Genomic DNA, 72,089 nt, shown 5'->3' with positions numbered 1-72,089 from the left:
TGTTTTGTTTGCTTAAAGCCTTTGGGGGGTTAATGACCATGTCCCGGATATCCTTGGTATCATTTTACGAAATGGCCACGACCTAAGCACGGGGTGTAGGCGTACACCCGTCAGTGCCAGAAATAAATAATGTGGTGCGCCTATTGATCTTTAACCCGGTCTACTGATCGGGCTACTGAACGCATAAGGAACATGTAATTCTTTTACAAGATTATATACAAATAACTATCCCAAGTTATAAAAAGTTTGTGCCTCATGCATTCAAATCAATTTTATTAACTTTTCAAAATGAGTCGGTTGAATGTATTTACCAGTGTAAACTGATGTATTTTCTCAAAAAGGTTAAGTGCAGGTACTACGCGAACTAGGCTGGCTTTCTCCTAGCGTCCACAATAAGTCTCGCAAGCTTGGATGTCAAAACTGTTGAACAATGTTTTCTATTTATTTTTTATCCCCCTGTGGATTACTTTCAACTGTTGTGATACTTGATATTACAATTTATTAAGTTCAAATATATCTATCTTTTGCTTCCGCTGTGCATTTAAATATTGTGTTGTTTGACTGTAATGTTACCAACTACGTCATGATAATCCCCCACCGGGCCCACCGGTGAAACGTGGAAATATCAGGGTGTGACAGGTTGGTATCAGAGCCAACGTTGAGTGAATTAAACACTAGCCTTATGTGTTTAATCTCAATGACACAATTGCACATACTCGAGTCTAGACAAGAACATAAGACGAATCCAAATTGTTGCTTAAAGTTGTCCTTTATTGTTTGTTATTTATTTCAATTGTTTAAACATGAATATGCCACCGAGATTCAGAAGAGGAGGAAGAGGCAAGGGGCCAATCCCCGCCCCCAATGATCACGAGGTCGGGCCTTCTCACCTGCGATCTCCTTCCACTACAATGAGTGCCGAACCTCAGAGAAACAGGAGGAACCTTTTTGAGCCCGCTAGACGGTTTATCTCTCACAGTTCAACACCTTCTTACCGTCACTCTCTTAGGCCGCACTCGGAAAACGAGCCCGATAACCCTCAACCTTCATACATACCTCTCCAGCTTTCCGTTTCGCACCGTTCCTTTGGCGACCCTGCTCCTGTCTTTCAGGGCCGGTTCAACCCGGCAAACTTTATCCAAGAACCAATGGGTTTTAACCCTCTTGGACCAGAGGACCATTTCTCAGAAGACAATGCAATGGACATGGACGAGGACACGGATCCCGTCGAGCCTGCAAGAGGTACCCCCAACCATCCCATCGAGATCTCTGATGGATCATCCTTCCACGGGACACCCTATAAGGGTCCAGACAGTTACCAAGCAAGATTCAACCAGTGTGAGTGGTACTTTACACCCTCTCACCATTTATCGCCTCATGAGCAGCAACAACAGCAGCAGCAGGATCCCTCCGAGGATTCGCGTTTCGTGGCAGTCACGCCACCGCCTCCACCGCCGCCAGTTCATCAAGCACCTCCAGAACCACCAAGGCGTAGGAGAATAGGCGCGTGGATATCCGCACAAAGAGGGGATTTTCACTTTAGCACCCCTCGACACTCCAGTGGCAGTCATTATCCGCCACTGTATGAAGACCCACAAATGGGTGGACCTTCTAGCCCAGCCGCAGAGGTGAATTCTGCACCAGTTGCACCACCTCCGCCACCATTTGGTTATGATAACCCGATACCTACATACGTCGGTTCCACGGCATATAACCCATTTGAGAAACCAGCTCACACTCACTACAACTATATTGATGCCGACCCATACCTAGTAGCGGCGGCAAACTACAACGCCCTTCATCCTGAAGGACCATATGGAACTCCCTGGGGAATGGGATACCCAGCTCATGGGTATCAAACACCTGTTCGACCTCCTATTCAACAGCAGTCGCAGCCGCCACGTTTTTCCCCACCGGAGCAAGAAGAAATCCTCCACCGACTAAATAGGGTGGAACGAGATTTTGAAGAAGAGCGTAAGAACAACTGTGGTTTCCACAAGGGCCTAGAAAGCTTGTTAAAAGGAAAGAAGAAGAGGGATCATTAACCCCTATAAGTATTATTATATTCCCTATTTCAATCAAGTCCCTGCGTGGACATTTATCTGTGTATTTAGTCCCTGTGAGGACACCTATCTTAGTATTTGGTCCCTGCGTGGACTTGTATTTCTGTTTAGCCTCTGCGTGAGTAATTTATCTTTTTGAAAAGTCCCGTTTAGGGCAATGTGTAATCCTTTTTAATATGTAATGGAATGCTAAGTTTATAAATTTCATTTTTGTCATTATATGCATAAATATATGAAATAAATAAATCAAAAATCATTCCTTTTAAAACATATCTGCCTATTCAAATATTAATTTAGAATCTTAACGGTATAACCTAGCCTTCGTGTCATTATAAGACCTGGCCAAAATGGTAAGACCTGTTTAAAATATTCAAATCTCTGTTAACATCTGAAAACATGTTAACACTCTTGGCAGACGTGATTCGCTAAAATCACACGCGTCATTCTTATATAAGGATTCTTCAAAGGATTCATAAACCTAACTTAATAATCTATAAATCATGAGTTTAAATCATCAAATAAGATGATCGTATATCAAGCATCCATTAGTGATATAGTGCCTACGGGCCATACTCATTGTCATATGAGACAAGAGACAGTAGTAGTCTATGACTCCCTGTCAGAAAAGGTAAAGAACTATGTTCAAACCTTCATGCCATGATTCTCTGAATATCATGACTTATGATTTAAAATGTCCCTGTGACTAGGCCTTTTGTTCTAATAATACTATTATCGTTTGTAGATAGGATAATTATAAATAAAAAACCTAAATAAAACCAAAAATGGTCTATGTTTACCATGGTTAATGAATTGCCATAAAAAGACAATTCCATAATAAACCAGTGTCACTATCTTATGTAACAGTTCAACTACATGGCTGACTCGGATGAGATCAACAGTCACCCAAGGGAAAATCACGATAACGCCCAGATTAACATAGCGGGTGCAGAACTCCAAACATTAATTGACAATGCTGTTGCAAAAGCCTTGGATAGGCAGTATAGTGAGACGAGCGGTACTCGGAGTAGGACCCTATCCGCACCGCATTCCAAACCTAAGACTCATTCTAAGGCCCACAGCAAGCCACCACCCTCCAAGAAAGATGAATCAAAGAAAGATGATGACGATCGTCGCTCATTAAACCAGCAAAGTGTCCCATCTCAAAAGATCGTGTTGAATCAAGGACCCCGTGATAAGGGTTGCTCATACAAATACTTTGTGTCATGTAAACCCAGGGATTTCACCGGGGAAAAAGGGGCTATAGACTGCATGACTTGGTTGGATGAGATGGACACAGTAGTTGATATCAGCGGGTGCGCTGAGAAGGATGTGGTAAAGTTTGTGTCTCAATCATTCAAAGGTGAGGCCTTAGCCTAGTGGAGATCACTGATTCAAGCTACTGGGAAGACTCCACTATACAGTATGACATGGGAACAATTTGTTGCCCTCATCAAGGAGAACTACTGCCCTCAGCATGAGGTAGAAAAGATCGAGTCGGATTTTCTGTCATTGGTTATGAAGAATCTAGATTGCCAAGCTTACCTCACGAGCTTTAATACAATGTCAAGGTTGGTTCCTTATCTGGTGACCCCGGAACCCAAAAGAATAGCTCGTTTCATTGGGGGTTTAGCCCCAGAGATAAAAGGCAAGTGTAAAAGCCTCTCGGCCAGCTACTTTCAGGTCGGTAGCTGATATATCTTTGTTCCTCACACTGGACGCGGTCAGGCAGAGATCGCTAAGGAACACGGATGCCGAGAAAAGGAAGCGTGAAGATGACAACTCACGAAGGTCAGACAAGAAGCACCGGGGAAACAATGACCACAAGAAGGGGTCTGGTTCTAAGAAGGATGGGCATCAATCTGGAGATAAGCCCAAGTGTAAGACTTGTCAGAAATACCACTTTGGGAAGTGCAGACTTGACTCAAAGTCCCAATCTCAGTCGAGACCTTGTGGGATTTGCAAATCTTCGGAACATAAGACCCTGGAATGCAAGAAACTGAAAGACGCAACGTGCTACAGTTGCAACGAAAAGGGGCACATTAAGACAAATTGCCCAAAATATGCAAAGAAAGCTGATGAAGGAAAGAAGACCAATGCTAGGGTCTTCAAGATGGATGCAAAGGAAGCTGTCCAGGACGACAATGTGATCACAGGTACCTTCCTTATAAATGATGTTTATGCGAGAGTGCTGTTTGATTCAGGGGCTGATAAATCTTTCGTAGATAATAAGTTTTGCAAATTGCTGAATTTACCTATCAAAACCTTAAGTGTGAAGTATGAGGTAGAATTAGCAGATGGCACCTTAGAAACCGCCTCAACCATATTAGAGGGATGTTTCATATCCATTAAGAGCCACTCTTTTCCTTTGTCCCTACTTCCTTTGAAGTTAGCCGGTTTCGACATAGTTTTGGGTATGGACTGGTTATCTCATAACCAGGCCCAGATTATCTGCAATAAGAAGCAAGTAGTGATCAAGACTCCGTCTGGTGAATCACTTACCATTCAGGGAGATACCCAGTATGGACTGCCTGAGCAAGTGACTATGCTCAAGGCCTCTAGGTGTTTGAAGAATGGTTGTGACATCTACATGGCACAAGTGACTATTGATGAGCCGAAACCCAAGATTGAGGATATCCTCGTCATTTCCGAATACCCTGAAGTTTTTCCTGAAGAACTACCTGGTTTACCACCAGATAGACAAGTAGAATTCAGAATTGACATTATCCCTGGAGCAGCACTAGTAGCAAGGGCGCCTTATAGGTTTGCACCAACAGAGATGAAGGAATTAAGAACACAATTGGATGAATTACTAGCCAAAGGTTTCATTAGACCCAGTTCGTCTCCTTGGGGAGCACTAATCTTATTTGTCAAGAAGAAGGATGGATCCATGCGTCTGTGCATCGACTACCGTGAGCTTAACAAGGTCACTATCAAGAATAGGTATCCATTACCCAGGATCGACGATCTGTTCGATCAACTTCAAGGGGCAAGCTACTTCTCTAAGATCGATCTGAGGTCAGGCTATCACCAACTGAAGGTTAGAGATGAAGACGTCCGCAAGACTGCATTTAGGACCCGTTATGGTCACTACGAGTTCCTAGTAATGCCTTTCGGGCTCACTAATGCACCAGCGGCATTCATGGATCTCATGAACCGTGTCTGTAAACCATACTTGGACAAATTTGTCATCGTCTTCATTGACGACATCCTCATCTACTCAAAGAACCAAGCTGGTCATGAGAAGCATCTTCGATGTATTCTTTCACTACTTCAACAGGAGAAACTTTACGCCAAATTTTCGAAGTGTGAATTCTGGCTTCGAGAAGTCCAATTCCTTGGACATATGGTTAGTGAGCGTGGTATCCAAGTGGATCCCGCTAAGGTGGAAGCTATCATGAATTGGCAAGAGCCGAAGACGCCCACAGAAATTCGCAGCTTCTTAGGATTGGCAGGATATTACAGGCGTTTTATTGAAAATTTTTCAAGGATTGTTGCACCCCTAACCTCCCTGACTAGGAAGAAAATTAAGTTCGACTGGGGACCGAAGCAACAAGAAGCCTTTGATATCCATAAGAAGAAGCTAAGCAATGCACCTGTGTTGACATTGCCTGATGGAATAGAAGAGTTTGTAGTATATTGTGATGCATCACACACCGGGATGGGATGTGTGCTTATGCAGAAAGGCAAGGTTATTGCCTATGCTTCACGTCAGTTAAAGGTGCATGAAAAGAATTACACCACCCATGACTTAGAATTGGGTGCCGTGGTATTCGCACTGAAGCTATGGAGGCACTATTTATATGGCATCAAGTGTGTGATCTATTCTGATCATAAGAGCCTCCCGCATCTGTTTAACCAAAAGGACTTAAACATGAGGCAGCGATGATGGATGGAAACTTTGAACGATTATGATTGTGAGATAAGAAACCATCCTGGCAAGGAGAATGTAGTCGCCGATGCCTTGAGTCGAAAGGAAAGGGTGAAGCCTATAAGAATCAATGCCAAGAGCATCGAGATAAAGAATAGTTTGAATGAAAGACTGTTAGCTGCTCAGAAAGAAGCTATACTGGAAGCTAATTATCCTAATGAAAAGCTAGGAGTAACTGAAGAACAGTTATCCTATGGCAAGGACGGAATTCTAAGGTTAAATTGACGAATATGGGTTCCAGTTTATGGAGGACTTCGAGATGTTATCCTCCAGGAAGCTCACAGTTCCAAATACTCCGTTCATCCTGGAGCTGACAAGATGTACCAGGATTTGAAGGCAAACTTTTGGTGGATATGCTTGAAGAAGTCTATAGCTACCTATGTAGCTAAGTGTTTGACATGTGCGCAAGTCAAAGCTGAACATCAGAAGCCGTCAGGTTTGCTGCAACAGCCTGAACTTCCCACGTGGAAGTGGGAAATGGTGACGATGGATTTCATCACCAAGTTGCCAAAGACAAGGAAAGGGAATGATATGATATGGGTAATAGTTGATAGGTTGACTAAGTCAGCACATTTCCTACCCATTAAGGAGACCTATAGCTCCGACATGTTAGCCCAATTGTACGTAGATAAGATTGTATCTCTACATGGCGTACCTGTGTCTATTATCTCTGACAGAGAGACTAGGTACACATCTCATTTTTGGAAAAGTTTCCAACAATCTTTGGGCACGCGCTTAAATTTCAGTACGGCTTACCATCCTTAGACGGACGGGCAGAGTGAGCGTACAATCCAAACTTTGGAAGACATGCTTCGTGCATGTGTGATTGACTTAGGTGGTAGTTGGGATAACCACCTGCCATTGATCGAGTTTTCGTATAACAATAGCTACCATACCAGCATTAAGGCTGCGCCTTTTGAGGCCTTGTACGGTAGGAAGTGCAGAACGCCCGTTTGTTGGGCGGAAGTTGGAGATGTCCAACTGTTAGGACCGGAAATAGTCTTTGAAACGACGGACAAGATTGTCCAGATTCGCGAACGCCTGAAAGCAGCCAGGGATAGGCAGAAAAGCTACGCGGACTTAAAGCGTAAACCTCTGAAATTTGAGGTAGGGGATAAAGTGTTGCTTAAAGTATCACCCTGGAAGGGAGTGATGCGATTTGGAAAGAAAGGTAAGTTAAGCCCAAGATACATAGGACCATTCGAGGTCATCGAATGTGTCGGATCAATTGCTTATAAGTTAAAATTACCTGAAGAGCTCAGTGGTATTCATAATGTATTCCACATCTGCAATCTGAAGAAGTGTTTCGCTGATGAATCACTAGTCATACCACATACAGATGTGCACATAGAAGAGAGCTTGAAGTTTGTTGAAAAACCTGTGTCGATCGAGGATCGACAGGTTAAGAAGCTTCAAAGGAAGCATGTGCCTATTGTAAAGGTAAAATGGGATGCCCGTAGAGGTCCCGAGTATACATGGGAGGTAGAGTCCGCAATGAAAGAGAAATACCCTCAGTTGTTTCAGTAAATCTCGAGGTCGAGATTTCTTTTAAGGGGGTGAGGATGTAACACCTCGAAAATTTGTGTTCAATATATAATCGACACATGTCATGTAAGACAAAAGCATTATAAACCCGGATTTAGTTAAAGATGTATGGCAGGATTTTTGAACACGTCGACATGTTAATTTATACCTCTGAACGACTTCATTATAAATCCCAAGACCCTAACATGATAATAAACATATATTATACCTTTAAATCCGGTGGTTTCTAATAATAATGGATTCCAAATTTTGCAAGAATGGATCCTATGAAATAATGCACGATAAACCTTCGATTATACTTTCCATCATAGTGCAAACCAATAATTCTACATGATATGGTAGACACAACTGATCAAGCATGGGTTAAAGATCTCATACTGACAATTCCTAGCTCAAAATCACACTATGCAAGTTGCCTGTTCGAAGCTTGGAAGGTTAAATTTTTTTGCCTTCTGGTAAAGGCTTACAGACCGTAAAGGTCCTGCCTTACGGTCCGTAAGGAGTGCCCAGCGACAGCAAGTTGGCTGTTGGCAGTTATAAACGTTTAACCGACTTAGTAAGATATTTTCACTCTCATGGGCGACCCCTAACAGTTCCTAGGCACTAGGAACACTTGTAAATGATCTGAGATCAATGCTAGACTTAGTTGTCATGATCACAAGCTCTCAAGAACACTATAAAAGGCCCTTGTGTTGCAACATTGTGTTCACTCATTTCTTCTGCATTTCTGGGGCTTCTTGGAGTTCAAGAGCAGACCCTAAGCATCTCTAATCATGCATAGGACTTCAGTAAGCATGCTTAACCTTTCTTAGTTGAGTTTTTACTTAGTTTTAGCTTAAAAGTCAAACCGTCGTAATTAACACTTGACTTAGCGATTAATCACTAATGGTTCAGTGTTTAGTCGAATCAAAGATAGTTATAAGTTGGTAATTATGTGGGCATTAAACCCTTGAAAGGGCACCCTCTGATTCCCACTCTAACTAGATCAAATGCCGGGTCAAAGTTGTTTAGAAAAAGTCAACAGAATGCTAATTTATGAATTTACGCATAATTAACAATGTGGAAGACATGTAACCTATTTTATCACTCATATAACTTGGTAAAAGGTATAAGAACTGGTCTAAGCTTGTTTGGTCCGACAATCTTCTGTTTTGACCCGGTTCGGAACCGAAAGTCGCAAAACTTTGACTTTTGCTTTGACTTCAGTTCTGACCCGATTTAGTATGACTTAGATATGCCTTAGAGCTTCCTTAGGACCAAGTTACATGATGGTATAACCCTCTGTGATTGGTTCGTTGTTTGTCCATTCCATATGCACGTTTCCGTTAAATGCTTAATGTTGACCAATATGCCCTTTTGACCATGAAGCAAGAATTTTGGATATGTGAAAAGGCAATAACCTTGGTTACTGATTTATAAACATATCCCTAAAGTTTCATAGCAATTCGAGGTCCAGAATAGGAGTTATGCTAAATAGCGCAATTAAGAAACTTTTGTTAATTAAACGACGCAATTAGCATAAAGCCTATCTAAACCCAACTTTTAGCACCAAACTTTTTACCCACTGATGTAATATAATATTTTGAGATTTATGAAGATTTTTAATTATTTTTAACTTGCTCATAACCCAAGGTTATGGCGTTGATTCGGTAAATACCGATTATACCCTTTTTGGTTATAAAATGAGTTCTACATAGTATTTTGACACCAATCCAATTGCTACTGATTTTATATAATAAATGTGGTATTTTGAACTTTATAACCTGATCAGAAAACTCGGATTTCCGGTATAACCCGGAAATCGCTTAAAAAGGCTTTTTACGCGTATTAAACACCTAGTATGAGTTTAAAAACCATTTTGTCACATAAGACTTATTATCAACTGATATGACCTATTGAAATAAGTTACTTTGCTGATGTATTCGGACCCGAATCTCAGAACTTCATTTAAACTCTTTTATAACCTTTAAAATGACCAAAATTCCCTTACGGGGCTTAATATGAGATTAAACTCGTTTCGGGCATAATGGGAGATATCCTACTGATATCACAACATATTTAAAGCATATTGACTTAGGAAACCTGTATAGGACTCTTACGGTTACCCGTTACGCTTCTTACGCGTTCGGTACGGTTTATGTAACTAGTTGCATAAATTAGCCGAAACGGGTCAAACCTTGTCGTTTTTATCTCAAAATCCAGAATTTGGTTAGATTACCCATATTATACGAGTCTTCGAACTTGCCGGGTCTAAATCACATTCTATTCCGGTCTTCGCTTAATCACGCGTTCGAACCGTATCTTTCATTAAAAACTAACCGGTCTAATTTTTTGGCTTAATTAAAGACCCGTTAGGATTCTAATAGGTTATTATAAACCTTCGTTCCAGAATAGGAGACCCGGTAAAAGCTACACGCACTTGCTATTTGTGATTGATACTTGCAAAGGTAAATACTTTTAACTTATCTTCCCTATACGGGCTTGGGGTATGGTATATAAAATACCGCTTGGTCGGACATTGCATCTTTAATCGATTAGAGGTTAAATCATTGATATGCTCTGTTTTGAAATGTTTTGTTTGCTTAAAGCCTTTGGGGGGTTAATGACCATGTCCCGGATATCCTTGGCATCATTTTACAAAATGGCCACGACCTAAGCACGGGGTGTAGGCGTACACCCGTCAGTGCCAGAAATAAATAATGTGGTGCGTCTATTGATCTTTAACCCGGTCTACGGATCGGGCTACTGAACGCATAAGAAACATGTAATTCTTTTACAAGATTATATACAAATAATTATCCCAATAAAAAGTTTGTGCCTCGTGCATTCAAATCAATTTTATTAAACTTTTCAAAATGAGTCGGTTGAATGTATTTACCAGTGTAAACTGACGTATTTTCTCAAAAAAGGTTAAGTGCAGGTACTACGCGAACTAGGCTGGCTTTCTCCTAGCGTCCACAATAAGTCTCGCAAGCTTGGATGTCAAAACTGTTGAACAATGTTTCCTATTTATTTTTGATCCCCCTGTGGATTACTTTCAACTGTTGTGATACTTGATATTACAATTTATTAAAGTTGAAATATATCTATCTTTTGCTTCCGCTGTGCATTTAAATATTGTGTTGTTTGACTGTAATGTTACCAACTACGTCACGATAATCACCCACCGGGCCCACCGGTGAAACGTGGAAATATCGGGGTGTGAAATTAATTTTGTTGTAACAGAAACACCACTTTCTGTTTAAGTCAGAGTGATATTTGCGCGGAGATGTTTGTTAACTATTCTGCCATAGGAACTTGCGTAACGATGTGTTAGTTCCATCTTGGCGCGCGGATGTTGAAGATTGTTTTCTTTCAAGTTTTCCCTTAGAACCGGTGCGCAGCCGCGCAGGATTCTTTTAAAGGGGGTTTATTGTGATGAATATGTGTGATATACATTAAATTATACATGTTTTTATACCCCAAAACACTTCCGTTTTAAGCGTTTTTTACCGAAACCGCAACGTTTAGGTACCAAATTCTGTACTTTTATATTTTCAGGTCTTAAACAGAGCACAAAATAAAAATCTGATGAAAACGGACAAATTCTGATGCGTTTCTGATGAAACGGGCAACATTCTGATGACTGCCAGGTATGGCACGACCGTGCAATCCATCGGCACTACCGTGCCGATCGTTCGATCTCGGAAGCACTACCAGTGCAACAACCAGTGTCGATCTGTTCCCGGGCCGCATGACCGTGCCAATCTGGTGACCTAGACAAGTTGTCCACTAGTCCACTTGGCTGATCCGGGATCGCAGAAAATGACGTCACCCAACAAGGCCTGACCGCACAGCTGTGCGACCCATCGGCACGGCCGTGCCAAACTAAAAATTGCCTATAAATAGCAGCATTCGCTACTGATCAAAATGTTGGATTTTTCTCCATGTTTCTGGGTGATTTCTGGGTTCCGAAGCAGTCCTGATCAGACGCATTTGAAGCTTAAAGATCGAGTGGAAGCATAACCGATCCAACCCGTCAATTCCTTGCTTGTTTATGGTTCGATTCCTTGTTCTTGAACATGTATTCTGATCATTTTGCAAGTTATGAGTTGATGTTAGTTTATGTTTAATGTAGTTTATGTAATAGTAGTTATAAACTTGTTTCTTGAATAATCGTTACATTGTAATCTTATTTGTATGAAGCTTTAATACTTTTTCATGTTTGAATCTTCATGATTATATAATGAATGTTTCATTGATGTTGAGTTCCTGATTATGTTTGGTTATCTTGGATAATGAATCTGTGGTTAGTGGGATGGTAACTATTTCTTGATTAGTCACTTGTTTGTAGACTTTGTTTACACCATGAAACCAGACCAGGGTTTTGGTTTTATACAAGATATATCTTATTGTGATTAGGAATACTTTCTTGCACGTAAGGGTTCTAACGAATTATATGGTGTTGATTACATGTTCTTGCATGCGGTTGATGATCCTTGTTTAGTAGTTTTAGTCTGAAATTGCTGACATGGTAGATTTGTGTTCAAGACTTGTAAAGGTGAAATTATTTGTTATATGATCTACACAATTGCTTATCCTCGTGGCTGTATTGTGACCATCGGTATTGCTTTCTTTGATAAGTGAGGTTAGGAATCCAGACCCGGTAAATAACCTATCTTTAAAGATTCGCATGAATAAATATGAATAGCTCGCTAATGAATGATTTTAGGTGGTTAACGTGTGACCATCGCGTTAACTTTCCGAAGAATCATAATGCTAGAAATCCAGACCCGGTAACTTGCTGTCTCGAAATTGCAAAATTGATTTAATGCTTTTGTGACATATGTGATATAGATAACATGTTTAGGATGTTTGTGAAATAAGATAATAGTATATTTATATTCTAGATTTAATTTAGATAATTTAGTTAAACAACCATTCACCTTTTCTTATATCTGGTAATCTAATGACAAAGATTTAGTAGATTATAACGCCCGTGTTCCATGGATCGATATCTGGCTCTTACCAATACTTTACTGCATATATGACGGGATACACTTGTCCTTTTTTGTGTGTGTTTTAATGTTAAGGTATAAACCATTTTTATAAATATAAAACGCATTTCGGTGGGCGCGTGAAGATACTGTAAATAAATGTATATAAGCACCCACGTCAAGTTTTTGGCGCCGTTTTCGGAGAACACGGCGAAATTAATGGAACAATCCGAGTCATTATTCTACCGGTGTACAAACTATCAATAACTGTTAATACTTGTAAATTTTTGTATTTATTTGTTTTCTTTTATTTACTAACTTGTGAATATTTAGTCTGGCACGCCCAATAGGACTAACTTTTGACTAACTTTTCTTTTTCTGACTACTAACCTTATTAACCACTAACCAACTAACTGACTAACTTTACTAACTAACTAACCGCTAACCTTACTAACATACTAACTTTTTTTATTATTTGACTAACATTTTTCATTTATTTATTTAATTTGGTTAATGTGTTCGGGATCGAACCACTCATTCATTTATTTCATTTATTTATTTCAATTCAGTATTTCTAATTCAGTATTTCATTTATTTTAATTCAGTCATTTCAATTTTGTTAATCTGTTTATTTATACATTTATTTTATTTCAGCATTTCATTTATTTATTCATTTCAATTATTTCAATTCAGTTATTTCATTTCTGTTTATATTTATATTTACGCCCGTGTTCGGAATCGAACCATTTATTTATATATTTATTTCATTTATGCATTTATTTCAATTACATTTATTCATTTATTCATTCTTGTTCATTTTTTTATTTAGTTAACTGCTTATTCATTCATTTATTTGTACTCAATTGTTTATTTATTTACTCCATGAAAATAAAACTTTCTGATAAAATCATCATATTTTCTGGTAAATTCTGATGAATTTATCAGATTTTCTGATGGATTCTGATAAACACATTAGATTTTCCGAGACAAAAAAAAATTCATTTCTGATGAATTTACCAGATTTTCTGGTGACAAAAACAATTTTCACTTCTGATGAATTTACCAGATTTTCTAGTAAATTCTAATGGATTTATCATAAATTCTGATGGAAAGAAAATTTTCATCAGATCTTATCAGATTTTCTGATATATAAAATAAAAAAACAAAAAAAGAGAGACTTTCTAATTAAATCATCAGATTTCTGATGAATTTATCAGATTTCTGATGAAGTTACCAGAATTTCTAGTAAAATATAAAAATTTCAGATTTTCAATGAGATAATCAGATTTCATCAGGTTTTTTATCAGATCTCATCAGATTTTCTGAAACAAAAAATCCAAAAAAAAAACAATTTTCGGATGTAAATAAGTAAATAAATAAATAGATATGTATAATAAATTGTATATATATGTATATAATATTATAGTATTATTATTTATATTTATATTACTTATATTATTATTATGTTATTTTTTCCGTACAATGCATTCCTTTTTACGTGCAAGCTAATGTCCACGACCCCTACACCCGCTGACGCTGAGCTAGCCAACGAACCAGAAAATAACCTAAGAAGAAGTAGGCGGCTTCGCGGAAGATTATTTGTTATTGCACAAAGGATTGCGGCCGCAATCGACGAACCAGTGATACTTTCTGACAGCAAGAGTTCAGAGGACGACAGAGGAAGCATAATGGCGGAGGACGACCAGCCTTTGAATGAGACCGGCCGTCCAGGAGGAGAGGGCTTGCTACCGAGCATCGCCCGATCTATGATAGCAGCACCGAGTTTTGAAATCAAATCTGGTATAATTAACATGTTACAAAACTCTGTGCAGTTTGATGGGAAGGATCACGAAGATCCAGGTCGACGCATCGTTTCATTTCTCGAAGTGTGCTCGACTTTCAAAATTCGAGACGTTTCTAAAGACGCAATTCGTTTGCGACTCTTTCCATTTTCTTTTCGAGACAAAGCCCGATCTTGGCTTTTATCACTTCCAGCAGGGTCTATCACGACTTGGAACGAGATGGCAGATCTTTTATGCAAAAATACTTCCCTCCGGAAAAGACAGCTAAGCTAAAGAACCGTATCATGACATTCAAACAGGACGGAGGAGAATCTCTAGACGCAGCTTGGGAGAGGTTCAAAGATCTTCTAATCGATGTACCACATCATGGGTTGTCCAAAAGACAACTTGTGTTGAACTTCTACCAAGGACTTAACTATGACTCACAAGAGCGCATAGACGTATATGCAGGAGGCGATCTTGGAACTAAGACACCAACGGAAGCTCACGTAATTATAGAAAAAGCTACCTTGAAGTCGAGTTCGCGTCACAGTGGAGTGCGAAATAAAGCATCATCTATTCCTGGAGTTCATCAGGTGGATACGTATACGGCTCTTGCAGCGCAAATTGGAGCTTTGGCAACAAGGTTTGATCAATCTCAGAACGTTTCGCACGTACAATCATCATGTGAGCAGTGTGGAGTGTCACACGAGCCAGGTACTTGTGAGCAGGGTGTTATATTTACTGGCCACGAAGAAGTGGACTATCTAGGCAATCAAATAAGGCCCCAAAATAACCCATACAGCAACACGTACAATCCGGGGTGGAATAATCATCCAAACTTTGGGTGGAAATCCGGTTGTGGGAACCAAAACCCACTCGGATACGCTCAGGGTGCTCCCGCGCCACAGCATCCCCAGGCACAGCCTTACCAGTCTCAAGGTCAATCCTTCCAGCCTCATTACCATCATCAAGGCTCCGGGAGCAGTTCCCAGCCTCACGCCTCTCAGAGTAACTCTAAGCTAGAGGAGATGATGGCACAGCTGTTAGGAAACTTTAATTGTGCTAATCAGATAGCTGAGAACCGCTACCAATAACACGAAGAACGCTTCATGGCCCAAGAAGGGGAGATGCGGAGTCAGAAAGCTTCTATACAGACCATTGAGAATCAGGTTGGACAATTGGCTAAAATGTTGTCTGAGAGACCCCAGGGTGGTCTTCCAGGTAATACGGAGCCAAATCCGAGAAGGCATGTCAATGCCCCACACACGTAACAAGTGTGGGGGAGAAGGAGTCTGGCTATCGGCTCGCTGACAAATTTAGCAAGCGTGTTTTCACATGCTAAGGGTATTTTTGTAAATATTTAATTTATCGCATTTATTTCCTTGTTTGTTAACTTATTCTGTTTTTAGTAGGATTGAACAAGATTGATTCATGTCTTAGGAAGTTTTGAAGTTGGTTTAAAGTTAAAACATGTAAAACCTTGCAAAAATTATGAAATCTATCGAGAAAAAGGAGTGGAAGGGCATTCTGTTACTTCTGTCTGCAGAATGTACAGATGACGCTCGGTCATGCACCTGATCCGCATGACCGTGCACTTCATAAATCACATCTGACCAAGAACAACGTGCATAAGGTGGTCGTCGGACACACGCTTCCGTGCAGACCGATTGCATTACCGTGCACAGCGGCACCACGTTGCGAACCACAGTGCACAGGTTGATGCGCACGTCCGTGTACGACTTTTTAGCAACAGTAATTTTCAGGGTATAAAAACGACTAAAAAAACCCTTCAAAATTACTAACCCTGGCCGCACACCCGTTCTTGGCTCTCCCACTCCTAAAAACAACCAATTTTTGCAAGGATTTAACTCAAATCTTCAATCAAGGTATGATTCCTTACTTGTTTTTAGTGTATGTTTATTTTTGTTTAATAATGGATTTGGTTTTACTCATCTAACGGTTTGATCAATAGTAGTGTTTGTTGTTTTAGTTAAGTGACGTACTTGGCAGGTTTGTAAAGAATGCACATAGAGTTGAGAAGACTTATATTCAAAATCCATTTCATACAAGTCTACTCCAACTCTGAGGGAGTACCTCTATCCTTTTTCACATTATTAGTTTAGCTCTTCATAATCGCTTAACTAGTACGTGTTTCACATTGGGGACAATGTGAAGTTCAAGTGTGGGGAGGGGTTAAGGTTAACTTTGTTTGTCCTTGAGTGTCCTCGTTTTTGTATATATTTATAAAAAAAACCTTTAAAATACAAAAAACAGTCAGTTGTGTTCTTTAGAAACCATCAGATTTGATCAAAATCGACAAGCCAAATTGATTTTTGAAAAAGATAACTAAAAGCGTGACGAAACAAAAGAAAGACTTGCATGTTTATCTTTATAATTATACCCATTACTTCCGTTTACGTGAGCATATTTTTTAGCCTTTACTGCTTTCTTCAATGCTTCTTTGTTTTTGCGGAAAATGAGTGAGCCGGATGTTTTATGTAATTTAGAACTTGTCATTTGTATACTTTTCAAGATCATGAATATGTGAAATTGCATGAAAATGACGGAGGCACTTAGGATACCCTTTTGTGTTAGCCTGTTTCTTTGTTTATATCCCGCACCCAACATTATCTATTAGTCCGCCATGTTGAGCCTATTTTGTTTTTCTAATTTTACCCAACTACTTAGCCTACTTAACCAAATTTAGCGTTTTTATTTTTAAACCTTTGTGTTAAAACTCGGTCAAAATTATTATCTAACTAGCTTGTTTGTAATTATTTACTTTGTAAAAAAAACAGAATAAAGACGATCAAATTAGAGCAATTTTAAGCACGGAATAGTACAAATATGTTGTTTAGCTCGAAAAGGGTAAAAATCATCTTTAAATGCGTTACTTATGTATAGTTGTTGATTCATTTACGCTTGTTAGAAATAACCACCGAGTTTTAACCATTTAGCCACTTTTAAATATCTATTCCACACCCTTAACCTTAGCCTATCATTACAACCCATCAAAGACCTCTTGATTTATGTTTTTCACATATTAATTGGTGGAGATTAGATCTTTTGACAAGCTTATAATATTGCATGATTCATTGGCTAGGCATCGAGTGTTTAACATACAAATTATATGTATGATTCAGAAATTTAACCGAGTGTGTGTGAACATTGTGAGAAATATAAAGATTTGCAGGCTAAGTCATTCAAACGTAGAATCATTGCTTTAGGGTTATCCTTTCATATATCCAACAAAGCTTGTTTGTTTTAAATCTTTGATGATGACATTTTGAAAACTAATTTGACCACCAAACAAATTAGTAAACTTTGTAAATATTCAGATTTGATTCCTTGTTTTATTTTAAGTTTGCTTGAGGACAAGCAAAGTTCAAGTATGGGGATGTTTGATATACGTTAAATTATACATGTTTTTATACCCCAAAACACTTCCGTTTTAAGCGTTTTGACCGAAACCGCAACGTTTAGGTACCAAATTCGGTACTTTTATATTTTCAGGTCTTAAACGGAGCACAAAATAAAAATCTAATGAAAACGCACAAATTCTGATGCGTTTCTGATGAAACGGGCAAAATTCTGATGACTGCCAGGTATGGCACGACCGTGCCATCCATCGGCACTACCGTGCCGATTGTTCGATCTCAGAAGCACTACCAGTGCAACAACAAGTGCCGATCTGTTCCCGGGCCGCATGACCGTGCCACCCACCGCACCCCCGTGCACCACCTGGACCATACTGTCTGATCACGATTCTGATGACCTCGCACTACCGTGCGACCAGTCGCATGACCGTGTCGATCTGGTAACCTAGACAAGTTGTCCACTAGTCCACTTGGCTGACCCGGGATCGCAGAAAATGACGTCACCCGACAAGGCCTGACCGCCGCACCGTCGTGCCAAACGAAAAATTGCCTATAAATAGCAGCATTCGCTACTGATCAAAATGTTGGGTTTTTCTCCATGTTTCTGGGCGATTTCTGGGTTCCGAAGCAGTCCTGATCAGACCCATTTGAAGCTTAAAGATCGAGTGGGAGCATAACCGATCAAACCCGTCAATTCCTTGCTTGTTTATGGTTCGATTCCTTGTTCTTGAACATGTATTCTGATCATTTTGCAAGTTATGAGTCGATGTTAGTTTATGTTTAATGTAGTTTATGTAATAGTAGTTATAAACTTGTTTCTTGAATAATCGTTACATTGTAATCTTATTTGTATGAAGCTTTAATACTTTTTCATGTTTGAATCTTCATGATTATATAATGAATGTTTCATTGATGCTGAGTTCCTGATTATGTTAGATTATCTTGGATAATGAATCTTTGGTTAGTGGGATGGTAACTATTTCTTGATTAATCACTTGTTTGTAGACTTTGTTTACACCATGAAACCAGACCAGGGTATTGGTTTTATACAAGATATATCTTATTGTGATTAGGAATACTTTCTTGCACTAAGGGTTCTAACGAATTATATGGTGTTGATTACATGTTCTTGCATGCGGTTTATGATCCTTGTTTAGTAGTTTTGGTCTGAAATTGCTGACATGGTAGATTTGTGTTCAAGACTTGTAAAGGTGAAATTATTTGTTATATGATCTACATAATTGCTTATCCTCGTGGCTGTATTGTGACCATCGGTATTGCTTTCTTTGATAAGTGAGGTTAGGAATCCAGACCCGGTTAATAACCTATCTTTAAAGATTCGCATGAATAAATATCAATAGCTCGCTAATGAATGATTTTAGGTGGTTAACGTGTGACCATCGCGTTAACTTTCCGAAGAATCATAATGCTAGAAATCCAGACCCGGTAACTAGCTGTCTCGAAATTGGAAAATTGATTAAGTGCTTTTGTGACATATGTGATATAGATTACATGTTTAGGATGTTTGTGAAACAAGATAATAGTATATTTATATTCTAGATTTAATTTAGATAATTTAGTTAAGCAACCATTCACCTTTCCTTATATCTGGTAATCTAATGACAAAGATTTAGTACATTATAACGCCCGTGTTCCATGGATCGATATCTGGCTCTTACCAATACTTTACTGCATATATGACGGGATACACTTGTCCTTTGTTGTGTGTGTTTTAATGTTAAGGTATAAACCATTTTTATAAATATAAAACACATTTCGCTGGGCGCGTGAAGATACTGTAAATAAATGTATATAAGCGCCCACGTCAAGTTTTTGGCATGGTCCCACGTGCCTGCGCGAGGTTTTTGGGACCATACCCCTTCATGAGCATAAGTCGATCTTAGAAAAGAATCGAGCTCCTTGAAGTTGATCGAACAGGTCATCAATTCTCGGTAAAGGGTACCGATTTTTAATCGTAACCTTGTTCAATTCCCGGTAATCAATGCACATACGCATCGATCCATCCTTCTTCTTGGCAAACAAGATCGGTGCTCCCCATGGCGATGAACTAGGTTGTATGAAACCTTTTCCAAGTAGTTCATACAATTGCTTCTTCAGCTCCTACATCTCTGTCGGTGCTAATCGGTAGGGTGCCTTGGCAATCGGTGCCGTTCCTGGTATGAGGTAAATCCTGAATTCAACCTCTCGATCTGGCGGTAATCCAGGTAATTCTTCTGGAAAGACATCTGAGAATTTAGATACTACAGGAATATCTTTTAATTCTTTTCCTTTAGTGATAATGATTATGGAAATCATATACACTATTCCTCCTTTCCTTGCACAACTTGCAGCTTTCATCACAGAGATGACTTTTGAAGACCTGGTTGGCTTGTCTCCTTTAATTGTGATCTTTTCACCTTTTGGTGTACTTACTTGTACAGACTTTTGATCACATAAAATACTGGCATGATTGGCTACCAACCAATCCATTCCTAATACAACATCGAATCCAGCTAGATTCATTGGGTACAAGTTAGTAGAAAAATGATGGTTTAGAATTTCTATTATTGCTCCCTGCAAGATTTCACATATCTTAATGGATTATCCATTTGCTGTCTCCACCAGACAGTCTTGTTGAAATTTAGATAGTGGTTGGTCGAGAAGTTTGTAGAAAGAAGTATTGATAAAACTTTGGTTTGCACCAGAGTCAAATAATACTTTGGCAAATATATCGTTAACTAAGAACGTACCGGCAATCACATCCGGAATCATCTTGGCTTCTTCAGCTGTCAGAATGAATTCTCTGGCATTCTTCTTGGGTCCTTAAGTTGCCTTAGCTTTGCTGGTTGTTGCTAGAGCTAGTTTCAGACAGTTCGGTTTGATGTGACCAGTTTCTCCACAATTGAGGCATAGCCTATAGCTAGGTTTCCTCCTACAGTCTTCTTCTTTATGTCCGAACATTTTGCAAAAGTTACAGTATATCGAGCACCTTCCTGAGTGCTTTCTTTTGCAATACTTGCAATAGGGTGCAGAGGAAGAACCTGTACCTTTCCCACGGTTGGAATTACCGTAGCAAAATTCTTGGGTAAGCCTTTGAGCTAGGTTCTTTCTCTAGGTTTCTTCTTGTGTACGTACCAATTCATCAGTCAGGGTATTAGCCAGTTCTACTGCTTCTTCTATGGTTTGTGGCCTAGCTGCCTTGACTACGTGTCTAATCTCACTAATTAATCCCCAAATGTAACGGGAGATTAATACTGGCTCAGGTGAGGCTAAGGTCGGTACTATCCTAGCATATTCAAAGAATATGGTAGTGTAACCCTTGCAGTCTATTCCAGTCATTTTGTGATTTAGGAACTTATTGGCGATTTGTTCCTTTTCATGAGGAGGACAGAATTTTCTTTCGAATCTCTCTTTAAAGTTAGTCCATTCCATATTATAAACTCTGTCACTTCCTCTAGACTGGAGAATATTATTCCACCATTCTAAGGCTGCATTCCTGAAAAGATTAGAAGCAAACATAATTTTATCTTCATCTGCACATTTACTTATTTTTATGACTGCTTCTGTCTTTTCTATCCAACGCAAGGCTGAAATGGCTCCTTCATTGCCTGAGAATTCTATTGGTTTGCAAGCCAAGAATTCTTTATAAGATCAACTATAAGTGATAGTTCTTCTTCTTTTAAGAATTGGAGCTTGGATTATTGGTCTGTGATTTTCATTCACGCTGTGACTTGGTTCGGTGGGTTGACGCTTACTTCCAGTTACAGATTTATTATTTTCTACTTCTTTAACAGTCTCGATAATATAGGGCATAGCATCTATAATTCCTTGTGCGACTATGTGTTCGATGGCACTATTATTCACTTGGTTCCCGTTATTATCATTATTCTGGTTTTCCTGATTTACTTCGTTCGACATCTGAATTATAAATATTTATCAGGTATCAATATCACAGTATAGAATTAATACAAACAATCACATAAGCAGATTGATCAAAAACGTTGAACATTGCGACTTTACTCTTTATATATATATATATATATATATATATATATATATATATAGGACAATGCTAGATAGAAAACCCTAAAAATTTGAGAAAACCCTAGAAAACCCAACCTCCCGACCTTTTTTTTTTTTTTTTGAAAAAAAATAACACATGTAATATACATGTTTTTAAGAGTTTTGAGCCAAAAAAATCAAAAAAGCGCCGAGTGGATGTTTTAAAAAAAAATAAACAAGTTTCAGCAACTTTCATCACTAACATGTGTTAGACAAAAAAGTGCTGAAACTTGTTTATTTTTTTTTAAAAAAAAACACTTGGCGCTTTTTTGATTTTTTTTTGGCTCAAAACTCTTAAAAACATGTATATTACATGTGTTATTTTTTTCAAAAAAATAAAAAAAGTCGGGAGGTTGGGTTTTCTAGGGTTTTCTCAAATTTTTAGGGTTTTCTACCTAGCCCTACCCTATATATATATATATATATATATATATATATATATATATATATATATATATATATATATATATATATATATATATATATATATAGGGTAAGGTTCATGCGAGAACCACCTTATTGCGAGAACCGCGAGAACCAATGTGAACACAACCTAAAATAGCTAAAAAAAACCTAAAAAAACCTTAAAAAAAACCTAACCCCCACCCCCCCACCCTCCCCCCCCCCCCAAAAAAAAAACCTAACCCCCCCCCCCAAGCTAAATGCTAAAAACTAAAACCCTCAAAAAACCTAAAAAAACCCTAACACCCCCCCCCCAAAAAAAAAACCTAAACCCCCCTCCCCCACCCCCAAAACCTAAACCCCCCAACCCCCCCCCCCCCCAAGCTAAAATGCTAAAAACTAAACCCCAAAAAACCTAAAAAATCTAAAAAAATCAAAAAAAAAAATCTAAAATTTTTTTTTATTTTTTTACTATTTTTTATGTTCAAATCGCTACTTTTAGTAGCCAAAAAAAAAATTTTTTTTTAAACAAAAAAAAAATTAAAAAAAAAATTTTTTTTTTTTTTTTGAATACTAAAAGTAGCGATTTTTATATAAAAATAGTAAAAAAATAAAAAAAAATTTGGGTGTTTTTTAGATTTTTTTAGGTATTACTGTTTGTGTTCACACTGGTTCTCGCGGTTCTCGCAATAAAGGGTGGTTCCTAACGGATCTTTGTCCTATATATATATATATATATATATATTTCTTTTTTATATATAAAATTACACACATATTCATATATTATTCTAGGTATCGTTTATCCAATACTGTATCTCACGCTCATCATACTTCCACACGAGCTTCTCTCCTATTTGTCAAATTCTATTTCCTTCTTCAACTAACTCATCGCCCCATTGGCAAAGTTCCTGCATATTTTCTTCACTCATGGTTGGTAATGGTGATGGCACTGAGTCAGGGTATCGAAGTATGGGGTGTCCGTAAGGGTATGGGTTGCTTATTACAATCTGCATATACCATTCGTTGTTCCAGAATGGGTCTAAAGGGTTCAGGTCAGTATACTGAGCTATGGGGTTTGGTGCGGGAATTTTGGGGATCTCATAGGGGTCGACTGCTGGGATTGGGAATTGGTCCTCTTGGTTGGGTTCTAACATTTGTTGGTCTGGAAATAAGGGTAACAGTGTTGGTTCAGCTATTTGGTTCAGATTAGAGTCTACTACTGTAGTGGCTAACATATGGAAGTCTGCTAACTGCCTATCAAGTTCCTCTTCCACAATGGTCTATTAACTGCTTCCTGGGCTTGTGCATTCGCTTTCGCTAATGCTCTCTGTTGTTGTAATTTCTTCATTCTTTTCCTCCTCTCATGCGCTCCTCTACTAAATCATCATCTCTTTTTAGAAGGGAATGACTCCTCAAATTGTGCCTTAAATATAAATATTCTTTCCTCAGTATCAGCTGAGTATCCTGGGGGAATTGGCTGAGATGAGGTTCCTTCATCTTTTGGGAAACTAGCTAATTGACGATAAGCGTCGGATGTACCTTGCTCACTCATACTGTAAACTAACAAATTGTCAAATAACACAAAATAATAATATACATATTTACACATAATCACATAGATTAGTTCCTAACACAAGTGATTAAAATTTAGGTGTCAGCAGAACACCTCTTTGGCTTAAACCAGTGGCTGTAGCTCTGATACCACCTTCTATCGCAGCCCCCGACCCCTGCCCCGAGAGCGGGCAGCCGCGAGACACAGAGCTGTTGGTATCGGTGTTTATTAATTTGGCACCGGAAATGAGACATCAGGGTCGTAGTTAGGAAATATTTATTAGAATTTAAAACACCAAACTTTTATAATAAATAAATGGGATAAAATCCAAGTTTTCATTACAATACATTTGTAGGGATAACCCTAATTTATTGAAAATAAAATCTCCTTTTTATTTAGGTAACTTTTATAGCCACAACTTTATGCCTTCAGTGCTCAGCTGGCTTCTATTGGCTTCACATTAAGTTACATGAAACGCGTTTTAAAAAGGTTTTATCAGCAAGAAGTACTGGTGAGTGCATCCCAGTTTAATCAAAACAGTTTTATAACTTCACAGTATTGAGAGCGATTACAATGTTTATATATACCCAATTACTCATTCAGTACTGTCAATCCTGACTTGTGGTCATATTACTCATTGGCTAACTCTTTGTTCAATAGTAACGAATTACAAGTAATGTATACAAAACCCCAACATACCGGCAGTAATTGTAGAATACATAGACTCAATCACTGTTAAGTACAATTTAAAACATTTGAGGTTTTGGTAAAACATTTTGAATTATACACAAAAAGGTGACAAAAAGTAAGATGTACTCACATTGCTGACTTAGATAATACTATAGCTTCCTGATGGTTCTCCTGGTTATTATCTATTAAAAATAAACAATGCACACATGTTATTAAGATAACCTAAATCACATTAGCCGTACAATACGAGACAGATTTCCAACGAACTGAGTCAGGCAGAGCCTTGACATGCGTTACGGAGCCTTAGATCAATCGGGTAGGGTAACAAATACATGATCGGGGGTTATAATACTTACAACGAGGCAGAACTTCGCTTTTTAAGGGTATAATACCCGATTATATTTTGCCTATACGTCTGAGAGAGAAAAAGAATTGAGCGGAGGTAAACTGAGGCCATCGGCCCCTTTTATAGGCCTGATCGAAGGGCGGCTCGTGCCCCGCAACGCCCTCTTCCTTTTCTTTCGTGGCCCGCGAGCAGGGTAGGTTATGCCCTAACTTTGACTAGTCAGCACACTAGCCTCGACACGCGTTAGGACACGTGGCTTCACAGGTGTCCGGCAAGTAACCGAGTGTCGCACCCCGCGACTCGCTTGGCCAACTATGTCGCGGCCCGCGAGTGACGGTTATTATTTGTTTTATTTGATTTGTATTAAAATAATTGTAATTCAGGCCCGTTTCTCGTATACGGGGTATACTTTAAGACGTTTAGGGTGTTATAAGGTTTTTAAGAGGGTTGTTATATTACGCCCTGCACCCTCTATATATATTAGAATAAATTACTTTTTGAATCATTATGTTTTAGTGGTTTTAATTATTTGAGTCCAAAGTCAAAATGTTTAACGTTCTGAGTCCCTAGACGAATTTTTTATAACCTTTTGAGTCCTTTTGGGTCCATTTTTTAATCTTTTGAGTCCAATTTTTTAAACAAAAATAGACTCAAAACGTTATAAAATGAGCAAAATTGAACTCAATATAAAATGAACAAAACTGGACTCAAAACGTTATAAAATGAGCGGTCAGGAACTCGGGGTGTTAAGCGTTTTAATTTTAGACTCAAATGGTTAAAATAATAAAACACAGGTACTTAAAAAGTAATTTACTCTACAAATTAGTTCATAACATTCGATTTAATAGTACCAATTTCATCTCTTATACTATTTCGTTTTTATATCAGTCTTATTATTATAGTTTTATCATTTTATTGGTTTCCTATTCTTTTAATATTTTACTTTTCTACCTTAAACTCTAATAAAGTTATCATATAGTTCCTAAACTTTAATAAGGTTATTTGTATAAATTTTAGCGTTGTCTACGTTGGTGTTAGAAATTTGTGTTTTTGTTTTACACTTTTTCCCGGTTTTGGTCATCGTTCAGTTACCACTGTCTTACCCCCCCTCCCCAAATGGAAATACGGTTTTGCGCTCCCATGCCCCGCAATGTGGTGGGTTTAAGAATAGTTAAAATTAAAAATACATATTTTAGAATTTTTATTTTTCCTTTTTTTTAATTTCTTTTATTATTTAAATAGTGCTTTATTGTCTAACAAAATGATTTTAGAGTGCTAAATTCCATATTTTTGTTACTTATAATATTTTATGAATGTTAACTTCTTTTATTTTAATTTGTTATAATATGTTTTAAAAATGACATTTTATAAAATTCTGAATGTTTTGATATAATTTTTTTTCTTTCAAAAACGACTTAACGTGATGATGTACAATTCATCGAAACACGCAGGTACAAGCCATCTAATGAAACACGCACGTACAAGCCATCAAAGCTGCTTCAATGATTCTTTTTTTACAACCACAACTCCGTATAAGTTTTAGCCACCGCGAAGCACGGTTTTAACCTGCTAATTTTTTTAAAGGCCCATAATTAAATTTAAAACTCATCTAAAATAGTAAAACAATAGTCCATTTAGTTTTGGCTCATTTATTGTCCTATTACGGTATTGCTAATTTTTTTATTTTTGAATGGCAAGGAACGACGTGCCAACCACCGTGATACCAAACGATGTGGTCAAGGTCGACTACTCGACCGCCGCCAGCCCTTTGGCTCTCCCATATGCGCGGAAAGCCGACCTCCACCCGCCCGAAGACACGACAGTAGAATAATCGGTAAAACATCGCCTCCCATTTAAGACGAACCGGTGCCACCCGTATTCGCCCTCACCTGGATGCCATTGCTAATTTTTTATATATAAGTTTATATTTAGGGGTCTATTTATTACAGTTTTACTGATTTTTTGTACATAAATTTATATTTAAGGGTCCATTTTTTCTACTCGCACAGGCTTCCGAAGACACCGAGAGATACGTATCCCGACCAATGTAAAGTTCACACGCACATATATATACATAGTTTTCTAGCAAAGGCTTGTGACCAAAGCTTACCTCCTATAGCTTTACAATGAAGTCACCACCAACCTCATTAACCAATCAAACACAATTTTAGTTATCATATGAAACCCTCTAAATTTAACGAGTAAATTACAAGTTTTGTCCTTTATGTTTACATCAAATTTCAGGCGCTGTCATTTTTACCAAAATCTTGCAGGCGCTGTCCTTTAACTTTCAAAATCTTGCACGTTTTGTCCTTTAGGCCAAACCTGATTAGAAATCTCAGTTAAAAAAGGTCATGTGCAGTGCACATGGGGGTAAAATGGTCATTTTCCTCTCATCCCTTTCAATTTCCCCATTTATCATCTGCATTTATGATAAAATCCCAAAATCCCCAAATAGATCTATTTGGAAAGAACCTCCACCACGTGAAGTCAGCCCACCATTGCTCTCCTATATGAATTCTGATTTCAGCCAACAACCTCACAGCCACCACCGCCCTCCCAGCTACCAACGCCCTCAATCATTTGACCAAGTAAAAAGAAAGAACGAATCATCCTTTTTTTTTGAATGGCCAACCACGAATCATCCTAATCAGATAAATTATTGTTTTGTCTTCTTTCTTTCATTTAAACAAGCAAACAGATTTCAAGCATACCTGCATATGCCTAAATAATTTTCAAAAAAAAAACCTGCATATGCCTAAATTTGCAGTCTTGATCTCTGCACATTCAACCAAGTGGCCGGAGGTGGTGGTGGGGAAAGCCCTAAATTTGCATTGATGTTGAAAATTGATTGTGCCGTCGTGGGTTCTTCGATTGGGTGTCTTCCGGAATCGCCGGTAATGGTGGGGATGGAGGTCCGTACGAGCGCCGCGCCGGGTTCTGCGATGGTGTTTCCGACATTAGAAGGCCCCACCACAACTCCGATCAAATAGCATAGGCTTCGAAATCATGCTATGAATAATCAACTCAAAATAGAGAGACGGGTACCTGAAGATCGATCAGGTTTCGATTCATCCATGGGATATCTGAGCGAAGATGAATCTAATGTTCAAACTTCATCTTCTTCGTCTGCTACTTCTTCTCCGTCTGCTACTGATGATTTTGATCCTTCAAAGCCTTTGATTTTTGTTACGATAGTGAGGGGATCAGGTCCCCTAGTCTCACGTCTCTTTTTAAGTTGGAAAGATTACTGATTTGTGAAATCTTGAGGTTTATGCAGATTTTTTTGATTGTTGAAGAAGAGAGATAATTTAGAGAGAGAAAGAGTGTTGAGGGAAAGAGAAAGTTAGTGGGTTTGTATATGCAATTTTTATTTTCTAAATTAAATAGATGAAATTACAATAGTACTCTCATATGCCTTACACATGACTATATTTAACCAAAAATTCTAACTGGGTTTGGCCTAAAGGACAAAAGGTGCAAGATTTTGAAAGTTAAAGGACAGCGCCTGCAAGATTTTGATAAAAAAAACAACGCCTGTAATTTGGTGTAAACATAAAGGACAAAACTTGTAATTTACTCAAATTTAAAATTACGTGTATATATTATGCAAGAGTCAAATGCTTTAGGATATGAAATAGGAAGTTGGTCACTGGCCACACTTATTGTTCAAAGAGATCAAACTACCCCCAACCCACACTAATAATTAAATTGAATTAAATTGACAATCTCAATTCAGTTTTCTTTATAAGAATAACATGCTATCTAGGAACTGGACAAGCAACCAAGACATATCTTCCTATACTAATAAATAAAAATCTTTTTATACACGTGTCACTCTCTGGTGTCTCATCCCTTTTAATAATAGTATTATATATTAATTTTTATACACAAAATATAATAATGAGTGGTCCTGTGGTTTATACCTAATTTCGCCTTTGGGTACCAACTTTATTTTTTAACAGATTTAGGTTCTATAGTTTTAATTTTGTAACACTTTTGGGTACTAACACCAAAATTAGTTAATTAATAACTAAAATACCCTTACATTTTTTTATGTTTATCAATGTAACACATTTGGGTACTAACACCTAATTTTATTTAAGTTTAAATCAATTTTATAAAATCTATTTTTTTTTATTTTCATCTTTTTATTATATCTCTTAATTAACATAAAGTCTATTTATTTTTTTATTTTCATATATTTATTAAATTTTTTATTTAACATAAAATCTACTTGTTACACCAGTATTTTTTTAAATAGATTTTTTAAATAAAATCTACTAGCTATATAGTTTTACGTAAATTAAATTTCTTACTAGTTTTAAACAATGTAAACCTTACTTGTTTTCAATTTTGGATATATATGATTGATAATAATAATAATAAATATCTTTCATGTAAAAAAATTAAGCCATTTTTAACTTGTTTTTTTGTTCATTTACATTTTACTATTTTAGAAAGATATTTAATTTACATAAAATCTACTAGTTGCACCAGTAAAATCTACTAGCTATATAGTTTTATGTAATTAAATATCTTTTTTACAAAAAACGAGTTAAAAAAAGGCTTAATTTTTTTTAGTTTTATCTAAAATACCTAGCTATATAATTTTATCTAAAATATCTAGCTATATAGTTTTATGTAAATTAAATATCTTTCTAAAATAGTAAAATGTAAATGAAAAAAAAAACGAGTTAAAAAAAAGCTTAATTTTTTTTACATGAAAGATATATATTATTATCAATCATTTCAATCCAAAATTGAAAACGAGTAAGGTTTACATTATTTAAAACGAGTAAGAAATTTAATTTACATAAAACTATATAGCTAGTAGATTTTATTTAAAAAAAATATTGGTGTAACAAATAGATTTTATAAATATGAAAATAAAAAAAAATAAATAGAGTTTATGTTAATTAAGAGATATAATAAAAAGATGAAAATAAAAAAATAAATAGATTTTGTAAAATTGATTTAAACTTAAATAAAATTAGTTGTTAGTACCCAAATGTGTTACATTGATAAACTTAAAAAAATACAAGGGTATTTTAGTCATTAATTAATTAATTTTGGTGTTAGTACTCAAAGGTGTTACAAAATTGAAACCACAGAACCTAAACCTGTTAAAAAATAAAGTTAGTACCCAAATGCGAAATTAAGTATAAACCACATGACCCATTTGTGTAATTAACTCTATAATAATTAATATAGTTAGATATAAACGTATAAATTCAAATTTAATTAATAATTAGAGTTAATTACATAGTTAGTCCCTGTGGTTTGCACAAAATAACATACTTAGGTACTAATAGTTTAAAATCACCTTCTAGGGTATTAACTTTTCACTTTGTAACGTTTGGAGGTATTAACTTCTAAGGTATTAACATAGTTAGTCCCTGTGGTTTGCACAAAATAACATACTTAGGTACTAATAAAATGTGATTTTAAACCTACAAATAACGTTAATACCTCCAAACGTTACAAAATGAAAAGTTAATACCCTAGAATGTGATTTTAAACTATTAGTACCTAAGTATCTTACTTTATACAAACCACAGGGACTAACTATGTAATTAACTCTAATAATTATCTATAACAAATATAAATGTATAAATAATATAATAAGTACTTAAAATTTGATTAATAGTAAATTACTTAAAAAATATATCCATCCATAGAAGTGTACGTATATATATCTACATGACACACAAATGGCGAATTCTAATCTAAACAACAATATGGGGTGTTTGGGTTAGCTTATTTTGGAGCAACTTATGATTTATTAACATATAAAAAATTAAAAAATTAACTGTTCTTTTGTTTTACTATCTTTTTTATACGTACACTTGGGTTAGCTTATTGACTTATTTATTATGTGAAAACTTAAAATTTTATTTTGAATAGCGAAAATATAACTGTTCTTTTTTTTACTATTTTATCTAAATAAGTCATGTCATTAACAAGAATTTTATACAAGTTTATAATTTATATTTTTTTCGTCATTTAACCCGTGTAATACACGGGGTTGTAAGCTAGTTAATATGGAAGAAAAATAACGAAGGATTTACAGCTAATTGGTTCTTTAAAGTTACGCTTTGTTTTATTAAATTACGTTTCTTGTTATGTATGAGCAGTTGTTAATTCGTTGAGATAAATTTTTATTAATTAAGATAAATTTTTATAGCATTATTAGTATTATCATGTTTACTTAAAGCATAAGTGTATGTCTATGTGTAGTATGACAAAATCATGATAAATGGAAAGAATAACGTATGTCTATGTGTAGTATGACAAAATCATGATAAATGGAAAGAATAACATTTCGCGTTAAAAAAAAAAAAAACCAAAAGAGTGAAAGACTGCCGGGAGGGGGTGGACTTTGCTCGACACGTGGCGATAATAGGGTCCACAAGCTAATTCTTAAAACTAGTGGTTTGGTGGGGCGTCGCTTAGCTGGGCATGGCCAGCCCTAAAATTTCATTTAATTAAGTAATTAACCAGCCAATCACAACCAGCCAACTCAACCCAGCACCAGCGCCCCATGCCAGGCACAAAACTCACGCTAGAGAGGCAACACCTAAAGCCAAGCCCATAGGGGAGGTGTGCAAGGCTTGGGTGGGTTTCCCACGCCCAAACCGAGCTCCCACTCCCAGTAGTCTAAAGCATATTTTCCATAATGGTTATAAATATAATTAAGTTTCCTAAGGCAACACATCCTAATCTAATGAACTATGAATTATAATGGTTATAAATATAATTAAGTTTCTTAAGGAACACATCCTAATCTAATGAACTAGTATCTTATATAATGGCGTAAGTAGTATCTTGATAAATCTATATATTAAATTCTCGTTAGATAAGATATGTTTGGGTTATCACATTTGATGTCCATTTCTTTAAGTTGAACAAAACATGTTGTATTATCTTCATGCAAATATGTTTTTTACCTCTTTTAAGTTGAACAAAACATGTTGTATAATCTATGTTGTATTATCTTCATGCAAATATGTTTTTACCTCTCTCCATAATAAATATCACAAGTAAAAAAAATGTATTAAATTACTTAACCAAACACGCTCTCCAGTAATCAGGGGCGGACCCACATTGAGTGGGTCGGGGTCCACGGACCCCAATCTTTTTTAAAAAATTAGTAGATTCGGTATATTAATTTTTGTAAGGACCCCATAAAAATATTTAGTCGGACCCCATAGAATCAAAAGCAAAGCTGTTGTGGTGGTTAATCTCTTGTTTGCTGACAAAGAGGTCATGGGTTCAAGTCTAATACCAGTCGATTTTTTGTTAAAATACACTTTTAAAATGTTAAAATGAATGAAAATTTACTCAATTTATGCCTTTGTGCTTAGACATGTGTTGTTTTGTTATTTATTTATCTTTTTTTAAAGGTTCCAAGCTCAATAAATCACACCCCGACCCGACCCAAACGACGACCGACCTGAAAATTCTATCGTTTGGGTGTAAAAAATCCAAGTATCGAAAAAACTGGACCCCATTGGAAAAAAATCCTGAGTCCGCCACTGCCAGTAATATAGATTGCCAAGATTTTTTCAATAATGTGCTTTTTACAAATAAAATCTTCTTAGTACATTTTCTAAGTAGGTTGCTTGGCCTACGTGAATTTTATCTTTGAAATGTTTAACTTGTAACCCGAGTGAAAGTACATATATTTAAAAGACGAGAAATAATTTATTAAGAGGACGAGTCAATTTGGCGCTAGCTCGTTTATTTGGTAGAAGCTTTTGCCTTTTAATGAGAAGTTTTGAGTTCAATTCCAAATGTTTAAGAGTTGTGTACCAATAGCCATTCAAAAATTAGTAAATTATTAAGTCTAAAATATCCATGAACGTTTTTATAAGGGTCATGACTATTCTTTTTTCCAATTGTTAATCGTCATATTATTTGGATTGGTTGATTAATAAGATTTGATTTCTAACTATAAATCCACCTAATGATGAAAGTTATGTTATTTTGGACTATGTTTCTGTAATTCTGTGTAACTAAAAATAAAGAAATACATTTAATACAAAATATAATAATAGTATATATTGTTTCATGTAGCACAATGTAACCGTATACGTGACAGTCATAACCCGTTATTTAAAGAATGTTCGATTTTGGGAAAAAAAATATGTTTGGTTTCATCTAAGTCGCCTCGAATCACACAAAATGTCGATTGATGTCTCTATTCAACTTAGATAATGGGTCAAAATAACAACTACTAAAAAATTTGTTAATTTAAAAGAGGTTTAACTGTTTTAACAGCACCCGTGACCATTCTTTGTCTCTACCACCTATACGTCGTGAGTACACGACGTTGCCACCACCACCTCCGTCATCTTTGTTATCACCTCTATCATCGCCACCTACAACGACCACTCTCAACACCACCACCTCATCGTCCTGCCACTAATTGCCATAAAAGAAATAATACTGGGTGAATGTTTTTGATACTTGTATCTATAAACAAATCATTTCAATATGGATCCATTTTTCTAATATCCCATTTTGATCCGAAACAAATTATAAATTTTTAAAACGATCCGTTTAACTCAAACTTATTTTGCTGAGAGCCTATATTAACCCAAACTCAATTTTAATGTCCGACCCGGATATGTTCCTCATCTGTCTTTCTAAACCCGGTAAATGTTGTTGTCACATATATTTAGTTTAAAATTTATTATATATCAAAATCACCGTAAACGTAAAACCTTTAATTTATTTTCAAAATGAGTTTGAATATCGTTTTGTATATACCCTTTTTTCTAATAACTTTCCAACCAAAGCCTATTTTTTCTTCAACATCTTAGTTTACCTTCCACTTCGTGTGTCATCTATTTCAACTATATTTATATACATACATGTGTAACATGTAAATATGACCATACACACAGAAAACAGGAAACACCAACAATGACCATATCAACGTGTGATAACATTATGGTGGTGTTATCTTGTTTCATCATCATTAATCATGTATTCATTGCATTTTCATCACCTGTTGGTTCGTTAATCGATCTTCCAGCTCATGATCACCATTTTCAGACACGGAAATTGCACGAATTTAAATCAAAATTCTTCCCACAAGAACAAGTTTCGCTTTCTTCGTCTTCGTCTCCATCACCGTCTCCATCTTCTCCTGTAAGTGTTATTCTTTTCCTCCAACTGTTACATATATAATATGAATATTCGAGTTGAAACCGGTGCCATTGCATTTTTCTTAAATAAAACCGATGGATATGTCCATCGGAAGTGCTAAATAGCAGCAGTTTCCTACTGCGGTTTCGGTCACAAAATACATTTTTGCGACCGGAACTGATAAGTCGCTAATTTAGCTACTGTTAAAACTTCGGTCGCAAACTGGTCGCTAATTTTGCGACCAAATTTTTTTTTTTTTTTTTTTTCAAAAATGATCGTAATTGTCTAGTTTTGTAGTAGTGATAAACTCTAACGATTTTAGAAATGGGACTGATGTGTATAGGCCAGAAGCAGTTCTGGAGTGTATTCTGTGATAGAGTATGGGGCGGATCCGACGGGGAAAACCGACAGCACAGATGCAATCCTTGCGGCGATATCGGATGCGGTTTCGGTCGCCGGAGATGGGTTTTTGATGGAAGGGATCACCAATCTCGGCGGAGTACGGATAAGTTTGGAAGGTGGGATTTACAAGATCAGCCGGCCAATAAAACTGCCGGTCGCCGGCCGAGGGAACATCTTGGTATGTCTTTCTTTAATATCATCATAAATATTGTTGTTACTTCTTGTAATATTAATTCACTACCAAGTACCAACTTTACTCTAAAGTAAAAAAAAAAAAAAAAAAAAAAAAAAAAAAAACCGAACAAATCGGCCGAACACTAATCCGATTTAAACATGAAATAGGTCGAAAACTTGGGGTGTAAATGAGCTGAGCTACCCGAAATCGACTCATAGAAAGCTCGAAACAAGCCGAACTTAAACAAACTTGAGCCCGAGGGCTTAAAAATAAGATTGTTTAGAAAACATGCTCGAGTTTCACTTAGCGAGCTCAAACCAGTTCGCGAGCCTAAATAAGCATGCTACCTATAAAGTTTTTTTATTAAATATTATATATATACACATTCATTATCTTATATATACATTTATAAAATATAATAATTATAATAAATATAACTTAATTAATAAATAATAAACTAGTCGAGCTCGAGCTTTAAAATAAAGCTTAGACCACACGTTGTGGGCGTGGAAAACTGACGAGGTGGCCCTTTCACGCCGGGAACACCACCTCTTGTGATGGCGTGGACATGGCATGGTGATGAGGGTGGGCAGATGGATATTGGGTGTGTTTTAATTGGTTGATGTTTATTTATTTATTTATTTTTATAAAAGCGCCACTAATCACATTGCTCCCACTCCTCTTTTTTTGCACCACATCACTTTTCTGACGCGTGCTGGCGTGGCAACTACATGTAGAATAATGTCACTCTTTCATGTCCTCTCACTCCATATACTCTTAAACCGATTTTAACAAGTTCGAGGCTAGACGAGCTCAAACTCGACTCGTTTTCATCCCTACCAAAAACTAACCTGATTTAAACCCGAACCATTACCATCTAAGCATTACCGACACAGTTGCAGTAGTATTTAGCATACAAGTTTATAATGATCAATATATTTTCTATATATGTTTAGAATTATATTTAAAATACAAAAAAAATAATAATAAGTTGGATTACCTAAAAGTTATGTATGATAAAGTGCATTTCTATTTGTCATTTTCATCGTACGCAGATGGCTCTTTTGTCGGTTGGTATCTGTTATAACCACTACATCAGGAAAATCTTGAATCTTCTAATCTAATTAGATAATACTTAACAAAATTTGATTATTATGTGTCATCAGTTTCAGGTCGGGTCGAGTCACCAAAACCAACCAAAACTGTAAGACTCGTGTGTATTTTAGGATTAAGAAATATAGTCTTAATCACATGAAAAAAATGTCTCGATTAGTCACTTCAATTCAGACTAAAAGACAAATAATTTCAAAATTCATTCACTCCCTTACCTTTTGGGTGTGTTATTTCATTCATCATGTATAGTAGAAGACACAAATAATGGCTGTATTTTTTGGTGTTTTACGTCACGTGGCAATCCAGTTAGCAATGGGGTATTATGGGGCGTTTTTCTAAAATGGGTGTAGTGGGGGTGTGGGCATTGTGAGACATTATGTTAAAAGGGGTGTAGCGTGGGCATTTTTTTTGTACACCCATGGCTTTATAGCCTAGTGGCATCTTGGGGGTGAGATAAGACTTTGTGACCAGTAGGTACTGGGTTCGATTCTCACAAGTGGGGTTTTTTCCATATTTATTGGGTTTACTCCTGAATTGGTGTTTAGGCATTATGCCTAGTGGAGATGGATATGATCGGGTGGTTCTGCTGGTGGCACGATGATTATACTCCAGTGGTCCGTCAGTGATCCAAATTTGCCGTTCAAAAAAAAAAAACGTGTAATAGAATTAAGTTAAAAAAACCATCAAGAAAAGGTATTGGCCAAACAAAAAGAAGATTACCTGTGATTGGCCAAAGATCTTAACCATGGGTGTGAAGAAAAGAATGCCAAAGACTTTTTTTTTTTTTTTTGAAAAAAAAAACGCCCGGGGGCAGTTAATGGGCGTTATGGGGCGTTTTTTAGGGGAAAAAAACGCCCAAACCCCCCTCCCCCAAACTACGGGTGGTCTTAAAATATAAGTTGGCGTCGTTTCAAAATATATGATGTCATTCGAATGACATGTCAGATACCTATATAACTATTATCCGTGTCACGTAACACAATACATATAACATACATCTGCCGTAGTGTTCCTTTTTATTGTATGTCATGAGGATCATCAAGTAAACATAAAATTTTGTCACATTTGTGAAATTTATCATATATATAACTTATAACTAAATAACTAATGAAACTTTATTTATTTACATTTACAAACAGATTTTCGGAGGAACACTAAAAGCATATGATAACTTTACAACCGATGGCTATTTGATAGACCTATCCCCCTCATCATCTTCTACAAATCATGACTATAATTACGAGTTCGTAACGCTTAGAGACCTAATGTTGGATTGCAACTTCAAGGGAGGCGGTATTCGAATAGTTGACGCGCTTAGAACAAGCATCGACAATTGTTACATCGCGCATTTCACCACCACGGGCATCTTAGTACAACGAGGTCACGAGACATATATTCGCAACTCGTTCCTAGGCCAACATATCACCGCGGGCGGTGACCCTAACGAGCGTAACTTCACCGGTACAGCTATAGACCTACAAGGAAACGACAATGCCATCACCGACGTCGTCATTTTCTCGGCCCAAGTCGGGATCATGGTTTCGGGTCAGGCTAACATGATCACGGGCGTACATTGCTACAATAAGGCGAACGGGTTTGGTGGGACCGGGATATATATCAAGGTACCCGGGATAACCCAAACCCGAATTGTTAATTCGTACTTCGATTACACGGGGATAGTGGCTGAAGACCCGGTACAACTTCATGTTTCGGGTTGTTTCTTTCTTGGAGACGCGTTTATTGTTCTGAAGTCGGTTCGTGGAGTCGTGGATGGAATAAACATCGTGAATAACATGTTTTATGGTTCGAACAAAGGTGTTGATATCGTTCAGCTGGATCAAACCCGCAAAGAGTTCAATGAGATTGGTCGAGTCATGGTCGATAATAACGTTGTGAACGGGATGAACATGAAGGCGACCGTTGCTAACGGTGTGACACGTGTCAACGGTACCTCGTGGACGATCGATTTTAACAAGATACTTCTTTTTCCTAGACGAATAAAGTTTGTTCAACATTCATTGATGAGTAACACAAGTGATATGTTTCCCAAAACTATTTTGAGGAATATATCAAATAATCAAGTGTTTATTGAGTCAGATGTGACAGTTGAAGGAAGTGCAGCGGTTACAGTTGATCAAGGCCTAACGATGTCGAGTTAATCATTATATGTTTGTTTGTTACTTATTATTTATATTTATTCTAAACTTCCAAAACAAATGGATGATCATGGCTAAATATTATCAGAAATTTATACTTATTTAATAGAAAGTTCTATATTTATTACTCACAATGTAATTGTTTTTCTTATTATACACTTATAACTTAGCAACTTCTTTATGCGGTTGTACTTTTAGCTTTGGGAGTGTTTCAAAAAAAATTGGAATTTTCCCCTTTTAACCCTAAAGTATCAATCTTTGACAATTTTAGTTTAAGGTTTTAATATTTGGTAATTTAACCCCCTTGATTAATTTTATTTTTTACTTCTACTTCAAAAGTTTCCGTCTTATACAATTTAACCCCTTTAATTAATTTGGACTCTCACTTCTAATTCAAAATTTTCCATCTTTCACGATTTAACGACTTTGATTTTTTTTTTTTTTACTTTTAACTTAAAGCTTTTCAACTTCTGCAACTTTGACCCCATATACTTTTCACCTATCGCAGGTTTTGTGTTTAACGTTTCGTTCTAGATTTTCCGAGTTAACATGCCACAACGTGCGTCTGGAGTTCAACATTTTTCCATCTACTTTATCCTGTTTGATAGGCCTGTCACAACGCGTCTATTTTTCTCCGTTTGATAGGTCTGTTGCAATGTGTGAGTCATAGATCGGCTCAGTTATTATTTTCTATGTTTTACACACATGCTCGCGGTCATGTAAGAAACATTTGCCTTTCATCTAATATGATATATAACTAACGCATCCCCGCCGCATTGCGGCGGGTGGTAATTCTAGTTTCAAAAAAAAAATAACTATGGTTTATTAAGTGTCTGTTGTTTACTAATGTATGCCCAACTTCATTATTTTGGGCCAAAATTTTCAGGCCCTCATACATTAACAAGTGTTAACAAAAACTTTAGGCAAAAAGTTTGAAAATCAAATTCATTATTTTAGTCTTAGATCATTATTCTTTTTGCTTCATATCCAAACATTTCAACCATAATGTAAAACTAAAAACCGAATCAAACCAAACTCATACACAAAACCAAAATAGAACTGAAACTGGTCGGTTTCTTAAAGTGAAACAAATTTTTGGTTTTGGTTTTGGTTTTGGTTTTGGTTTTGGTTTTGGTTTTGGTTTTGGTTTTGGTTCGAGCCCGAAACCAACCTATGCACACCACCTTTGTATAGACAACACACTAAAACCGGTTTGGGATTCGAAACTAGTATGCGAACCGATCTAAAACTGATAGTGAGACCAGTTTGAGTGAAATGGCTCCTTGTTGGACCCGATCCGCAAGTTTGAAATCAGTTTGATAATATACCCGTTGAAATGGGTTAAACTGATCATATGATGTAAATAAAACCTATTTAATTTGTATAAAAATCGGCTTCAGATAGAAAGGGTTTTTCCCCTATAAACAGGGGCTGACGCACACTATGTGGGTCGGGGTCCCCGAACCCTAATGTTTTTCAAAAAGTTAATAGAAACGGTATGTTAAATGTTGTGTGGACCCCGTAAAAAATAAGATGGAAACGATTGTAAGTAGGTGAAGTTTGGTGCGGTGGTGAATCCTTTGTCTTGTACCTTAAAGGGCACGGGTTTGATTCTCAATAAATGTCTTTTACTCAGCCTTATTGCATTCATCAGATTCAGAACACAAAAGCCTGTCCTTCACCCTTGTTTTTTTTTTTTAAGGGTGACTTTCTATGTACAGGACCTAGTGGTCACCGGGTTCTTGTCAAAGACAATCCCCCGTCAGCCCCGCCTCTGGACGCGATGTTCTATCGGGCCCCAGCCGCCGCGCAAACTTACCTTCGCCCGGAAACCATACTATCCCTACACGAGAACCTCGCTGGGGTAACAGCTGGGTAAAAACCGGGTTGCCCTCCGGATCGAACCATGCCTCGGTAGGAAACGATCCATCAAGTGGGTTTCATAAGTTTGCAGGTGAGGTTTATCCATTGGGGATGCTCTAATAGAACGTACACTGCACCCGCTCGCCATCGAGCGATGCTTACTCCTTTCTACCTATTACCACACCCGTCGATTTACCCAAGAACCCACCCATGACCATAGGTCTTTAATGCACCATATGTTTATCACTATGCCATTAAGTCACTAATTGTATCTTTGGTTCATCATATGTTTATACAGCAGGCTCGATGAAAGCTTAAAGTTAGGGGTGTTCAAAAAAATCCGGATCCAAAACCGAATCCGAAATATCCGAAAATCCGTATCCGAAATATCCGAACTTTCGGATATCCGAAAATTCGGATATCCGAAAATCGGATAATCCGAATTTTCGGATTCGGATTCGGATATGAATTTCAAAAATTTCGGATAATCCGATTATCCGATATCCGAAAACTAATTATTTTTTTTATAAATATATATAGTATATGAGCATTATATTTTGTTTGAAGTATTGTAAAAGTTAGTAAAAAAGTAGTAAATAATTGTATTCGTGTGAATTTATGATTGTTTTTAGTTTTAAATGTTGGAAATTTATAAAATCGAATATAACTTTAGTTTTAATCTATACACGAAACGGATTTTTTGATTTTTTTTATAAATTCGGATATCCGTTTGGATATCTGAATCCGTATCCGAAATTTCGGATATCCGAAATTTCGGATACGGATTCGGATATCAATATTCACTATCCGAAATTTTCGGATATCCGGTTTTCGGATATCCGAAAACCGGATAATCCGATCTTGAACACCCCTACTTAAAGTGAAACCTATACAACAAGCTTGCATCTACATTGAGGAGGTATGATATGTATAAAAACGAAATATTGCGACATGTAAACAAGCTACAACTAAACTCAGAAATATATAAAAAAAAAACAAATGTTTATAAAACATGTAACATTTCTAATATTCACTCTAGGGTTATTTCCAGTATAGCAGTAAGCCTTGGTTTTCTATACCGTCTCAGAAGCAAAGAAGAGCAAACAACACTTACAGATGAGAGTGCCATACAGGCACCTGCAACCCACGGTGGCAATTTGATATTTAACCATGGGAATAGAATCCCGGCTGATACAGGAATCGCGATCACGTTGTAGGCCATGGCAAACACGTAATTTAAACGAATGCGGGCAAATGTTTTTCGTGAAAGATCAATGGCTGTGATCACATCTTCCAAGTTGCTTTTCATTAATACATAGTCAGCAGCCTCTATGGCAATGTCGGTTCCAGCCCCAATCGCCATGCCAACGTCTGCTGCCGCCAAGGCTGGGGAGTCGTTGATGCCGTCACCCACCATAGCCACTATGCTTCCGTCTTTTTGTAATGAACGGATGACGTCAGCTTTCCCAGCTGGCAAAACCTCTGCCCTTACGTCTTGAATGCCAGCCTGTTAACGGGTTGATTTGGTTAAGCTTAATCTCTAACGGGTTAAATGGGTCAAATTGTGTTTAGATAGGGCTGCAAACGAACCAAACGTTCAGCGAACACTTCGTGAACCGTTCGGCGGGAAGTTCGTTTAGTTAAATGAACGAACATGAACAGAGGCCCCGTTCGTTCATTTATGTTCGTTCATTTATGTTCGTGAACGTTCAGTAACATGTTTGTTTACGTTCGATAGTTCATTAGCGTTTTTGGTTTTTATATTTTATTTAAATACTTCAAAATTCCTATAAATAAAATATTTAATAAGTGTCGTGAATTATATATATTATGTTCATGAACGTTTGTTTCCATTTGTGTTCATGAACACTAGTCTGTGCTTTGTGTTCATCAACGTTCATTTCGTTTGTTGCCTAAAATTAACAAACGAACACAACAAGTTCATTTCCTCAACAAGCGAACACGAACATAAAATCTCGTTCGGTAAGTGTTCGTGAACACATATATTTCTTATCAAACGATTCGTTTGCAGTTCGTGTCCGTTCAGTTTGTTTGCAGCTCTATGTTTACATAGTCAATATGAAGAGCAAACAATGAAACAAACCTCTTGTGCAACGGCTTTGGCAGTACGCCAATTGTCTCCGGTAACCATGATGGATCGGACACCCATTTTGAAAAGGCCTTCAACAACAACAGCTGCTTCTCGTTTTATAGGATCTGCAACTCCCATAACACCAATGAGTTGAGAATCATATGCCACCAATATCCCAGTCTTTGCGTTTTCTTCAAGATCCACCAGCACATTTTCAACATCTATTGGAATATTAACCCCTCTCTCGCCCAGTAAACTTCTGTTTCCAACCTGTTCAAAATAACTGCATATAAGCAACATCGGCAGAATCTTCGTTGAACAGTATGGTAATTCCTGACATAACCGAAAATTGACACAAACCAATCTCGAAAAGAATCAGAATTTGGGGTGTGAATGGTGATGTCTAACCCGTTTAATAAATAGCTCGCGTTCAAGTCAATTTGTTGGACCATATATCTAAACGGGTCATGTTCATGTTAACCTGTTTAAACCTTTTAATAATTAGAATAAAAGACATATAATTTATAAGGTTAACCCACCAACCTGTCCAGTCAATGTACTACAACCCATTTATAACCAACTAGGGGTGTTCAAAAAGCTCGCGGCTTGCTCGAAAAAGCTTGGCTAGAAAAAAGCTAGGTTGTAAACGAGCCGGCTCGACTCGATTTGTAAACGAGCCGAACTCGACCTAGGTCTGGCTCGGCTCGTGAGCTCGCGAGCAAGCTCGATTTAAAATATTAGAAAAATAAAAATAATACATATAGTGTTAAGGCTTCACATCCTTGGTCCTTACTTCCATTTTAACATGACAAGAAATCAAGAAATTGAGAAGACACTTGCTGAACATGCTCAAGCCTTAACCGACCTTAAGACTTTTGCAGCAAATACCACCGACACCTTAGCTTCTATCCAAGCCTCCTTGGCAGCACTAACAAAGGCCAAGCACAATCGTCCATCCTCTTCTTTTGCTGATAACTTCAACGGCTCCTTTCGGCCTACACGCTTTGGAAAGGTCGAATTCCCTCGCTTCAACGGTGAGGATTTGGAGGGTTGGCTATACCGTTGCGACCACTTCTTCCAAGTAGACGAAACGCCGGAAAACATTAAGTTGACATACGCCACCATTTACCTCGAAGGTGACGCCATGTAATGGCATCAATCCTACATGAAAACAAGGGGGTGTAGTGTGCAAGACTTGCAGTGGGCCAACTACGTTCGATCAATCACCGCTCGATTCGGAACGTCTATGTATGACAATGCCATGGAGGAGCTAACATCATTGTATCAAACGGATTCTCTTAAGGAGTATTGCAAAGCTTTTGATCTCCCTCTCAAAAAGGTCACGGTATCGGAGGATTATGCAATTAGCATTCCTAAGGGGCTTGAAGCAGAAGGGCCCGTCAAAATGTTTAAACCGAAAACCTTGCGGGATGCCTACGCCTTGGCTAGACTTCAGGATGCTAACATTGGTGTAGTGCTCGAGCCAAAATTCACACCAGCATCCATCACACCTTCTGAGCCGGGCTCAAGCCTTTCGGATATCACACCACCTATGAGTGTTACCAAGTTACCCCGCTTACCAGCACCAACTTGTTTTGTTGCGTCCGACCGTACCCGAACCACTAGAAAGTTATCGAGTCACAAATTGGACGCGGAACAGGCTAAAGGCTTATTTTTTTGGTGCACCAAGCGATTTGTTCCGGGTCATAAATGCAAACAACGACAACTCATGATTATGGAGATCGAAGACAACGAAGACGAGAAACATGATCCTCATCCTTGAGCATTTAGTCCTTCAGGGACTAAATTGTCATTTATCTTGTTTTTATTCATGTTATGTAGGTGGTTTGTGTCTACACGTTGAGGTCATCATAAATGCTCATGCATGCATGTTAGTGGGTCTGGTATATGTAATGGGTCGATTAAGTTTACGTGGGTAGTTGATGTTGAAATATATGATTAAAAGGATTGGGATCAGCCCCCATCATTTCCCATAATAATTCTTGACTTTGCTAATCAAGACCAAATCAAGTCCAGCATGATCTCGCTAATTGCCAGCCATATCGCCAGCCATTCTTTCAATATAATTAGTTGTGATTTCCTTTTCTAGCTCTTTTGTAAAGGTTATAAATAGCTTGTACATAGGCTTGTTCTAATACACACAAATACAAAGTATCTTAATCTCTTCCTCATTCCTCTGATTATCATTGTTAACATGGTATCAGAGCAGCGTTTTTGATCCGAAAGCCTTTGTGCTCATCATCTACCAGAACCAAAAAAACAATGTCGGAAGAAGATACCAATAGCCTAGCTATCCAAATAGCCAATCTCCTCAAAAATGGAGTCCAAACACAAACCCAGAACCCAAAACCAAATCCCTCTGATAGCCTAAAAATTACTCTCAACCTCACAAGCCAAAATTACCCTCTATGGGCTCGGATGATACGAGTCGCCATAGGGGGGAATCGAAAGCAGTGTTAAACCATCTCACCCAAAATCCACCAGAACCCATTGATGAACAGTGGGAACAAGATGACTTGATTGTCTTTTCATGGCTGATACAAAATATCGAGCCGAGCCTTGCCAGTAACCTTACGGAATTCCCGACAGCGAAAACGCTCTGGGATGCCCTTACGGTTACATACAGCAGCGGCAAAGACAAACTTCAAACTTTCGATCTTCACGTTAAGGTAAACGAGTTCAAACAGAGTGGCTTACCGTTAGAAGAATTCTGGATTGTGATGCAAGGTATCTGGGGAGAGATTGAACGAAGAGATCCAAACCCGATGAAGTGCCCGACCGATATCGCTACTTACAATAAAGTCAGGTCAGAATACAAACTGTTTCAATTTCTGAATGCACTTGATCGAAAATATGACTCCCTTAAAAGAGAGATCCTCCGGTGGGATCCCTTGCCGTCTGCCGAAGCTGCTTATGCGGTTGTCCGAAAGGAAACAGCGCATCAAAGTATCTTCGGGAATGTACACCAAGGGGTGGCGTCGGGTTTAAACTCAACCGGCGAATCCGACGGGTTAGGGCTCGTTACCAGAGGACGCCGGTCAGACCAGAAATCAAATCAGTCATCGTCCCGGATCGACAAGAGCAAGTTGAAATGTGATCACTGTGGAATGGCCAAGCATACGAAGGAACAGTGTTTCAAGCTTGTGGGATACCCGGAATGGTGGGCCGACGGACATAAAAAGGGCAAGGCTTCAGCCGCCGTGGGCAGTCAAGGGACCACCAGCAGCGGCGGCGGCAACCACGATAACCAGAAGTCCACCAACAACCCAGAGAGCTTCGAAAAAGAGAACAATGGGGGAACCTGTTTTTTTGCAGCGGACAGGGAAGAAGAAGCAGATGGTACAGGTATAGGGTTTGAGATTTATCCCTCAGACCCTTCTTTTTCTCAACAATATCATATAAAACCCAAGAATTCCAAAGGGGCAGTTTCAAACCCCCAATTTTTTAGCCCAAAAATACTTGATTTGTTAAATAAGTTCCAAGTTTCAGAAATTACAGAAAACCCCCCTCACATTTCTAACTTGGATAAAAGAAAGTCAAAAAATCCTTGTAATATTGGGAAGGTTAACATGGCAATAAAAAATGGAAAAAATAAAGACTCATGGATCTGGGATTGTGGTGCCACCGATACAATGACCTATGAAGTATCCGACATGTGCTCAATGTCGAAACCACAAAAATCCAAGATTCATACCGCAAATGGAGAAGTTCTTCAAGTAAAAGGAGGAGGAACTATTCAAATATCACCAAACATGAAACTATCAAACTGTCTCTATGTTCCATCCTTATCTCATAAATTGCTATCAATCAGCCATGTTACAAAAGAACTAAATTGTGTTTTGTTAATGCATCCTACCTTCTGTATCTTACAGGACATCAGGACGGGAAAGATCATTGGGCGTGGTACTGAGAAGCAAGGACTTTACTATGTGGATGAAGTAATTCAACAAGGTACTGCAATGCTTGCTCATGGGTCTACAGATAGGGAAGCATGGTTGTGGCATCGAAGATTGGGACACCCATCCAGTGGTTACTTACATCGCTTATTTCCTGAGTTATTTCCAATAAATAAAGTCTTGAAGTGTGAGACATGTTTTTTTGGCTAAAAGTCATAGACACACTTTCAAATCCAATGATACTAAGGTTGATTCTCCTTTTTCATTAATCCATTCGGATGTATGGGGCCAAGCAAAAATAGAGGGGGGGGGGCAAAATTTTCGCTATTTCGTAACATTCATTGATGACTGCACTCGCATGACTTGGATTTATCTACTGAAAAATAAATCCGAAGTTTTTTCAAAATTCACAACCTTTTGTGCCATGGTTAAAACTCAATTCCAAAGTGATATCCAAATTCTGAGGTCCGATAATGGGGGGAATTTGTTAATACTTCCATGAAACTTTTTTGTCAGGAAAAGGGAATAATTCATCAAACCTCATGCGCCCATACCCCTGAACAAAACGGGGTATCTGAAAGGAAAAATCGTTTCCTTTTAGAAATAACTCGTGCCCTCATGATTGAATCCCAAGTTCCGAAATCTTTTTGGCCCGAAGCTCTTGTCACTGCAACCTATCTTGTTAACCGTCTTCCAACAAGAGCTCTTAACTTAAAAACCCCAATTCAAACCCTGTCCAAATTCCACAAACCTCCATCTACCCTTACCCTTGAACCTCGTGTCTTTGGATGTTCTGTGTTTGTTCACCTACCAAAAACAGAACGTTCCAAACTGGATGCATGTGCCGAGAAGTGTGTGTTTGTGGGCTATGGAATCAATCAACACGGTTATCGATGCTACAACCCAAAAACACGTCATATGTACACCACGATGAACTGTGATTTTCTCGAAACCGAATATTTCTACAATACCCAACACAACACACTGGTCAGGGGGAAAAGACTTACGATGACACAGTGAGTTGGATAAAATGGTTGCCATCCTCAGAAGAAATTATTCAATCCACCAGTCCTGAAGACAGTACCACTAACAATGATCCTCCCAACCTGGCGTCGGAGGTAAGTAACTCTCGAACTCAAGAGTATGTTGACTTCCCTAATGTTGACTCTTCTAATATCTCTGACTCATCCACTGACGCTGAAAATCATGAGCATGTTGAAATTCCTAACCATACGGCAGGACAAGAGTCATCAGAGGTGGAACAAACTGGATATGTTCTCCCCCCAAGGTCTAACAAAGGAGTTCCTCCAAAAAGATACTCTCCTGAGAAGGAAGCCCGAAGTTCTCGATATCCATTGGCAAACGTAGCAATGGGAAATTTATCTCCAGAAGCCAAAGCTTTTACCACAAGTCTATGTTCTGAAGAAATCCCAACTACGGTCGAACAAGCTCTTAAGTCTAAGAACTGGAAAGAGGCAATGGAAGCTGAAATGGATGCGTTAAATAAAAATGACACATGGGAGAAATGTATCCTTCCTCCTGGAAAAAAACCAGTAGGATGTCGTTGGGTCTTTACTATAAAATACAGGCCAGATGGAACTGTTGAACGATACAAAGCCCGGCTTGTAGCAAAGGGGTACACTCAAACATACGGAATTGATTATTCAGAGACTTTTTCTCCCGTGGCCAAAATTGACACAATCAGGGTTCTATTCTCTATAGCTGCAAATAAAAATTGGCCTCTTCTTCAGTTTGACGTGAAAAATGCCTTCTTACATGGAGAACTTAAAGAAGAGGTCTATATGGAAGCCCCTCCTGGAGTCATGGAAAATTCCAATCCCAGAGAAGTGTGTCGCTTGAAGAAATCCTTATACGGATTAAAACAGTCTCCTCGTGCCTGGTTTGGAAGGTTCACTTTAGCCATGAAAAAATATGGCTTTAAACAGAGTAACTCAGATCATACACTGTTCCTTAAACGGAGGAATGGACACGTAACATGCTTAATTATTTATGTTGATGATATGATAATCACAGGTAATGATAAAGAAGAGATGGCAAGGTTAAAAGCAAACCTGTTCGAAGAATTCGAAATGAAGGATCTGGGAAGACTTAAATATTTCCTTGGAATCGAAGTCCTGAGGTCCAGACAGGGGATTTTCATCTGCCAGAAGAAATACGTACTTGACCTACTGGCAGAAACAGGGATGTTAGATTGCAAACCCGTGGATACTCCTATGATGGTAAACCAGAAGCTCTATATGGAGGAAAATGCTAAACTGGCTGACAAAGGAGAATATCAAAGGATAGTAGGGAAACTAATATATCTCTCACACACCCGACCTGACATTGCTTACGCAGTGGGAGTTGTGAGCCAATTCATGCATCAACCTCAAGTTGCTCATATGGAAGCCGTGTGGAGAATTATCAGGTACCTCAAAGGGACACCTGGTCATGGAGTTCTATTCAAGACAAATGGGCATCTTCAGACCCAAGTGTATACCGACGCAGACTGGGCGGGAGATAAAGGAAACCGGAGATCAACATCTGGTTACTTTACCTTTGTTGGTGGAAATCTTGTCACTTGGAGAAGCAAGAAACAAAAGGTGGTGGCTCTTTCAAGTGCCGAAGCTGAATTTCGAGGAATAGCACGCGGTCTGGCAGAGATTTTATGGGTACGAAACTATTGACAGAAATCGGGTACCTCCAACTCAATCTAGCAAGATTATGTGCGATAACAAGGCAGCTATTCAAATTTCAGAAAATCCTGTCCAACATGATCGCACAAAACATATCGAAGTAGACCGACACTTCATCAAAGAAAAACTTAAAACCGGGATAATTGAGCTACCGTTTGTTCGCTCAGAAGATCAACTCGCAGACATATTAACAAAAGCAGTCAATGGGAAAATTTTTAATCATTGTCTTGGCAAGTTGAGTATCGAAAATCCCACTACTCAACTTGAGGGGGAATGTTGAAATATATGATTAAAAGGATTGGGATCAGCCTCCATCATTTCCCATAATAATTCATTGACTTTGCTAATCAAGACCAAATCAAGTCCAGCATGATCTCGCTAATTGCCAGCCATATTGCCAGCCATTCTTTCAATATCATTAGTTGTGATTTCCTTTTCTAGCTCTTTTGTAAAGGTTATAAATAGCTTGTACATAGGCTTGTTCTAATACACACAAATACAAAGTATCTTAATCTCTTCCTCGTTCCTCTGATTATCATTGTTAACAGTTGAGTCTGGTGACTAGTAGTATTTAGTCTTGCTGGTATATGTAGTAGTCTTTTATGGAATGTATTGAAGTTTTCGTCTCTGTCTTTCTACTTCTTTTCGTGCATCACAAAGATACCATAACATTGGTATCAGAGCCAAACTAAGAGTGGTGGCCTGGAGAGAGCCAGCCGTGACCAACGTGGTCGTGACCAACGAGGACGTTGGCCCTTAAGGAGGGTCGATTGTTATGAACTGAAACCATTGCAAGGCATGGGACTTCTCCCACATCGGTTGTATGGGCAACCAATTTGGGGTTTATATACCAAATGGGCTCTCTCACCCACCAGACTAGTCTTTTGGGTTGAGTTTTATTGTTTGGTATGTAAATATATGTAACTTTTATTTATTTTATTTATTTTTTACGTTATCAATAATTGTAAAAAAAATTAAAAAAATTAAAAAAAATTAACGAGTCGGCTCGATTTGGCTCGAGCTTGAACTTAAACGAACCGAGCTCAAGCTCTACTTTTCAGCTCAATCAAATAAACGAACCGAGTTGAGCTGGCTCGTTTAAGTTCAAGCTCGAGCTCAACCTGGCTCGGCTCGATTACAGCCCTATAACCAACTAACCCATTTGACCCAATTAGCTTGATGGGTTACATGGTCGTGTTCATGTTCATGTTACACGGTTATATGTTTTTCCGGGTTAGGGATGTTGTCTTTGATAGGAAGAAATATGGGTTGTGTTCGACTGGTCGAGCATCAATCCAAGTATCCAACTCGCCAACCCGGAATCCACCAACCAACATGATTGCCACCCCTTGTATGGTTTAGTAAATGTGGTTTGTGTAAAAAATGGATTGGGTCAACATGCAAACACTTCTAATCCACTTCTACAAATAATAGACATGTTCACAAAAACCATATTATTACTATAATAAGCTAAATGCTATACTTAAATAGTTAATTATGAATTTAGAAGGTTGTATGCATTAAAATAAATTTTGAGTAACCACTGATACGTTTGACCATTGGCCCAATTGACATGTTTCATTTTTAGCTAGTTTTTCTTACATGACTAATTTGTGATAAGACATAACCCAGATCGAACCATTCATAATAAGTAAAGTAGTCGCCATTGTGGTTTAGATTCGAGTCTCACCAAAATCTGCTTCTCATTGATGTAACACTGAATGCCTTTTCCTGGAATCGTATAGAAATCCACCGTATCAAGAAGCCATCCCGTCATTTTAGCATCACTTATCTCAATTAGAGAATCTTTGGTTACACAAGGATCCTCAAAGAAATGGAAATTGCAAGCGTATTCCAGTATTGCTTTTGATATAGGATGCTCACTGTTAGCCTGAGATAATTACTTTACCTATTAAGATAATAACTGCACTGTGTGTGCACACTTGTTCATTGTTGCTTTTGAAAAAACAATATATAAGGAACGTAACTGACGAACACGAACAGAGGCATGTTCATGTTTGTTCATTTAACTTTAACTGAACACGAACATATAATCGAACACATTTTTTTGTTCATGTTCGTTTATTAAGAAAATGGGCAGGTTCGTGTTCGTTTATTAAGAAAATGGGCAGGTTCGTGTTCGTTTATTAAGAAAATGGGCAGGTTCGTGTTCGTTTATGTCCGTCCGTTTAAAACCTAAATGAACAGTTCACATACGTAAACCAACATAAACAAACATAATTTAACAAACAATAAACAACACAAATGAAAATGATTAAACAAACACAAATGAACATAACTGACTAATCATAAACGAACATAAGGTAATTTTTTATATAAATTAGTGATTAATTACGATAAATTCCATTGCAAAACCCATTTTTGTTACTAGATTAACCAATTACCAATTGGTTATATTTATATAAGTAGTTAGAAAGTTCCTTTTATGTTTAATATTCATATAAATATAACTACCTACATATTTAAATTGAAACGAACATAAACAAACAAACAAACATAAACAAACGAACATAAAAAATGTAAATAAATGAACATGAATGAACTAACACAAACGGACGTTCACGAACATAAATGAACGAACAAAATGTGTGTTCATGTTCATTCGTTTTACAAAATGAACAAAAAATTGTGTTCATGTTCATTCGTTTAACTAAATGAACAAAAATTGTGTTCATGTCCGTTCGTTTATAAAATAAACGAACATAAACAAACTTCCGGCCGAACAATTCATGAACGTCCGGTTCGTTTACAGGCCTAATTGTTTGAGTGTAGGAATAATAATTTGAGTTATACCTCAGCAGAAGCAACCAATGTCAAAAATTCTCCACGGTCCATTCTAGTGAACACTTTGACAGTGGTAACTGCAGCTTTACTCTGAGTTAGAGTCCCGGTTTTATCAAATACCACATAACGAATCTTTTGAGCCCGCTCTAACGCGTCTCCTCCTTTGATCAACACGCCATTATTTGCTCCGACCCCAGTTGCAACCATGACAGCAGTTGGCGTGGCTAGGCCAAGAGCACAAGGACATGCAACAACCACCACCGAAATCGAGAACATGAGTGCAAAATCAAAGTAGGTGCCATTTTGAGGTAGCCAGTCTTGAGGGTACGATCCAACAACTCCACTAAAGTACCTACACTTATATTACATAATAATGTAAGAATATGTTGAGATCACTAGTTTCATTTACCGACTACCAAGTCATTAGTTACATACCACACCATGAATGTTGTCATTGACAACGCAACAACTGTAGGGACAAAAATGCTTGCAACCTGAAACAGAACAATAAAAGCATAGATAAATAGCCTACATTTGCATCGAGTGTAATAATGATTAGAGTAAAATGTCATTTCGTCCCTGAAATTTGGTTAGTTTTGCGACTTTTGTCCAAAGGTTTGTTTTTTCGCATCTAGATCCAAAAGGTTTTAAATTTTGCCATTTTCATCCGGCTCGTTAACTCCATCCATTTTTCTCCGTTAATTCAGGGGTATTTCCGTCTTTTTTGTTAACTCAAGGGGGTATTTCCGTCTTTTTGAATACTTGTACATTAGAAGGCCGAATTGCCCTCTAGGTTAACAAAAAAGAAGAAAATACCCTTGAATTAACAGAGAAAAATGGTAGGAGTTAACGAGCTGGATGAAAATGGCAAGATTTCAAACCTTTTCGATCCAGATACGGAAAAACAAACCTTTGGACGAAAGTCACAAAACTGGCCAAACCTCTGGGACGAAAATGGCATTTTACTCTGTTTAAAATGTGTACATACAAAGTCGGCAAACTTCTGAATAGGAGCTTTCGTCATTTGTGCGGTCTCAACCAGTGAAATTATCTGGCTCAAAACGGTGTCAGAACCTATTTTTGTAGCTTGAACATAGAGGGAGCCATGTAAGTTTATCGTACCTCCAATCACTAAAGAACTGGCCTTCTTCAAAACAGGTGCGGATTCACCCGTAACCATACTCTCATTCACATAACTTGAACCCGATACAACGAAACCGTCAACTGGAACCTTTGAACCGGGAACAATCTTTAATAAGTCACCAGGTTGGATAAGTAATGCATCTATTTCCCTTTCTCCAATAACACTTCCACCTGCCAGAAACTCAAAACTTATTAGGCTCAGTGTTATATGATAAAGAGTAAAATACCATTTTCGTCCATGACTTTCGTCCAAAGGGTTGTTTTTCCGCACCTGGATCCAAAAGGTTTGAAATCTTGTCATTTTCATCCGGCTCGTTAACTCCATTCATTTTTCTCTGTTAAGTCAGGGGTATTTCCGTCTTTTTTGTTAACTTAAAAGGCAATTCGATCTTTTTCACTTTATGTACAAGCATTAAGCACAATGAAGTCCGAATTGCCCTTTAAGTTAACAAAAAAAGACGAAAATTCCCCTGACTTAACGGAGAAAAATAGATGGAGTTAATGAGCTGGATGAAAATGGCAAGATTTCAAACCTTTTGGATTCAGATGCGAAAAAACAAACCTTCGGACGAAAGTTGCAAAACTGGCCAAACCTAAGGGACGGAAATGGCATTTTACTCTATAATAAAACTTAACCTTTTCAAATGTTTAGTATTTTTTTGCTTGAATGACAGTACACTGTGTACCTTTGTCTTGGATAAGCAGCAAAGCTGTTGAAGGTGCAAGTTCCACCAACTTTTTTATAGCATCTGATGTTTTCCCTTTTGCTAGATTTTCCAAGTACTTCCCGAACAATACAAAAGTTATTAACATGGGACTTGTTTCAAAATACGTTTGAAACCAAAACCCTGTGATTGCACCATATAACAGTGCATAAACAGAATAGAAGTATGCAGCTGAGGTTCCGAGTGCCACCAAAACATCCATGTTTGTTGCACGATTACGTAGTGCTCTGAACGCTGCAAGATAAAAACGCTTCCCAACAACAAACTGAACGAGCCCGGCCAACACCACACGTAGCCAATCACCAAGTTGGAACGGCCCGATTTGCAAAACCAATATGGTATTAAGAAAAGGTATATATGGACATATGAACCGCATTGCAAAGATAGGAATCTGTCATCAAGTGGAACTGTCATCAATCTATATTTTGCTATTTAAATGAAATATATGATATTAATAGAAGATAATTTACTTACACCGAGAGACAAACTGAGTAGAACATGGTGCAACATGCGTGTGGATTCTTCTATATTTTGAGAAACCATCCTAATATGAGGGTTCTTTACATGTACTTTAAAATCTGAGGAACTTTCTTCATTAATTGCATCAACTAAGGCTCTAGGACCTAGGATCTCGGTATCAAAGAGCACATCTAACTCACTTGATGTCTTGTTAAAAGTAAACTGTCTCACTCCTTTCATGTTGTATAGCATGTCATTTAACATATGTACATCCAAATTACTGTATATTCCATTAACTCCTAACGTGATTCGATCCTGTCCACTGCTTTGTGCAAGAGAAGCCTCAAAACCGGCATCTTCAATTGCATTTACGATTTCATTCTTGCTGATTATTAAGGGATCGTACTCTACTTCCCCAAGTGAAGTAGCGAGAGCAACGATAGCACGTTTAACACCAGGAAGCTTTCTTAAGATGCCTTCAAGAGAATTAACACAAGCTGCACATGTCATTCCTCCGATTATGAACTGCCCTACTAGAGTTTCGTGTGACTTTGCCTTTGTGGTCGGCTGTTCTTGTAGAATCTCTGCCTCGAATCCTGCATCTTCTATTGCATTCTTAATATCACCATCCTGAACAATCATCAAACACCATAAACTTCCTTTTAATTAAGAACACCCAAGGTGGAAAATCATAAACAACAAACAGCATACACTTCATCGGGAGATGAAAGATGAATACTTACATCTTACGCTCGTAAACAACAAAAAACTACTATTGAGTCGTGGGTCTCATTGGAAGTAGACTCTTTATTCCTACGGGATAGAGGTATGACTGTGTACATCTTACGCTCCTCAAACCGCACATAAACGTGTAGCAAACATTATTTATTTAAGAGTAAATTACTGTTTGAATCCTCGTGTTTTAGTGGTTTTAACCACTCATTTTGTAACATTTTGAGTCCAACTTTGAATCCAAAATCAAAAATTTAATCCCTAGTTCCTAACAACTCATTTTATAACGTTTTGAGTCCCTGTGTTTTTGTGGTTTTACTACTCGAGTCCAGAATAAGAGTATAAGTGTTAAAAAGTTAATGAACGACTAGGGACTCAGGGCGTTAAACTTTTTAATTTGTACTCAATTAGTTAAAGCCACTAAAACACATGGACTCAAAAAGTAATGGACTCAAAACCAAAACCGATCAACAACAGTAGTGAAAAACGAAGTATAAACTGGACTAAATCATACATCACCCTTGATTCGTCTCTCGGCTTAAGATTACATATTGTTTGAAATGAAAGTCATAGTTTTTTTTTTCATGATTGTTAAACTCTAAAATCTTTTATTTTAGTTTGAAATGAAAGACGTAAATGACACTTAACTCTAAACAAATAATAGCTATAAAAAGTGATATAGTTGAACTTTAGTGAAACACTTAGTAAATTATGCCTAACACGTATGTTATTTGTAGTACTACTTCAAATGAATTCAAGTTGCATATTGCATTGGTTTGTTAATTACTTTTGTGTAATCATATTCGGATCCGACTAATATTAATCCAAAGTAATCATATTGAAAATTCGGGTCATGAACTCAACACATCCTCGAATTGGTTTTATAAAAAAAATTCAAACTAAAATAAAAGATTTTAGAGTTTAACAATCATGAAAAAAAAACTATGACTTTCATTTCAAACAATATGTAATCTTAAGCCGAGAGACGAATCAAGGGTGATGTATGATTTAGTCCAGTTTATACTTCGTTTTTCACTACTGTTGTTGATCGGTTTTGGTTTTGAGTCCATTACTTTTTGAGTCCATGTGTTTTAGTGGCTTTAACTAATTGAGTACAAATTAAAAAGTTTAACGCCCTGAGTCCCTAGTCGTTCATTAACTTTTTAACACTTATACTCTTATTCTGGACTCGAGTAGTAAAACCACAAAAACACAGGGACTCAAAACGTTATAAAATGAGTTGTTAGGAACTAGGGATTAAATTTTTGATTTTGGATTCAAAGTTGGACTCAAAATGTTACAAAATGAGTGGTTAAAACCACTAAAACACGAGGATTCAAAAAGTAATTTACTCTTAAATAAATAATGTTTGCTACACGTTTATGTGCGGTTTGAGGAGCGTAAGATGTACACAGTCATACCTCTATCCCGTAGGAATAAAGAGTCTACTTCCAATGAGTCTACTTACAATGTAGGGACAATCTCACAACCCTAGCAGCATTTGTAACCGCTAAATATGAAATAAAGACAACAGAGATCCAAATTCAAGTACATGTTAAAAGTCCTATGGTATCATTAACTTGCAGTAACTAAGACCCAAATTCAAGAAACTGATTTAAGGCTTTAAAGCAGAACTTCCGAAGACAGTGGACCAAAACACTACGATGTGATTTGATGATATCACAATCTACTTTATACATTAAACTATGTTTAAGATCACAGAATCAGTGATAAACATGTAATATGGTCAAGCTGTTTACCATAGAGCAAGCTATACACATATTACAGGATCCCCTCGTAACTGAGAGCATCAATCAAAGCCGATGACAGTCTTCTAACAATTAAAACTCGAACCACCAGGAACTCATACAATCAATTTGTAAAAAGTTTATATATACACATATATATGGTATCCTTGGACTCTAGGAACTGTTTTCATCACCATCTCTTAATTAACCTTATTTCATACTGGATTTACCTTTCAAACACTTTATACTACTAGAATCCAAAAATAAAAACACATATTCATCTTTGCATTGAAGTACAATGGACCTTATTTTACTCCAAATTCAACAACCTAATGCATTTACAGTCACATAAACATTAAACATATGGCAAAAACTAAACAGAATAAATCACTCATTCATACATAAAATTTCTGACTAAATCATGATTCCAAAACCTAATCAAACATTGAAGCTATTATCTACCAAAAACTTCATACTCACATTAACCAAATTAGGATAATAAACGACGTCAGCTTTGTTCTGCAACAAAGCAACAGAGGCGCTAACGACGCCGTTTAGGCTCCTAATCGCTCCTTCAACGGAATTCGAACACGCTGCACACGTCATCCCGGTGATTCTCATCTGAATTCTCGCAACGCCTGTTTTCTCCACACCGTAACCGTCGTCACAAGAATCTAAAAGCCTAACGTCCTCTAGGTTTCCGCCGATGTCAATCGCCGTCGCATCGCGAACTCCGCCGCGACTCCGGCCGTTAACCTCCGTCAGCTGGAGGTTTTTGAATATCGGAGTCATTGATATTTAACAGGCGAACCGAACGAATTGTATGTATGTATGTATGTATGTATCCTGTATGTATCGACGGAGAGAAACCCTAACCTACATGTGTGTACGCATATTATGGAAGAAGAAGAAGATTCAGAGAGCAAGAATGGGGGAAGAGGTTGACGGTAACGACGTCACGAATTGCAGCCATGACGATGAAGTTTTTGTGATTTTACACTTCCCTCCCTTGTAATATTCTAGTTTGTGATAATTGTGTTATTTGGTAGCCATGTCCATTTAGATGCTACCTCTAAATGAATAAGGTGTTGTTTGTTTTTTTCTGTGGGAAAAGGTCTGCAGTCTGCGGACCACATCTGCAGGAGAAGAGGTGGACCAAATGTCTGCAGTCTGCAAGGAGAGGAGGGTTTGTTTTTTTTTTTTTTTTTTTTTCTATACAAAAGCTCTTCTCACACATAACACACACACAAGCACACCCACCACGGATCTCTCTCTAATATCTCTGCCTTATCTCTCTCTCTACTCTCTCTCTACAATCTGCCACCACCACCGCCCATAGCACCACCACCACCGCACCACCTCTGCCATAGCACCACCGCCATCATCTACCGCCAAGAACAACCACAACCACCCACCCCGTCTACCTTCATCTACCACCACAACCACCGCCTTCGTCGCAACCACCACCACCGTCTGCCTTCATTTACCACCGCCATCATCGTCGTTCCACCACCGCCTTCGTCGCAACCACAACCACCGCCTTCGATTTTGGGGGTTTTTTGTTCGATTTTGGGGTTTTTTGTTCAATTTTGGGGGGTTTTGTTCGATGGTCTCCGACGACGATGATGGTCTGCCGCTCCTCTCTCTCTCTCTACGGTATCTCTCTCTCTCTTCTTTCTCTCTCTCTCTCTCTCTCTCTCTACGGTCTCTCTCTCCGGTCTTTCCCTCTCTCTCTACGGTCTCTCTCTTCGATGATGATGGTGGTGGTGATGTATCAGGTGGCGGTGGTGGCGGAGATGTGGTGGTGGAGGTGGAGGTGGTGGCGGGGATGTGGGGGTGGAGGTGGGGAAGAAGGTCTATGCGGTGAAGAGGTAGAGGTCTGTGTGGCACAGACTTGGGACAATGTTTGCCTGGTGAAGAGGTCTCGCAGACCTTTTTTAATGAAAGGTCTGCGAGAAAACAAACAAGCTGCAACATCCAAACGTCTGCGTGCGTCTGCGCGGCACAGACATAAGTGGCCAGAAGTGCTTCTGGCCAAAAAACAAACAGAACCTAAGAGGTAATCTCAAGTCTGAATGGTTAAGAGGTAAGCTCTGAATGGTAAATCATCACATGTCACATTCTTCTACCTTCTCATTGGTAAAATTCTTAATGGTTCCATTAAGAGGTAGCCTCTAAATGACCATTCAGAGGCTACCAAACAGCCCCTAACTTTTTTTAACGGCGTAAAACGCGCTTGCTTTGATCTAGTCTAAAATTTACCGATTGCTCGTTATGTGGGACTTTAATCCGCACCACTTTGGTTTGGATAAACGTATGATGTCACTAGACTAAAAGGCTATTGGTAGTTGGATAACTAGCTTCGTTATTAGTTTCATTGATTGCTAACTTGAATTGTAACTGATATGGGCCGGTTATTTGTAGAACAAAAACTAAATCTCGCCAACTATTGTTAGTAAAGTGTCACTTGATTTGGAAGAGCAAATAAGTTTGTCTGGACAATGAGTTTTCAATATCTAAAGCACTAACTATTGGAAAACCAACTGAAAATGTCTTGTATTGTTATACATATAAGACCGGGTGTTGTGTTCTAATGCCCAAGGTGTTATCATGCCACATCAGCACCTTTAACGCCCAAGCAACCAAGTAAATTAAACGTACATAGTCATGCCTTCATGTTTCTAGAAAGTCCATATACAACAAAATCAGAAGAAAAGCAGAATGCTATCACCGTAGGCGAATCAACACCAAACACAACTCTACGGGAAGAAGAAAAGGAAACATTTTCAACACCTCATACCAGCTCAAATGAGATTAGTTGGCTAGAGTTGAAAACAAAGATAGAAAGGGAGGGGTAGGGAGCGTAAAAACCCTCACATTACTAGGGAGGAGGAGCAGAGGGAGAGCCAAACTGGCGTAGGATGAGCAACTTTAAGCATGACTTGTTAGACTTGCACTTCTTAAAGGACATAATCAGTGATAGGTATTCTTGAAGAACTCGGATAAAGGTTAAGGATTTTCAGGAGAGTGAGAGAGTCTATAGATTAATCTTAGCTTAGTCATCGTGTCTTTGCATGTCGTACCTTTTATGCTTTGCCTTTTCTTTCTAGGTGTCCTTGCTAGTTACATGTTATATGCCTATAACATGTTGGTTAGTTGCTAGGTGGTATATGAGCCTTTTTCTTTCATTCTCTCTTTTTTTCTCTCTTTTCTTTCTCTTCTATTATTGTTATATATTTTAGGTCACTATTTGAAGTCGAGAGTCTCATTTGGAGCAGTCTCTTTATCTCCGGATATGAAGGTAAGGATTGCTCTCATCTCACCCTCCCCTGACCCAACTTTCTTAGTGAGTTTGTTAGATTGGTTCGCTAAAAGCTACTAGAAATACCATGAACCCCGATATAAAGTTCATGTATGATTAGAAAAAGATGCATTAGACTTCGTTGATCTACCTCCTAACAAAATGTTGTTAGAAGAAAATGGGTCTTCCAACATGGATGATAATGTACATTGTACACAAGTTTCATGCAAGAGTGGTGGCGAAAGGTGTCATTTAAAAACTCTCACCGAGGACCCATTGAACGGTATTTGAAAATACAACCATTGACACATTTTATAGTACTTTGAACGGTGGCGATCACTCGAGGACCCTATATCATTGATTGGAGGTGAGAATTTTAGATACATGACCTATGCAGTTAATGTGGTAAAAGTTCAATATTTGATATTAGGTTATCTCGGTGAGACATCGGTAGGATATCGATAATTTTAATATCATGGAGAATTTACATATATAACAATTTAACACTAATAACTTAGTTTACGAAGATTTTTCAATGCCGAGAACCTCGATCAGAGAGTAAAAAAGGTGTAAGGGGTGATATATCAGTCAAATATCAGGGATATATCGGTTATATAGGTCAATATCGCCCATAATATCGGTACCTAACCAATATTTGACACCGATATTTTACTAGGGAGCGATATAACCGATATTAACTGCATAGTACACGACACATAGCATGTCACAACGAGTCCAAAACCACAATGAACATCTAGTCGTACCTTGATGATTTTAAGAAACACACACAAACATTGCACAATCAACAAACTTCCCCGAACTAGTTACAAACTTATTTTGACAAAAAAGACACAACACGCGTATAATAAAAAAACAAGTTTTGCAACAAAGATAACAGTTATTGTAACAAAGGGAGCTCGGGTACGTAACAATACATGTGATATACTGTAATTAACTAGCAAATCGGTCTCTATCATGAGGCGCAAGATAGTCGATATTCGGGCCCAAAGGGATGATTCCGTACGGGTTAATCATAGGATGGCTTCCATAGTAATGTTTCTTGATATGTTCCATGTTAACTGTGCTACTCATACCTGGGATTTGGAACAAGTCCTTTGTGTAGTTGAACAGATTCGGATACTCGCGTAGCAGTTTCTTGTTGCATTTAAAGTGAACTGCGTAAACCTGCATATATATTGAAGTAAATAACCACATCAATTTAATAATAATACGCACTACAAGCGAACGATGCTTAGGATTTGAGCATTTCCTTTCATGTAACTGATTTTTGAGGGAGAGAGTAAAATTATCCATCTCTAATACGCGCTATTTTCTCACAGTTTATCATAATCTTACTCTGATTTTTAACGTTCCAATAATCACTTTAAAAGTGCACATCTAAACACCTATAAACTTTAATCCCTTTGTATCTAGAGGTGCTAAATGGTGGTCGTGCACAATCAATGCATACGTCCTGAACTAGACACAAACCCGCAAATTTGACACAAACCAGAAAACCGTGTCAGACACATGAACCCAAATACGACATGAATATTTGTGGTTGACACGGATGACGGACCCAACCCGTTTAAGCCAAAAAGTTATTTTTTATATTTTGATATTAATGTTCTAAAATTATAAATTGACAACAAAAAATACAAATGTAAATAAAATAGTTTTTTTAAGAATATATATATATATATATATATATATATTACTAAAAAACTTGCCAAGTTACATCAAAGCAGAAGGTAGACGGGCAACAAGTTGCGTCGCCACCCCTTTCCGAATTGCAAACCCTAACCTTCCAAAGACAAACCCCTGCCCCCTGGGGATGAACAATTGTTGTCGGATCCGTTGGACCCTAGCCAAGAAGTGGATAGCTTCTGGTGCTAGGGAGCCAAAGGTATCAAAAGCAAAAGGGACAACTACGTTTTAATTATAAAAGTTAATGCCACCTTTTGTTTTAATTTTTGAAGTTTCGCATAAATACCCAACCATAATAAGTTGTGACATAAGAAATTAAAAACACATTCTAAAAAATAAACGGGTCAACCCGAACCCAACCCATTTAGCTAAACATTCACGGGTTCGACTCGAAACTGACCCAAACCCGCTTAGGCTTAGACTAAGTCACTAAACCCAAACCCGTGAATTTCATGTTAGGTTCGTGTCACGTCATAAATTCCCACCCACACTTATAGGGCACACCAATACAGAAAAATGGCCAAAGTTTTCAGGGAAACGATAGCAACAGTACAAACCTCGTCAAACCTAATGAGGGTGACAAACAGCCGAACATCTGCCTCGGTTAAAGTGTCCCCACATATGTATCGCTGTTTTCCAAGTATTTCTTCACATTTGTCAAGAGCTTCATACAACTGTTTAGCAGCCTACATACCCGACACAAACACAAACACAAACAAAAATAAGATTTCTTAAATAGGCTAGGGTTTGCTATTCAAAAAGGGGTAGCGGCGCAGCTTGTTGCTCGCTTACCTGCGATAATGATGTAACTCGGCAAGTATTTTATATATAAATAATATTTGTTGTGTAATAAAAAAAAAAATTCTTATTTTTTGTTAAAAAAAATTATACTTAAATAACAACATAATTTAGAATAATACCTCCTCATAAGGCCCTTGCTTCTTAGCAAATCCGCATTTGTAAACACCGTTGTTTATCCCGCTGTAAATCCAGGCGTTTAATTCATTAATCTGGGTTTGTAAATGAGAAGGGTAAAGATCCAAGGATGGATTCTTTGCTATTTCATTGAATTCGGTATTCAACATGCGAATGATCTCTTCACTCTCATTGTTCACAATAGTCTTTAGCTTCTTATCCCACAGAACCTATAACCAAACAACATAGTTCATAAATCAACTATATGAAAATTAAAAACACTCAAGATAGATGTTTAAATGGTGGAAAAACGTAGGGATGCATACGGGAACAGTGTATTTCCCAGAGTAGTTTTCACTGGCAAGCTCGTATAATGCTCTTATGGTTTTTGCTCCGTTAAGATGATCCGGAGCGGCCCCTGGTTGCTCGGTTTCGGTGTCGGGGAAGACCCATCCCATGTGCTCATCGTTTTCCTTCGTTCTCTCCCATATGGGTTTTACTGACTGAAATTTTCATGAGTATTATAACTTACGAGTAAAATGTCATTTTCGTCACTGAGGTTTGGCCAGTTTTGTGACGTTCGTCCAAAGGTTTGTTTTTCCGCATCTATCCAAAAGGGTTGAAATCCTGTCATTTTCACCCGGCTCGTTAACTCCATTTATTTTTCTCCGTTAAGTCAGGGGTATTTCCATCTCTTTTGTTAACTTAAAGAGCAATTCGTCTTTTTCAAGGGTGTTCGGACTTTTTACATAAAGTGAAAAAAACTGAATTGCCCTTTGAGTTAACAAAAAAGACGGAAATACCCCTAACTTAACGGAGAAAAAATGGATGGAGTTAACGAGTCGGATGAAAATGGCAAGATTTCAAACCTTTTGGATCCAAATGCGGAAAAACAAATCTTTGGACGAAAGTCGCAAAACCGGCCAACCCTCAGGGACGAAATGGCATTTTACTCTAAAACCTAATAGCTAACTATGAACTGGACCAAAGTTGGCTACGTTTAAGTAGATCATAACACTAGGTCACTAATAAATAATCCAAACACTACAATGACTTAAAACTGTAAAGATACCGTGAAATCGATGGCCTTGTCGAGTCCTTTGATCTTTAAGTAGGCGAGGCACCTAGAGGCCCAAGGGCATGCATAAGACACGTATAAATGATATCTTCCAGGCTCAGCTGGAAAAGTGGAGTTTGGATCTCGTGAAATGAAACTACGAAACGTTGAAGGGCTTCTAATAAATGCACCAGATTCCGACATTTCATCTAACGCAGAACGGGCCATTTTAAGGGTACGCTGCACAATTAATAGACAGTAATACTCGTTAGTTGGTATGAGTGCAAAGTTCATAAACACAGACATCACAGTTGTAGTTGAAACTAAACAGTAAACACCACCAAGAACTATCCTTTATCAATTTCCAAAAAAAGACAGATTTGATAATGAACAAGGAAAAAGTGCAAAAAAAAGTTATTTTTACTTTATGTTGTCTAAATCATCCGGATAATCCATTATCCATATCCAAGAATTGGATATCCACAGTCGGGATACAGATTTAGATAACAGAATCCAGTATCAAAAATCCGGATATCCAACAAATAGGAGTTTGCATGGGTCGGTTTTGGCCCAAAACCATAACTGTAACCAAGATGTCGGTTAATGGATAATCATAACCGATCGGTTATGGCAGTTTCGGTTATGTGGTTTTGAAGGTTATAGCGAGTCGGTTAACTGTGAATTTGGGCCTAGCTCAAAACAATGTAATTACGCATTATTTGGGCCTGAAAATATGGGTTTTCAATCTTTTGACCAAAGAATAAATTGTTATTACACAGTTGTATGTATATATTAGTAAATTACATATCATTAAAAAAATACATATAATCTATAATATTAAAAAAATATATATATATATATAATCGGTTTGGTTCGGTTCGGTTTTGGCGGTACGGAAACCTTGTTAACCATAACCAACCCACTATTTTTGGTTTTCAGAGAATCATTAAACCGGCCCACCGGTTTTTGGTACAGCTCGGTTTCATCGATTAATCGGTTATGGGTCGGTTAGTTAAGTTTTCTGCACACCCCTGCCGACGAAGAACAGCCTCGAGGTTCCAGTACCATCATCAGGCCACAGAGCCCTCACAAAGGCAACACTAACAACAATCACGAAAAACTAAGGGGGTGTCTGGTTGTGTATTTAACCAATTATGATAATCATATTCTAGTTATTTAGGTCAGAAATAATCATAATAATCATATTCTGGTTAATTAGGTCAGAAATAATCATATTTGGATAAACTGATTACAAATAAAGATGTGAAATCAAAATTTGTTCTAAAAAAACCCTAAGATCCATATAAACCTTAATCCTGTTTGTATGTGAACAGAGTGTCGAGAAAATCAGCTTGATCAACGATCAAATTCATAATTAATATAAAAACTCCTTTCATTAACTTGTAGCATCAAAAATTCTGTGAAAATTAGACTCCTGAACCAATTAAGCAACCGATATAAAACAAAATTACGAAAAAACAGTTGGAATTTCAAGTTTTTTTTAAGTGAAATGCAATGGAAAATGATAAATTGAGATAAAATAAAACTGATCGTACCTGAGTAAAATGTAACCTGGAAGCAAGAATTGAGTGAGAATTGGGGATGAATTTGATCATGAGTTATATATAATCATGAGCTTTGATCATGTTCCACTTTGGCTGCACCGTTTCGAATTTGTTGTCGGCTTGCAAATCTGCTTTTTTTTCTTTTTTAAACTTTATTTATATTTGTATTTATATAAGGTGATTGTTATTGTGGGGATCGCTAAAATGAAAACCACCTCTAGTTGTAAAAACCATTAGAATCACTTTATGGCCCTTAGATCAACTAGATGGATGGATGTGATTAAAAGTAGTTAATATTAATATTAAAAGCTTTTTGTCTTATTATATCTTTAATATTATAATACAAAAGAGTATTTAAGTAAAATAACTCTATTTTGTCTTTTTATATATATTAATTTTAAATTACCTTTTTGTCCTATTCATTAATTACTTTTATTACTTTTATTTTTTAAACATAATTTCTTTATTAAAAACATTTTTAAATTCAGATTTTTTTAAAACATTTTTATACTTTTTACAATTTAAGTTTTACGTTAAACTTTTTACGTTTTTTTGACGCGCCGTTTTTTAACGCGCCGTTTTTTTTACGCGCCGTTTTTCAAGCGTAACGCGCCGTTTTAACGCTGTTTTTTAACGCCGTTTTTGACGCGCCGTTTTTCACGCGCTAAAAACGCGCCGTTTTTACGCGCCGTTTTTTTTTAGGCGTCGTTTTTCTCAATCGGCATTTTTTTAACACGCCGTTTCTAACGCGCCATTTTTTAACGCCGTTTTTTAACGCGCCGTTCTCAATCGGCGTTTTTAACGCGCCGTTTTTTTAACGAGCCGTTTCTTAACGCCGTTTTTTAACGCACCGTTTTTAACGCGCCGTTCTCAATCGGCGTCTTTAACGCGCCGTTTTTAACGCGCCGTTTTTTAACGCCGTTTTTCACGCGCCGTTTTTTACGCGCCGTTTTTCACGCGCCGTTTTTACGCGCCGTTTTAACGCGCCGTTTTTTAAAGGCGTCGTTTTTCTCAATCGGCCTTTTTTTAACGCGCCGTTTTTTACGCGCCGTTTTAACGCGCCGTTTTTTTAAGTCGTCGTTTTTCTCAGTCGGCGTTTTTTTAACGCGCCAAATTTTTTACACGCTTTTTACACGCCGTTTTAACGCGCCGTTTTTCCGAAGTTTTTTAATGCGCCGTTTTTTTTGAAGTTTTTTAACGCGCCGTTTTTCCGAAGTTTTTTAACGCGCCGTTTTTTACGCGTTTTTACGCGCCGTTTTTTCAAGCGTCGTTTTTTTAAAACGCGCCGTTTCTCCACGTTTTTTAATGCGTCGTTTTTTTACACGCCGTTTTAAACGCGCCGTTTTTTTCACTTTTTTTAACGCGCCCCTTTTTGTACACTTTTTACGTTTTGCGTTAAAAATTTAAACTTTTTACATTTTACGTAAAAGTTTTTACGTTTTACGTTAAACTTTTTACGTTTTACGTAAAACTTTTTACGTTTTACGTAAAACTTTTTACATTTTACATTAAAAATTTAAACTTTTTACGTTTTACGTAAAAGTTTTTACGTTTTACGTAAAAATTTTCACGTTTTACGTTAAACTTTTTACGTTTTACGTTTTACGTAAAACTTTTTACGTTTTACGTAAAACTTTTTACCGCGCCGTTATTTACGTCCCGTTTTTACGCCCCGTATTCACACCCCTTGTTTACGCGCCGTTTTACCACACGGTTTTTTTACGAGCCATTTCTTAATTTACATAAAAAAGTTTTTAGTTTTACATATAAGTTTACATTTTACGTTTTACGTTAAAATGTTTACGTTTTACGTTAAAATTTTTTACGTTTTACGTTGTACGTTTTACAATTCACATAAAAATTGTTTTACGTTTTACGTTAAAAAGTTTTTACATAAAAGTTTATGTTTTACGTTAAAAAGTTCACGTTTTACGTTAAAAAGTTTATGTTTTACGTTAAAAAGTTTACATTTTACGTTAAAAAGGTTACGGTTTTAACTTTTTTTACAAAAACTTTTTTTACACACACGTTTTTTAAACTTTTTTACGTTTTTTAAGAAAACTTTTTTTACGGTTTTAAACTTTTTTTTTACTAAAACTTTTTTACCAAAAATTTTTTACAATTTTTTTTATAAAAACTACTTTTACAAAAGATAAAAGTTTATACGAAAACGTTTTTACCGTTTTAACCTTTTTTTTACAAAAGCCTTTTTTTACACACACGTTTTTAAACTTTTTTACATTTTTTACGAAAACTTTTTTTACGGTTTTAACCCATTCGATTGGAATAAACTGATTTTTGGTATATATAATTGTATGAAGATTATAACTATAAGACATAATAAAGTGATTTATGTCGGCCACAATGTTATTTTAATGCGTTAAATTATATGTGTGACAAACAAACAATAGTGTTAATACAAATAGAGTAAAAGATGTTTATTTATAAATATAATATTCTTAACAGAACTTGTATTGTAATTAAATAAAGTTATTTTGCTCGTGTTGCAACTTGCAATCCTCAAATTAAATTAAAAATATGTATATAATAAAGTTATTTTATTATTATTTACTTGGATTAAAAGACATGTAATATGACAAGTCGTGCCTACCAACTTTTTTACAAATTTTTTTTTGAAAACTTTTTTTCAAAATAACAAAAATTTACAAAGAGGAGAGAAAGATGATTTGATGTGAAGAGAGAGAAATTGAAATGACTTTAAAAAGGGACTTTAAAGAGGAGAGAGATGATTTGATTGTTTTGATTAAATGACTATATTACCCTTTTGGGTGTCATTATCTGATTGGTGGAGAGTGGTTCTCACGGTTCTTACAACTGGAGGTGGTTTTTATTTTAGCGATCCCCTTGTTATTGTTATTTGTTAACTTATTCTTTTTAATTAAAAATCAGATAGTTAATTATTATGAATTTAAAATTTAAAATGGAAACTTTTAAAATGATTAGAGTAGCTTTTTAATAATTGAACGGAGGAAAGGAGAGAACAATTTTGATTTGTAATTTTGTATTGCTGAACTAGTCATTCTAGTTAAGTTAGCATGGGCTCGAGCTAATAATAATTCATTACCTACAAAAAAAAACTATATAGAAACAGATTACATAAAATAAATTCAAAAAATGTAGATAAAACTAAAAATGGAAGGTAATTTCAATTAGTAATCATAAGCAAATGTAGATAAAACAAGAAGAGTATTTTATAATATTTATTTTTTTTTAACGGCCAACGAATCCTACAAATGGGTTACTGGCGAAATTCACCACATCGGGATACACTTGCCTCCGAACCAGGGAAAACCTGTTAAAATACCTATATCTATCCAGTATAAATGTGCATATTATATATCTTGTTACTTAGTTTGATTCCTTTTATTTTAACCATATTTTAACCTCTTGTTTATCTTGGTTGTGAGGTTGGGCTATTAAGGATGGGCTGCTCTTTCTTTTGGGTGCTTGATGTCTTGGGCTGTGGCTTGGGCTTATATCCGTTGCATCCTGCTGTTGCCAGCCGTGCTCCGGTGTTGTCGCTTAGGGTTGGCAAGATAAAAGAGGGGTTTGGCCCCTTGGTGGTTGTCATTTGAGCATCTCATTCTCTCCTGTCATTCGCTGCTCTCTGGTTGTTCCTTGAGTCTCACACGTACATTCGTGAGCCTAGGGTTTTGTCTATTGATTGTACTGATCATCCAGTTGGAGATCTTTTACTCTTTTGTTTACTGTTAATCTGTAATGACTGAATCATTCAGTCGTTGTATTTGATTCTGAACTTTCATAATAAAAGTCTTTGATTCTCAAGTTCTGACATGGTATCAGAGCTCCGAGGTTAAATCGGTGCTCTGGTGTTCTTCCGCTGCTTCTCGTCAAGGTTGATCTCTGTAAATCAACCTAGGGCTTCCGATTCTTGAGGTCTTGGTGGTCTGTGAGTTAGCCGGCCTTGACTCCCGGTGTTACCCTTTTCTTCCTGCTGCTGTGATCGAAACCCTAAAATCTAGGGTTTGGGCTTGGTCCTGGTTCTGTCCATCGGTGCTGCTCGTGTGAAATAGAAACCCTAATTATTGGGGGTTTCTGCTCTGTTTCTTGAAGAAGACCCTCGTTAGTCCCTTATTGGGCAAACTAACAGGATCCTGTTTTGGTTTTCTGATCAATCGCTTGTAACCCTAAGTGAAGGTTACAAGCCTTGGTCCGCTGGAGTTGTTTGCACCCACTGTGAGATTGTTCCTTCCTTTATCTCTTTAATTTTGCTGCATCATTTTGTCTTGTGTCTAGGCATCCTTGATACCGGTCTTAGGCTTTACCGGTTTGATTATTGGGACACAGAGAGGGCTCACTCTGTTGCATTGTGTTTGGTCTGTCAAGTTGTGGCTCCCTGGTCATTGTCTGCGGAGGCACCTTGAGTGATGAACCTCTGATCGGACCTCTGTCCAGGCTTCGCCGGTGTTTGTTACCTTGGTTGCTTTGGTTGTTTTTGGACTATTTGTCTGATTGTTTATTACCTTGATTGTGATTGTTTTTGGATTGTTTGTTGATATTTGCTGTCTGGTTATCTATTCACTATCTGCTCTGTTCTGTGTTTTTTCTTTTATCATTATGCCTGATAAATCTGAGACTGCTGTGACCTTGATTAGCAAGTTGGATGCTAGTGACCCATTATATCTTCATGCTAGTGACTCTAGTGGTCTCACAATAGTTAGCATTAAGCTTAAAGGAACTTAAAACTATGTGGTGTGGTCCAATGCTATGAAACTTGCTCTAATGGCTAAAAACAAACTAGGGTTCATTGATGGTACTTGTGTTAAATCTAAAGACAATGATGTGCTTGCTAGTCAGTGGGATAGATGCAATTCTATTGTTCTCACCTGGATTTTGAACTTTGTCTCTGATGAATTATATGTTGGCCAAGTCTACTCTAAACTTGCCTCAGAAGTATGGGATGATTTAAAGGACACATATGATAAAGTTGATGGGTCTGTTGTGTTTAGCTTATATCAAAAAATCAACTCTGTGAGTCAAAATGGTTCTAGTATCTCTGAGTACTATCACAAAATTAACACTATGTGGAAACAATTTGATGCTATGCTTCAGTTGCCTTCTTGTACTTGCAATGCTTCATCCAAGTTCAATGAGTTTAATCAGTTAATCAAACTTATGCAGTTTCTAATGGGCCTTGATGACATTTACCAACCTGTTAGAACTAATCTCTTGACTATGGATCCTCTACCTACCATTAAAACTGCCTTCTCTATTATCTCTAGAGAAGAGTCCCATAGAGGATCAAATAGTGGGTCTAAAACTCCTAATGTTGGTTTTGCTGCTAAGTCAAACAATTTTAATGACAGAAAAAAATTTAACAAAGGTCCCAACCCTAATCTTAAATGTACTCATTGCAATAAGGTTGGGCATATTGTTGATAAATGTTTTGAACTACATGGCTATCCTTCTAACTATAGACAAAAACCAAACAGTCAGTGGTCTAAGTCTAATAATTCTGTCAGTAATGGGAATAGTCCTTCTGTGAATAATTCTGTGGGTGATAAAGGTAGTAGCTCCTTAAACACTCTGTCTGCTGATCAATTTTCCAAGTTGCTAGGGCTGCTGAATGAAAATAAAACTGAAGACTCTAGTAAGTCCAATGTGGGAGGTAAATGCTTTAACTCCTTTTCTAACTTCAAGCATCTTGTCTGTTTTAACTCTGTGAACTCCTCTACCTAGAGTCTGAACTGGATCATAGACTCTGGGGCAAATCAGCACATGGTCATGTCCAGTAAAAACATGTTCAACCTGGTAGATGTCACTGAATATAATATAACCATTAAACACCCTAATGGAACGGATGCTAAGGTTACTAAAATTGGATGTTTTAAACTATCTGAGTCTGTGATTCTAAAGGATGTTTTTGTTGTGCCTGAATATTATGTGAATCTCATCTCTGTGTATAAACTTGCTAAAGATAACAAGCTTAGAGTTATATTTGATGAGAATACTTGTTACATTCAGGATTCCTTCACCAAGAAAACCCTGGTGACTGGTAGACAAGCTGAGGGCTTGTACTTTTGTGGTAATCCTCTAGGCACTAATTTTTCTTGCTTAAGTAAAACTGAAAGCATAAAGCTCTGGCACTCAAGGCTGGGTCACCCAGCTGAACAAGTGCTAAAAATCTTACAAATTAAAACTGAATCAAACGATGCCAATCCTTGTGACATTTGCCACAGGGCCAAACAACATAGGGCACCATTTCCTCTAAGTGATCACAGGTCAACAAAAATAGGGGATCTGGTGCACTTAGATGTTTGGGGCCCCTACAAGGTCACCAGCATAGATGGTTACAAATACTTTCTCACTATTGTTGATGATTTCACTAGAGCGGTGTGGGTATATCTAATGAAATCAAAATCAGAAGTTTTTGAAAACTTACAAAGTTTTTACAACTTGATCAAAACCCAATTTGAGGTTGATATCAAGATCTTTCGGAGTGATAATGGATCTGAATTCATTAACTCTCAAATGTCATCCTTTGTTAAATCCAAAGGGATAATTCATCAAACCTCTTGCACTTACACCCCACAACAAAATGGGGTTGTTGAAAGAAAACACAGACACTTGTTAAATGTTGCAAGAGCTTTATTATTTCAGTCTAAGGTCCCTCTTAAATACTGGTCTGAATGTGTGCTTACTGCTTCATACTTAATCAACAGGCTTCCTTCCTCTGTGCTACATGGTTGTTCCCCTTATGAAATGCTTTTTGGTTTTAAACCTTCTCTTGATCACTTGAAAGTGTTTGGTTGTCTGTGTTACTTCACTACTTTAGACATCTCTGATAAACTTGAAGAACATGCTGAAAAATGTGTTTTTATGGGGTATTCCAACTTTAAAAAGGGATATAAGGTCTGGAGCTTGGACCAAAGAAAGTTTATTTTTTCCAGAGATTTCAGTTTTCATGAAACTGTTTTTCCTTTTAAGAATAACGCTAATGATGGAATTAATGCAAACTTGTTAAATCAACTAAATTTCTTTGACAACCTTGATCCTTCAAGTGATACAAATCCCCATGATGAAGAGAAGGGCAACACTGACTCAACTACTATGACTCAGCAACACAGTGATGCAGTTGAGTCAACTATTGATAGTGACACTCAACATACATCAGACATTCATGATGTGTCTGGGCTTAATGAGTCTATAGGGGTTCCAACTGAACCTGTGAGGGCTGAGTCAAGTAGTGTTCATGATGAGTCAAACCTTCCTGAGGGTACTCAAATCATTAGAAGATCCACTAGGTCCGCCTCGGCCCCTAGAAGATTTGATGACTTTATTGTAGGGAATGCCAAATATAGCTATGATAAAGTTGTTAATTACTCTAATCTGCCTACTGAAAATGTGTGTCTTGCTACCAATATAAATAAAATTGTTGAACCTCAAACTTATAAAGAAGCCCTTAAAGATAAAAGGTGGATTGATGCTATGAATGATGAACTGTCAGCCCTTTATAAGAACAATACCTGGGATATTGTAGACTCCCCTAGTGGTACTAAACCTATTGGTTGTAAGTGGGTGTTTAAGGTAAAATACAAATCAACAGGCGAAATAGATAGATTTAAGGCTAGGCTTGTAGCTAAAGGGTTTAATCA

At 37.3% G+C, this 72,089-nt stretch overlaps 4 protein-coding genes across 5 annotated transcripts; 2 read left to right on the top strand and 2 right to left on the bottom strand.

The window, feature by feature from the left end:
- The first annotated feature begins 33,580 nt into the window (after window positions 1-33,580).
- LOC110912272 (polygalacturonase QRT3) lies at window positions 33,581-37,861 on the top strand. The gene is made up of 3 exons (XM_022156960.2): window positions 33,581-33,884; window positions 34,225-34,461; window positions 36,711-37,861. The coding sequence occupies exons 1-3, from the start codon at window positions 33,657-33,659 to the stop codon at window positions 37,728-37,730; spliced, it is 1,485 nt and encodes a 494-aa protein (XP_022012652.1). The 5' UTR covers window positions 33,581-33,656; the 3' UTR covers window positions 37,731-37,861.
- Window positions 37,862-40,549: 2,688 nt separating this feature from the next.
- Window positions 40,550-56,929, bottom strand: LOC110912270 (copper-transporting ATPase RAN1). Of its 2 annotated transcripts, XM_022156957.1 has the most exons (9): window positions 56,388-56,929; window positions 53,443-54,057; window positions 52,930-53,359; window positions 52,089-52,414; window positions 51,536-51,594; window positions 51,110-51,452; window positions 49,986-50,186; window positions 41,695-41,952; window positions 40,550-41,097 (listed from the first exon to the last, which is right to left on the bottom strand). In XM_022156957.1, the coding sequence occupies exons 1-9, from the start codon at window positions 56,697-56,699 to the stop codon at window positions 40,621-40,623; spliced, it is 3,021 nt and encodes a 1,006-aa protein (XP_022012649.1). In that variant the 5' UTR covers window positions 56,700-56,929; the 3' UTR covers window positions 40,550-40,620. The 2 variants fall into 2 exon arrangements, with proteins under 2 accessions (XP_022012649.1, XP_022012650.1); XM_022156958.1 differs by lacking the exon at window positions 49,986-50,186.
- On the top strand, window positions 43,531-45,889 carry LOC110912271. The gene has a single exon (XM_022156959.2). The coding sequence runs from the start codon at window positions 44,112-44,114 to the stop codon at window positions 45,807-45,809; it is 1,698 nt and encodes a 565-aa protein (XP_022012651.1). The 5' UTR covers window positions 43,531-44,111; the 3' UTR covers window positions 45,810-45,889.
- Window positions 56,930-59,980: 3,051 nt separating the features above from the next.
- On the bottom strand, window positions 59,981-64,594 carry LOC110912269 (glutathionyl-hydroquinone reductase YqjG). Its single transcript, XM_022156954.2, has 6 exons — window positions 64,444-64,594; window positions 62,903-63,127; window positions 62,157-62,333; window positions 61,836-62,060; window positions 61,473-61,601; window positions 59,981-60,393 (listed from the first exon to the last, which is right to left on the bottom strand). The coding sequence occupies exons 1-6, from the start codon at window positions 64,501-64,503 to the stop codon at window positions 60,160-60,162; spliced, it is 1,050 nt and encodes a 349-aa protein (XP_022012646.1). The 5' UTR covers window positions 64,504-64,594; the 3' UTR covers window positions 59,981-60,159.
- Window positions 64,595-72,089: the final 7,495 nt, after the last annotated feature.

This window comes from Helianthus annuus, chromosome 15 (genome assembly GCF_002127325.2).
Source record: "Helianthus annuus cultivar XRQ/B chromosome 15, HanXRQr2.0-SUNRISE, whole genome shotgun sequence".
Classification (NCBI taxonomy): domain Eukaryota; kingdom Viridiplantae; phylum Streptophyta; class Magnoliopsida; order Asterales; family Asteraceae; genus Helianthus; species Helianthus annuus.
The sequence above is the reverse complement of the archived record's forward strand: the minus strand, read 5'-3'. Positions and strand labels throughout refer to the sequence as shown.

What these genes read in the sequence shown, in the direction of transcription:
- LOC110912269 (XM_022156954.2), bottom strand. Translation starts at nt 64,503, where the DNA reads ATGATCAAATTCATCCCCAATTCTCACTCAATTCTTGCTTCCAGGTTA. An exon ending in CCAGGTTACATTTTACTCAG is followed by an intron (nt 63,128 to 64,443) that starts GTACGATCAGTT and finishes TTAATTGTGCAG; the next exon opens with CGTACCCTTAAAATGGCCCG. An exon ending in CCCTCATTAGGTTTGACGAG is followed by an intron (nt 60,394 to 61,472) that starts GTTTGTACTGTT and finishes ATATATATGCAG; the next exon opens with GTTTACGCAGTTCACTTTAA.
- LOC110912272 (XM_022156960.2), top strand. Translation starts at nt 33,657, where the DNA reads ATGACCATATCAACGTGTGATAACATTATGGTGGTGTTATCTTGTTTC. An exon ending in CACCGTCTCCATCTTCTCCT is followed by an intron (nt 33,885 to 34,224) that starts GTAAGTGTTATT and finishes TGATGTGTATAG; the next exon opens with GCCAGAAGCAGTTCTGGAGT. An exon ending in CCGGCCGAGGGAACATCTTG is followed by an intron (nt 34,462 to 36,710) that starts GTATGTCTTTCT and finishes ATTTACAAACAG; the next exon opens with ATTTTCGGAGGAACACTAAA.
- LOC110912271 (XM_022156959.2), top strand. Translation starts at nt 44,112, where the DNA reads ATGGGCTCGGATGATACGAGTCGCCATAGGGGGGAATCGAAAGCAGTG.
- LOC110912270 (XM_022156957.1), bottom strand. Translation starts at nt 56,699, where the DNA reads ATGACTCCGATATTCAAAAACCTCCAGCTGACGGAGGTTAACGGCCGG. An exon ending in TCAATGAGAAGCAGATTTTG is followed by an intron (nt 41,953 to 49,985) that starts GTGAGACTCGAA and finishes TATTTTGAACAG; the next exon opens with GTTGGAAACAGAAGTTTACT. An exon ending in CCAAAGCCGTTGCACAAGAG is followed by an intron (nt 41,098 to 41,694) that starts GTTTGTTTCATT and finishes ACCCGTTAACAG; the next exon opens with GCTGGCATTCAAGACGTAAG.